General features: G+C 39.8%; 1 protein-coding gene across 1 annotated transcript; it reads right to left on the bottom strand.

Moving 5' to 3' along the window:
- Nucleotides 1-12,132: 12,132 nt before the first annotated feature.
- LOC149175599 (disease resistance protein RPS2-like) lies at nt 12,133-60,938 on the bottom strand. The gene is made up of 2 exons (XM_089421178.1): nt 60,879-60,938; nt 12,133-12,567 (listed from the first exon to the last, which is right to left on the bottom strand). The coding sequence occupies exons 1-2, from the start codon at nt 60,936-60,938 to the stop codon at nt 12,133-12,135; spliced, it is 495 nt and encodes a 164-aa protein (XP_089277304.1).
- Nucleotides 60,939-72,089: the final 11,151 nt, after the last annotated feature.

Below are 72,089 nucleotides of genomic sequence, written 5' to 3'. Positions count from 1 at the left end.
CAGTACCTTCGAGCTGGCATTCCCTAATGGCCTGTTCTTCGCATCCGACGACAGGCCTTCATTATTGGCTTTCAATCGGATGATTCCACGAGCATTCGACCTCAACTTAATTATCACATTCACGGATTGTACTGTTGTACCTTGAGAGCCATTGTCATTATTGATGGTTTCTCTCGTACCTGTTAACGGTCCACATCATTAGCGGATAATCAGGTGGTTTTCTAGCATCTTTGACTTCAACATGTTTATTCGCATGCTAGAATTCCTACATTGATCGGGTCGGGATGGAGCGCAAGACCCTGAGTCTTGTGTGTTATGGCTCAGGCTGTATGGAGTTTTCTGTTATTCATGATTGTACACATGTTTCTACTATACGGATGGCTGTGACCATACCGTGAGACTTTATATTTATGATGATCCTTTTTATCTGGATGGATGCGCATGGATCTTTTATCTAGTCTTCATCATATGGATGGCTGCGTCCATGCCATGGATTCATGTCCTGATCTCAAATATGTGTATGTATATGCATCCTTGATTTGCAATTCTCCTGACAGTGCGTGTCCTGGTCCTTTCCAAAAGCTCGTAAAGCATCTTAGCCATTACTCCTCGCTCTAACTTCATGCTTTAGGGGGCATCTGTTACACAATATTTTGTCATGCCTCCTGCACTTCCCTGTGACGTACCCTGAAGTGCCCAAAAAATGATCATTATAAAATATACTCATCCATGTTTACAACTCAGATCCCTCATTTAACTTTGCTTGGAAAGTCTTTGGAGCTTTCCCTGAAGAAATGGCCCTTGAAACCCTAAAATGAGAGTCATCACCCTTATGAAGCTCAAAACCGCAATGATCGCCTGTTGCACCTTGTTAAGCCATCGATGGCATCACTCTGTTCTCTCTCATACCCATGATGGTCTCAAAAAGGAAGTTTTCCCAAAGAGGATGAGAAGCTTCGTGATCTAGAAGCTTCCAAAGCGGCGAGATGGAGGTGGTTTCACATAGATGAGGTCAAATTCTCCTAATTTGATCTCTTGGTATTATCCCTATGAGCTACCTACTTGAAATGTGGGCCTAATCCTATCTTTGGAGGAGCCCTAACTCCCTCTCCCAGCCTATAAATTCCCGCTCTACCATTCCCAAATGGTTGATCTATGTCCATTTGCACCCCTATGCTGAGCTTGTGCTTAGAGGCTATTCATTAGACTTGGAGAAGGAGTGTTGGATATTTTCTTGGCTTGGACTTGGATTACCACTCAAGGAGAGCCTTTTAACATCAAGGCTATGGTTGTAAGCTCCCCCTTTATTCTTTAAATAATAATACAACTGTTGGTTCATCTTCCCAAAATATATATGTTCATGTATGTATTGGCTTCGCATTCCTTGCCCAGCTAAGTAGGTTATTATTGGATTTGGTATTGGTTTTGGCATGCTTTTTTGTCTCTTAGTCACTTGTGCAGGTACATAAGCGCTGAAAGAAGCAGGAACAAGTTCGTGACACAAGCGGTTCGAGGATCTCAACAAAGGGAATCAGATTAGCATCAGAGCAAGGTAGGCCACCTCTCTTGTTCTAATTTTTAATTATAATCTAGGAAGATGTCTATTTGATTGTCCCTTTAGTTTCTAGACCCACTCATTGTGCTAAAGGGATCATCTCTCTCGGTAGAGAGTATTAACCTTGTCAACAGTCACCAATACACATAGTCCGTTATGTATGAGGTATTCAAAATACGACGATCCGTATTCCAGATCTAGATAAGTTACAATGGTTGTACGTCACAATGGTTAATAAAAATTGGTATTTACATGAAGGAATACTCTATATGTCGCAAGCAACAATTTTTCCAACAACCCTTCACTGGGCATTTTGTTATTTTATTTTTAACTAGTAAAAATAAAAATTAACTTTTTTTTTATGCCTAATTTTCACTTCACACTTATAGGAAATGTTGAACCCCTATTGAAGGGTTGTGACATGTTCAATTTTGACCCCTTCTCATAATCATCATAAAATTCATCTCATTAAAAAAATCACCCAACGTACACAAATTAACCACACGTGCCTTTTGATTTTGTTTTGTCATATACTTCTTTCTTCTTCTTTTTAATGTAGTGGGAAAATAGATTATAACTCAATTGTCAAATGAGAAATAGGGAAAACCACCGCTCCTTGTTATTTAGTAAGGTAGGTTGACTCATCACTGTTATTCAAGCAAAACCACGCCACCTGGAATTACTCGTTGGTAGTCCATAAGTGATATGATATTCACCCTATGAGTGACATCAGTTAAAGATTTATTAAACTAAGGTATTACAGACTCATGTGCTGGTGTGTGTGTTCTGTGTTATTGAAGCAATGGATCGATCATATTGCCAATACACAGACAATAAAATGGAAAGAAAGTAGAGGAATACAGTAAGCAAACATAAAGACACAAGCAATTTTAATAAGGAGTTCACCCTATTCTCCAGGGCTACATCTCCGGTCCAGCTTTCAGTGGTGGCCTTGTTTTATTTTGCCTTTAAGCAAAGAAATTACAATACAGGGACTCAATGTGAGTTCTCTTGAAGCAGGTTTTTCTTGGCAGGGTGGTTCTTGGATTCCTCAAGCCACTTGAGTACACAGACTTCTTCTTCCTACTAGCTCTGTGACCTTCTAGTCTACAGTGGGAAGAGCCAAATGTGATGCTCAGTCCCGGACAGATTCCTCTATGGGATGGCTTGAGTCTTCAAGCTCTTTGGTGCTCGATGCTGCCTCTAGTTAGCTCGGTCCTCTGTCTCTTCTGCTTTGCTTTACTGTTCTCTGTGTTTAGTCCTCCCCTTTGGGTTCACTATTCCCCTTCTTCGTCTCTCGACTTCTGTCTAACCGTTCTCCCTTATTTGACTGTCTCTGTTCATGGCTTTAGCCATTCGATCCTTATGCTTGTTCGGTTCGTCTTCCGCCTCTGTCACTTCACCTTTCGCAGCTGCGCTTGGAGTTCCCTGTTCAGCATCATCATGAACGCTCAGGGAGTGGCCATTTGTCCTCCTCTAAACGGCGCCAACATGCTTCGTCGGTTCGTTTCTTCAGTTATGTCGTGGATGTGTTCTTCCTCCACCATGGTGGTCAAATGGATTCCAAATCCCTTCTAAAGCGCGGCTTAATTCTTTGTCGGTTCCACTTTCTCCATCGGGCGCGATCTCAACCATCTAATCTGGGCCCTCCAGATCCGACGCCATATGCACGTTTCGCACGGTTAACTTGCTCGACCGATAGTGCGCGATCAACGACAATTTTCTCTCACCTCCGCTTGCCACGCGTCGATCAGTGTATGGAATCGCTCCGCTCTCGTCCAAAACCTCTTACCGTTAAAAGGGCGCCCCGATCAAAATCGCCGGTTTTCTAGAGCGTGGGTCTCGCCTTGTACATTTAGCGTTTTTTTCCTTTTCCGCTCGCGGTCCTCCAGTTGCCAACGCGACTGAGTGCTCGGGCTTCCTCCATTTCGGCCCTGTTCGCCCAGCGATGCACAAATCGCGCATCAAAATCCACCTCCGTTTCCCAATCCGAGGCTCCCAGGGGCTACTTTGACCTCCCGCATAGTCTCCATGGGCCTCAGTCAGCGCGCTTTGATCGAGGTCCTCGTCGTTCCACGCTGGCTGCCATTGCCATTGGTTCTGGGTGTTTTTGATTGTTGTTTTAGATTCTTTAGAGATTTGTTCCATCCTGATACAGTCATGGTTCTTTGACAGTCTTCTATGGATCCAATTCGGATCAATAAGGGGGCAAAATTTCATCGTGCCAAAAGCCTTTGGGTCTTGGGTTGTTAACATGTCCTTACATCCGAGGTAGATGAACCCTTAGCCAAGTAGAAGTAGTTTTAGGGTATACTCCATGACTAATTGTTCAATCATGTATGCTAACTAGAGGACTCTAGGTCTCAGGCCGTTAACCTATTTCCTTAGGTCCGAGGAAGGCATGCTCTTAGCCAATAAAAAACACTTTTAGGGCATACTCCAGGCCCCGTTGTTTGGTCATATATGTTAACTAGTGCAACCAAATAAATTAAATGGTTGGTAAATGTTTAGGCATCAATTCATAATAAGCATCAAAACACTTTTGAGGTTAAAGATGTACACATTTTAAAAAACATGTAACACAATTATTAACGAGGGAGATTTACCCCCACTTTACCATGGATAATCTTAATATGTAAATAAGCTTTGTTACAATAACATGGTTTATCAATACAAGATGCCCAAAAAACCATAACTCACTTTATATGACACTTGTTCATATGACAATTTTTTAATTAATCAATTTAATTAAAAGAGAAAAAGGGGCATAACTACTTTGGAGATGAATCTCAACATTTTTTTTGTGTATACTACTATAAATATTCTAGAATATTTGATGGAAGTTAAATCCCCACCATCCACATAATAATTATTGATAATTAAATTTAAATAGTTGAAAACCTATTCCAAAATGGACATGTCTATCAACATAATTAAGGATTTATAATTTTGTAAGTCAAACTATTTTTTTAATAATTATTGTTAAAGTTGTTTTTGCATATAATTAGAGATAAACTTAGAAAACAACTTCTCTTATTTTATTGTAGCTTGTAACCCAATTAAATTCTTTGCTTAATGTTTTTAATACAATATATCCTTAATTCTTGTTAAAAAAAATGGTTTATATAATTATTCCCAAAATTGAGATTTTTTGGTTACTTAAATTATACTTTTAAATGTATAAATAAATTTCAAAAATCTCTAAAACACTTAAATTATAAGATTCAATAGTTTGAAAATATAGCTTAAATATATCGTTTTATCAATTTGTAATCCATTTTTAAATAAAACTATTTAAGAAAAATATTAAAAAAAAATTAAAAGGTAAAATTTTTAGATTATGCTATTATATAGACATATCTTAAGTCATCCCCATTTAAATTAAATCATGTTATTTATACATATATCAATGATGATGATGATGATAATGATTAATGTCCATTAAAACCTATATGGTCTACCAAACATTAAAAAGGCAAGAGATTAATCAAAATTCTTTAATATTTTATTCCTATCCTAAAAAATAAGTGAGTGAAACGTTTCAAGATCATCATAGTTTGGTTGAATTAGAATGTTAAGAAGGTTGGTAGTTTGACAATTATTTTTAAAATTAGATTAAACATGAGTATAATATTGACAATCTAAGAGAAAGTGCTTTTCATCTTCAACCCTCTTAGGATCGCACAAGTGACAAACCCTTTGATCCTATGGAATTTTGGGAATTGACCAACACCCAATTTCAATATGAAGCTCATTAGAATTCATTCCAATATTGACAATATTCGTTTTCTTTTTAAAAGTAGTCAAGATAAAGAGATAATTTTAGTTTTTGAGATGGGGGTCAATCACCTCCGTATAATATCATAGTTTCCTTTTTTCCTCTATCTCTTTATTTCCTTGCAATTTTTACGTAAATTTGGAAATAATATATATATATATATATATATATATATATATATATATATATATATATATATATATATATATATATATATATATATATATATATATATATTATCAAGATTCTACAAGATGATCTCCTTTATTCCCCAATGGTCCAATCAAGACTACACATCCTTATGCTACTCTCGCTTGAGTCGAAGGTGGGGGTTTTGGATAGAGCTAGAAGCAATTTTAAGAAACATCTTGGAGTTTGTGTTGTGTAACTTCTTCTTGTACACAAGATACCTAGTCATAGCTATGCTTTCAATGTGGAAAATACTTGCTTCAATTAGGAGGAAAGGGTAGGGAGCATTTCCTTTAATCTTGAGGTTGTAGGTTATAAGTTGCATTTGGATCTCTTTAATATTTCTCCATGACCCTATGGGTATATTGCAACCCTAGACCTCAAATCTATATAAAATAATAAGAGTGACAAGAGTCTCATAGAGGAACTTATTTTAATCCCAAATCCAAAGATCCTTCGACTTACAATTTTTTTCAAGCCCATAGTAAGCTTCCCAACCTCCATTTATCTTTTACTAAATGTTATAATTCCAATTAGCTTATGATGGGTGTTGATTCCCAGATATTTGTATAAATGAACTTCCTCCAAAGAGTTGTCATAAATGAATGCATCATATATGATCCTTTTGGATTTAATTATCATGGTTTTAGTTTTGTGAGGACTTACAATCATATCCATCTTCCAACAAAAATATTTGAGGATCCAAATATACGAGTATAATTAATGATAATTATATCTTAGTTTAATTAAATTGTATGCTACTCATATGGAAGACTTTTATAGTTATTTAATATTATTTTATGATGTCAATTTTTGACTTTTATATAGACATATTTGATTGATTAATAAAAAAGTATAGATTGTGATTTTGAAGTAAGATTTAAATTTAAAATTGTTTTTAATTGGTTAAAAATATTTTTCTTTAAACTTAAGTAAGTTTACTTAACTTGCAAATTATTAAGGAGTCATATCAATAAATTATTATGACATGGTTTAACTTAGATAACAATGTAACAATGAGTTGATCTACATTCCTAAATATTAATCAATAATATTATCATATTTTTTTATTAATTTTATTAAAAGACATAATATACATAATTTTCACATTAAACTCGAGGCTAAGATGAAGATAAAGTTTGTGTTGAGGTTTAGGGTTTGGAACTTTTGTTGTTTCTCCCCATCTGTCACCATGGCTCAAGGGATTGAGATATGCTTCTAGGGAGTGCCATGGATGGGAGTCATAGACCCCAACATTCTTTTGGGTAATGACAGATGGATGAATAAGTTTTTGTCTATGGCGAAATGGACACCTCCCTAGTGTTGTTTGCTTACGGTCTACGTGGGCTTGTGATTACCATGTCTTATAGAAACCTCACATGTCAGGTTTTGTTATGTGACCAAAGTCAAGGATCGAAGATTCACAAAGGGTCCCAAAATCATCTTCATTGGTTGGTTTTTGTTTCTTTTGAGGTAGACACATCAGACAAACCCAACAACATTTTTTATTGATTTCCCTTCTCCCTTTGTTCCAGACTCACAAGCTTGTTCAACATTGAGGGAGGTGAATCCAGTGGAGGATTTTCCGCCTGTGCATAAATGGGAGACATTGTTTCAAAGTGTGCTTAACCGCTCCAATAGGTCTGAGTAGAATGAACTACAAGAAGAGTTGGGACATAATATTTTCTGGATTTTCATCAATAATATAAGTGGGAAGTCCTCCCTTTTTTGGATGGGGATTTCATACTTAGTCAATAACCTGAAACAATGGATAAAGAATAGGTGGGGCATCTGTGCAAAAAATTGATATCTACTATATGAAGGGAAGTTGCTTTATGATTCTTCCCAGATTAAAGACTACTGCATCACAAGGAACTCAACCATAGTCTTGAATTTGAGGCTGCATGGAGGAGCTCTGGGACCCAGGATATCTAACGACCCATCCTCTTACAAGGATGTGGTGCAAATAAGGATTCCTCCCTTGTATATTATCCTCAAAACAACCCAAGACCATATATTGTTGAATAAATGAAATAAGCACATTATATGGAAGTTAACCTCCCTAAGGTAGCCACCTTTTTTCTGCTTTCCAATCCAAGGTTGTAATATGTGGGTTTAATGGCTTCTAGCAAAAATATGATGCTTTAGGTCTTTTCTTCCTAGATTGCAAGTTGTGATATCTATTTATGCTTTAAAGGTTTTTTTATTGTCCAATTCGATACTCAAGACGAAGTGGAGAAAGTCTTGCATGAGGGGACTTGGTTTTGGGGAAGAGTCGGGCTCTTCATCGCCCCTTGGTTTCCAGATTTTGATGCCACTAATATGGTTGCCTCAACAATGTCGGTATTGGCGTGGCTACCAAATCTATCCCTCCCTTTCTGACATCATAAAGTCCTGGAGGAAATTAGAAACACTCTTAGAAAATTCAAAAAGATGGACCTCCAAAGAACAAAGAAAGGTCTACTTACCTTTACCCGAATATGTGTAGAAATAGACCTTAACAAAGGCTTACCTGATCACATTCAATTGAAACATAAAAACGTACAGTGGAACCAAGAATTAGATTATGAAAAACACATGTCCACAGACAAAAGAAAAAGGGCTAGGCCCCCAAATCAAAATGATGGCAACCCTCGAATCTCAATTTCTTTGAAGAAGAAGCAAAAGAAACCATGGATAACCCTCCAAACCAAGCATAAGAGGACGCTTAGGTCCAAAATGAAAATATTTCTCATTTGCAGAATAAGATCAAAGTTCATGAGACCCAGGCATCAAAATCGCAAAAAGATGAGGCACATACAGAAAATGGGATGTGGGGCACAAAAAGAGTGCATGTTTTTGAGAGTTCAAACTCATATAGAGAATCCCCACCAAGGAAGTCAGGAAGAGAAGTGACAATAGTTCTTGTTGAACCAAACTCAATGGGATGACAAAAAGTGGGAAAAAAAGACGAAAAATAAAAGTTAAGTGATTATTATCACACTTAATTTCGAATATTTACTTTTGTGTTTTTTACTATTTTTTCTCATTAACTCAAATATCGTGAAAGACATCTACCATAATACTTTCTGTAGATACAAAATGTAATTTTGTTTTTTCTTTATCATAAATGAAATTATGAGTGTTTATATATATATATATATAATTTCAATTTAAATCTAATTATTTATTTATAATTAATTCAAAATTAATTAATTTATGAATATATAAATATAAATTGATTAATTTTAATTTAATTATAAATAAATAATTACATTTAAAATGAAATTATATATATTATATATAAATTAATTTTAAATAAATAATTATTTATATATATATATTTTATAAAAAATGATTAAAACCCTTTTCAATCTAAATCATATATATCAATATCAATATCAATGGCTTTTAGGTGCCCCATACCCACCAAAAAGTAAAGTAAACGTCTATATTCAAGTACTATCTTGTATCTCTTATTATTATTTTGTTATTATTTGCCACAAAATGAAACTTTTATATATAAATATATAAATTTTATAAAAAATGATTAAAACCCTTTTCAATCTAAATCATATATATCAATATCAAGCGCTTTTAAGTGCCACGTACCAAAATGTGTGATTGATGCATTGCATTCATGTGTTTTTGAGATATATATTCATAAATTTTTTTCCACACAGTGAAGTTTAATAATAACAATGTAAAGGGCTGATTTTTCACACAATGAAGTTTTTAACCAAGCATTTTGATAAATATCCATAAAAATATTTTATATATTAATAAAGTATTAAATGTATACTATTTTTTGGGTAGTATATTTTTTGGGTAGTATATATAGTGTATATATATAAAATAGTTTTTGATAGTTTATTTAGTAATATATGTAAATTAGCAATAAATGTTGTAAAGGAAATACTGTAAGGCATAAATTTTACAGTAATAGATGCTAACAAAATATTTAGAAGTGTATCATCATTTACTTAATCAACTTGAAGGAGACAAATATTTTTTCCAATGAGCATTCCAGCTCTGGAAAAACTAGAGAATACATTCTATGCTTTTTCTTGTAAGTCTATAGTTACTCTGTGGATCATAACTGTCTTTGCTTTTACCAGATACCTTATCACAATTCCTTGCTAGATTATCATTCTTTCAAGCAGTTTGACTTGAATTTGTACAATATTTTGAATTTATTTCTTCCCACTCAAATATACATTATCACAATCCCTTGCTAGACTATCATTCTTTCAAGCAGTTTGACTTGAATTTGTACAATATTTTGAGTTTATTCCTTCCCACTCAAATATCATTCCTGGATTTTATTTTAGAATTAACATTATCCCATACACCCCAAATGTTTTTAGACCTCATTATTTATGACACACTATTTTCCTCTAAATTAACTATTTTTACATTTCATAAATTTTTGAGGTTTTCCATCCAAGCTCATAGAACGCGAAGAGGCTAGTACTCTTCCTACCATATAATCAACTATTGTTTCTCTAGACTATCAACTTAAATAAAATCATTAAAAAAAAATGAACAACAAATTTACTATAATAAAATTAAGCGATGCAAGAGCATTACCTTATTATTCAGAACCTCCGGCAACAAAAACAAATTTAATGTTTACTTAATTGATCCATCAACCATTAACTCATTTCACTGAGTAGCATTGGCGTAAGTATTTATTTTTTTTCATAATTCGAGTAAGTATTTATTTTTTTCATAATTTTTTTCCTCACGTGAGTTAGGAGGCAAAAGCTATTATTTATTTATGTCTGGTGTCGGTGTGAGATAGAGGAAGATAGCATTTTCTGCCCTGTTTATATTATAATTCATAGCATTTATTTGTGATTAAAATTACAAAATACTATTATATATTTATTGTCAAGTGATTAAAGAAATAGTAATGAAGATTAGGTTAAGATGTGAATGCTCTTTAAATCCATGATAATAATGAAACATAGACTTAATAGGGGCTTTGAACATAAAGAAATATAAACTTAAAAATGAATTAAAAGATACAAGATGATGTTTTTCCAATTTCATTAAAAAATTCAAGTGTCTCCATCATATTTGAAATATGCTTTAAACGTAAAATTGATGATCATTTGTCCCTCATAACATGACATTTTGTGAACTATAAATAATAAGATAGGAAATATAAAGGTTCTCATTAATAATGGGAAATTATTATTTATATTAAATATAAATGTTATTTTTAATAATGGTAAATTATTATTTAAATATAAAATGTGTAAATGTGATATGTTTTGAGTATGTGAAATAAGAAAATAAATCTATACATTTATGCACCACATATTCCATTCACTTGATACTTCTTAATATATATTTGCTTTAAAATTTCAAAACCCACCATAAGGAATATAAATTTAGTATTTATTACATATCGGTTTTGTCTATGGTTTCAATGTATGTCACAGATAGTTTGAGGGTTCATTATAGATCGTTCAATGAATGCCGAGATAATACCCAAACAATGCCACAGAGAGTTGGGTTCAATTCAGATCAATTTACTGTATAGTTGACTAGGTTCACGCCAAATCCTTTTAGTGAATGCTTAATGTATACCACAGAGATAATTTTAACGTTAACCCAAGATATGTTCACTGTATCATTCATTATAAGCCTTAGAGATAATGCCAACAAAGAGTTGCGTACACAATAAATCAGAGATTTAATGCCTATAAAATATGATCTAGAGATGGAAAAACAACCTCCCAAAAATCCCACTATCCTTGGCTATACCCACAAAATATTTGAGTGATCTTTCCTTCTTATCAGTTAGGGTGGATTTATTTTACCACCCAAACCATTTTTCTCAAGAGTTTCACGTTTAGCACTCTAAAGTAACAAGAGATGTCCAAATCAATATGAGGAAATGATTATGCATGTCAATCTCTCTTTTATCTTCAAACTAATATGGGTCTATACCATGAATCTTTTTTATAATTTTTTTCTTCTTTTTTCTTTTGGAGTGATTATTCCTAGAGAGACATTGCAGTCTTGACTTCTTAAGCATGCTTTCCCTCAATCAACTCCAAAATAAGATGCTACAAAATATACTAGCTTTCCCACACACTACTCCTCAATTTCCTTTTCGTGACTTCCAAAATCTCCTCCAAGGGTTAATAATCTAATCAATAACGATCCATAATAGAATATTAACAAATCAAAATAATCTAATGAATAAGAATTTAAACTTCTTCATATATTAAAAAATTTGATATCATCTACTTGCGCTATTACATTTGAATAAACAACATTCATCGTCAACCAATTGCGAGAATGAAAATTTTATTGAATTCAACTATTTAAATCAACTCCTTAATGCATATGTAGCAACATACTGGATCAATTGATCCAAGTACTCGTACCCAAGATGCATTAAATAAGTTGTCTCTCCGCCGAGGAGAACACCTTCCACGATCAAAATTTCCACTAGTGTCCTCGCATTAATTTTTATATCCTTGGGAAAGGCAACACAGTAGAGAAAACAAATCTTCAATTCATGAGATAAAACATTATAAATATACCTTATTTTTGTACCAATTTTCCTTTCAAAATCTTGATCTGTATTGCCCATTAGAGTTAAAGCACAACGCTAGTCCTCTTCATCGTTTCTGGAAGCCATCATTGCACCAACTACATTTACAGCCAATGGAAAACCTTCACATTCCTTGGCAATTTGTGTGGCAATAAATTCTATATTTTTGTTGAGAGAAGCCGGGTCATTTGTAAAATATTTTCTCTTGAACAACTCCCACGCTTCCTTTTTGAACAGGGGCTCTATCTTTAAGGAGGATTGATTTTCCCGCATTGCTCCAATCACCTCTACGCTGCGAGTGGAGATCAAGACTTTGCTGCCCTTATCATTGCCAAAGTTGATCCCTACTTCATCAAAATCAATGTGCTCCCACACATCGTCCAAAATGAGAAGAAATATTTTCTTCTCAAGAGATGCAGACAATGCCATCTTCCGCAGATCATTTTCGAAGCTTTCGTCAATTTTCAAATCCAGTGCCTTAGCAATGGAATTCTGCAAGTTTCCAATCTTAAAATTCTGAGAAACAATAACCTAGATGACATCGTCAAAGATACCACTCACCTCCTTGAAATGGTTAAAGATGAGTTGGAGGAGGGACGTTTTTCGAACCCCACCCATACCCCACACACCAACCACTAGATAAGTAGGTTGGGTAAGCCATTTCTGTAGATCGCGCCTGATCAAATTTCATATGGAAGCCAATGAAGCTGACGACTGGGACAGGTTGACGAAGGACTGGCTTTGGCTCAGACGCTGCAGTAGGCACAATCTGCTCCACATCGACAAGAATTTGAAGGTCATCTTTAAGTCATTGAAAGTGGTCGTCGAATGTTGTCTTCCATTCTCTACATTTTCTAGGAACCGAACCAACCAAAACAACGCCTTCGTTGTTGCTTGACAATATCGATGAGTTTTTGGGACTGTATGAGGGCATCGCCCATGGATCTCAAACGCGTTTTTGCGGGTTTTGGCAACATTTTGTGGTCATCTCGAAATTGAGTGCGAATATGGTCCAAAAAAGACTCGACATGTGTGAAGTTAGTGTCCAGTCTTCCGAGGTTTTCCTCCAAATCAACGACATCCTTAATATGTTGTATGACTCCATGAATAACGTGGAATGGAAGAGAGGAGAAATGTGATTCGAATGAGTAGACCTTCCAATCTCCAATTTTATGATATTTTGTTGATTGTGGAGTCATTTAGAAGCTTGTGAATCATGTTTATGACAAGTTGAGAGTTGCCTTCCACAAGTAATTTAGAGAAACCTTGGGTCTAGGCTATCATTAATCCTTCCTCTAAGGCCTTCAGTTATGTTGCATTGTTATTGTTGAATCCCATGGGACCATCAAAAATATAGATGGGAGATCCCAAGTGATCTCTGAATATGCCTCCATATCTAGCTATGCTTTGGTTTCCTTTTGAAGCTTCATCAAAATTCATCTTTAAAAAAATTGAGGGAGGGAGTCCTGTTAAAATTATAATTTCAACTGCAGTGAACAGAACAGCAGCAGCTACTTTACTTATTTGTCCTGATCCAGCGCCCCACATTTATTCCCGATCTTTTAAGTCACCGCCATTACCATCTTTTCACTCTTTAATTATTTTTGTGTTTCCGAAGGAGAAAGATCAGATCCAGCGCCACACCATTACTTCTCAACAACCGTATTAATGAGCAGAACGGCTGAAAGAGAAAAGAACCAGCCTCGAGCCGACGCAGCATTTATCAGCCATAGATTTCATCACCACCGACTCAAGAAATACAGCAAAAGATCAGATTTCGTTCATTATGAGTAGCTGAGTACAACAGAGACTTCATCAGCAAGTTAAAGCGGTGATGACCCTTTCCCGCACTATAAAATGCAGACACAACAGTGTAGAAAATATAGAAATAGAAATAGAAGTAGAAAACAAAGGAAATAGATTGAGAGTTTTTTTTTGTATTGCACAGCAGTGCTGAAATTGTAATCTTCTGAGATAGCTGGTTTGTGGAACTGAAGTGTTCCTGCTGTAATCCCTCTGTCAAGAGGAAGATGCTCTTAAGCATAATCTTTTATGAAGATCCCTCTATGTGAGGAAGACTTAGTTTTATCAGTTAGTTTATTTTTTATAAATAGAAGTTTCTTTTTTGAGCGTTGCTGTTACACCGTAAGTCAAAAATAGGCTTGACGTCAAAAATCTCCGTTGCTGTTACACCAAAAGTTATTGCGTCAAAAATCTCCGTTACTATTACACCAAACGTTATTGCGTCAAATCACCGTTGCTGTTACAACGTAAGTCGAAAAATACTTGACGTCAAAAAAATTACGTTGCTGCAACACCACGAACAACAACTAAAAAAAACTGCGTTGCTGCAATACCAGTTACAGCAAAGCGTTTTTTTTTTTGTTTTCGCTATATTAAAACAGAGTATTATTTTGATTAGTTTTTGATCCTGAGGCAAAGTAGAGTATTATTTTATGCTCTATTCTTTTGTTTTTGAATTATCAGAGATTCCGAAAACAGAGTATTACTCTCTGTTCATATTTTTTTTGTTGTTTCGGAATTTATCAGAAAATTCCCAACAGTGGTAACAGAGGATTTTTCCACTGTATTTTGTTTGGAATAACTAGAAATTCCCGACATGGTATCAGAGCTTGTCCAAGCTCTTTGAAGACATCAAAGAAGCTGAAAGAAGATTTCTTGCTGCAGCAAATTATCCAGCAGAGCGAAAATGCTGTCAAGGTATTTTTCAGATTAGTTTTTTGTGTAGCTGCTGAAAACAGTTAAGTGAATTTTTTTACACAGTCAAGTATTGAAAGAATGACCAGCACCAGCGTGGGTATGTTTAATACCCAGCTCCCACAGTTCAATGGGAAAAATTATGACTACTGGGCAATAACCATGAGACCCCTGTTTTCCTCACAAGATCTATGGGAACTTGTTGAATATGGATTTGAAGAACCAGCAAATGAAGAAGAGTTTATTGGATTAACTCAGGCAGAGAAAGAGTTGTTGAAGAGCAATAAGAAGAAGGACTCAAAAGCCCTTGTATTCTTATATCAAGCAGTGCATGAGAGTGTGTTTCCAAGGATAGCAGCAGCCAAGACATCCAGAGAAGCATGGCAAACTCTCAAGATAGCCTATCAAGGTATGGAGAAAGTGAAGACAACGAAACTACAGTTGCTGAGAAAAGATTTTGAGAACCTGTGCATGAAGGAGTTAGACAATATTGACTCATTTTTCACACAAGCAATTGGTTTGGTCACACAGATAAGGTCTCATGGAGAAACTCTTGAAGAAAGAAGGATTGTGGAGAAACTATTGAGGTGCCTACCCCCAAAGTTTGATGTGATTGTTACCACCATAGAAGAGACAAAGGATCTCTCAAATTTTTCAGTTGATGAACTTCATGCATCACTGATAACACATGAGCAGAGGTTGAGTAGAAATGAAAACTCATATCTAGAGCAAGCCTTCAAGACCCAGATGTCATTTGGAAGAGGAAGAGGTCAAGGCAGAGGAAACAAGAGAGGAAGAGGCAGAAGCCAATACAGAGGTGGAAGAAACAGTTCAGCAAACATTCAAGGAAGAGGCAGCAATTCAAATCAGAACCAAGGCCATGGCAGCACCCAGCAAAGTGGACAACATCATGCTCAAGGACAAAGGTATGAAAAATCCAATGTCCAATGTTATTATTGTAAAAAATATGGGCACTATGCAAATGAATGTAGGAAGAAACAGTATGATATGAGTAATAGATCTAGTGAAAATATCACTAGAGAAAATATCAGTCAAGATAATGTGTTGTTAGTTTGTAATATGGCTGAAACAAACAGTGAGGATATATGGTTTCTAGATTCTGGTTGCAGCAACCATATGACAAGAAACATAGCCCTGTTTTCTGCTTTAGATCAGAGTGTGCAGTCACAAGTCACACTTGGGACTGATAGTAAAATTTCTGTTATGGGAAAAGGAGAAGTTAAAATATTTACAAAGAAAGGTGAAAAGAAAACCATAGCAGATGTTTATTATGTTCCCGGAATGAAGTGTAACCTCTTGAGTATTGGACAGCTTGTTCAAAAGGGTTACAATGTTTTCTTTGAGAATGATGTATGCACCATCATGGACAGAGCACCCAGCAAGCGATGCATTGCTGAAGTGAAGATGACAAGGAACAGAATGTTCCCTCTTAGAATAAGCGCAGATTTGAAAAATAAAGAAGAAATTGCAGCAGTGACACAAGAGGCTTTGCAAAGCGTACCAAAGGATGAAAATTGGTTGTGGCATTTGAGATTTGGACATCTCAACTTTGGAGGTCTTAATTTGTTGAGTAGAAAAGGAATGGTAAGAGGATTACCATTGATAGAAAAGCCAGACAGCCTTTGTGAAGGTTGTATATTGGGGAAACAACACAGATAAAGTTTTCCAACCGGAAAAAGCATAAGGGCAAAAGCACCCTTAGAAATTATCCACTCAGATTTATGTGGACCGATGCAAGCTCCATCACTTGCAGGCAGCCAATATTTTCTAACATTTATTGATGACTTTACTAGAAAGACTTGGGTTTATTTCCTGAAGAACAAAAGTGAAGTGTTTGAAAAATTCCGAAATTTCAAAGCACTCGTGGAAAATCAGAGTGGGCTGCGCATCAAAGTTTTGAGAACAGACAGAGGAGGTGAGTATATTTCCAAAGAATTTTTACGTTTCTGCAGAGAAAATGGAATTCATAAGCAATTTACAGCAAGGTACACCCCGCAGCAAAATGGAGTTGCTGAAAGGAAAAACAGAACAATCATGGATATGGCGAGGAGCATGTTGAAGGCAAAGCATTTGCCAAATGATTATTGGGCTGAAGCTGTACACTGTGCAATATATATTTTGAATAGGTGTCCTACAAAAGCAGTAATGAATAAAGTGCCAGAAGAAGCATGGAGTGGGAGAAAGCAAGGAGTCACCCACATGAAAGTTTTTGGTTGTGTGGCTTATGCACACATTCCAGATCAGCTAAGGAAGAAATTGGACAGCAAAGGGGAGAAATGTATTTTCATTGGATACAGTGAGGAATCCAAAGCTTACAGGTTGTATATCCCATCCACCAAGAAGTTTTTTGTGAGCAGAGATGTTCAATTTATTGAGGAGGAAGCTTGGGATGGAAGCATAGAGAAAACAGTTAATGTTAAAAACTGTTTGTCTCATAATGATGAAGATGAGGAGTTGGCTGAAACACATCCCCAAACAGCAGCATCAACACTAGAACAGCAAGAGACACCCTTGAGGAGAAATGAGAGTGCTTCTCCAAGCACACCACAAGGAGGAAATTCAAGTGCATCTACAAGCACTTGCACACCGAATGAAAGAGGTAAGAAATTCAGAAATTTAAGTGATATTTATGATGAAGGTATGAATTCCCTGTTTGCCTTGTATTGTCATGTTGATGACCCTGTTCATTTCGAAGAAGCAATTAAAGATAAGAAATGGATAGAAGCTATGGATGAGGAGATGAATGCCATAGAAAGAAACAAGACATGGGATTTAGTTGAGCTACCAAAAGGTAAAGAAGTCATTGGAGTTAAATGGGTCTACAAGACCAAGAGTAATGCTGAAGGCAAGATAGAAAGACACAAGGCAAAACTTGTTGTCAAGGGATATAAGCAGCAGTATGGGAGAGATTATGAGGAGACTTTCGCACCGGTTGCAAGAATGGAAACCGTGAGAGCAGTGCTGTCCATAGCAGCACAAAACAAATGGAAAGTTTACCAAATGGACGTGAAGTCAGCATTCTTGAATGGAGTATTAATGGAAGAGGTTTACATTGAGCAACCTCTAGGCTATGAGAAGAAAGGCCAAGAGCACAAAGTTTGCAGATTGAAGAAAGCTCTTTATGGGCTGAAGCAAGCGCCAAGAGCGTGGTACAATAGAATAGATTCCTATCTACTGGAGAACGGATTTGAGAAGTGTGAGGGAGAACCCACTGTTTACATCAAAGAAAAGGACTGTAAAATTTTAATTGTTGTATTATATGTTGACGATGTGATTTTTACAAGTAATGATGACTACCTCATTGAAAATTTCAAATCAGTCATGAAAGAAGAATTTGAGATGACTGACATGGGTTTGCTGAGATACTTCTTAGGAATAGAAGTAGATCAAAATAAAAATGGAATTTTTATTTCATAGGCAAAATATGTAAATGAAGTGTTGAACAGATTTAACATGCAGGACAGTAAGGCAACAAACACTCCCATAGTGATGGGATTAAAACTCAGCAAAGAAGACAATAGCAAGGATTTTGACCCTAGCGTGTACAAGAGCATAGTTGGCAGCCTTATGTATTTAACTGCAACTAGGCCAGACATAATGTATGCTGTCAGTTTAATTTCCAGATTCATGGAGAGGCCAAAAGAAACACATTGGCAGGCAGCAAAGAGAATTCTGAGGTATGTTAAAGGTACAAAAAAGTATGGCATATTTTATACTGTTTCAGAATGTTCAAATTTAGTTGGATACACAGATAGTGATTGGGCTGGAAGTGTAGATGATCGGAAAAGCACATCTGGTTACGTTTTTCACATAGGTTCAGGAGCCATTTCATGGGCTTCCAAGAAACAGCCAATTGTGGCATTGTCTACAGCAGAAGCAGAGTACGTGGCAGCTACAACAGCAGCATGTCAAGCAGTTTGGATGAGGAGAATGTTGAGAAGTCTATGCCAGGAGCAGGCAACAACAACGGTTATTTTTTGTGACAATAGTTCAGCTATTGCATTATCCAAGAACTCTGTATTCCACAAGAGAACAAAACACATAGACACAAAGTTTCACTACATCAGAGAATTGGTGAACAATGGAGAAATCGTTTTACAACACTGCAGGACTCAGGAACAGGTTGCGGATATTCTGACAAAGCCATTGGACCAGAAAAGTTTTGAGTTTTTAAGGAAACTTCTGGGTATGACTGATAACCCAACAGTTGAAATTAAAGGGGAGTGTTGAAATTATAATTTCAACTGCAGTGAACAGAACAACAACAGCTACTTTACTTATTTGTCCTGATCCGACGCCCCACATTTATTCCCGATCTTTTAAGTCACCGCCATTACCATCTTTTCACTCTTTAATTATTTTTGTGTTTCCGAAGGAGAAAGATCAGATCCAGCGCTACACCATTACTTCTCAACAACCGTATTAATGAGCAGAACGGCTGAAAGAGAAAAGAACCAGCCTCGAGCCGACGCAACATTTATCAGCCATAGATTTCATCACCACCGACTCAAGAAATACAACAAAAGATCAGATTTCGTTCATTATGAGCAGCTGAGTACAACAGAGACTTCATCAGCAAGTTAAAGCGGTGATGACCCTTTCCCGCACTATAAAATGCAGACACAACAGTGTAGAAAATATAGAAATAGAAATAGAAGTAGAAAACAGAGGAAATAGATTGAGAGTTTTTTTTTGTATTGCACAGCAGTGCTGAAATTGTAATTTTCTGAGATAGCTGGTTTGTGGAACTGAAGCGTTCCTGCTGTAATCCCTCTGTCAAGAGGAAGATGCTCTTAAGCATAATCTTTTATGAAGATCCCTCTATGTGAGGAAGACTTAGTTTTATCAGTTAGTTTATTTTTTATAAATAGAAGTTTCTTTTCTGAGCGTTGCTGTTACACCGTAAGTCAAAAATAGGCTTGACGTCAAAAATCTCCGTTGCTGTTACACCAAAAGTTATTGCGTCAAAAATCTCCGTTGCTGTTACACCAAAAGTTATTGCGTCAAATCACCGTTGCTGTTACACCGTAAGTCGAAAAATACTTGACGTCAAAAAAATTACGTTGCTGCAACACCACGAACAACAACTAAAAAAAAACTGCGTTGCTGCAACACCAGTTACAGCAAAGCGATTTTTTTTCTGTTTTCGCTATATTAAAACACAGTATTATTTTGATCAGTTTTTGATCCTGAGGCAAAGTAGAGTATTATTTTATGCTCTGTTCTTTTGTTTTTGAATTATCAGAGATTCCGAAAACAGAGTATTACTCTCTGTTCATATTTTTTTGTTGTTTCATAATTTATCAGAAAATTCCCAACAGTGGTAACAGAGGATTTTTCCACTGTATTTTGTTTGGAATAACCAGAAATTCCCGACAACTCCAAGGGTAGGGAATAATAGTAGGTAGTGCTAGAGTGAGGAGTGAAATGAGGCTCCAGATGGGGGAGGAGTCCAAGAGCAGGGAATAATAGTAGGTAGGGCTAGAGTGAGGAGTGAAATGAGGCTCCAGGATCTAAATGCTAGTTTCTTGGTAGCAAGGCTTCCTTCTGATTCACTTGCTAGTCTTTATAAAATGAGGGATGCACTATTATTGATTCCTTTACATTCTTCTAGATGATGATCCAAAGAGAATGATGGGGTATTGAAATTTTATATAAGACTTTACATAGAAGAAATGAGGTATAAGTCAGTTGGATGCAAAATGTCCACGTACATCAAATCGTAGTAGCTGTAACTGCTCCATCCCAATAATGCTCTTCTCACAAATGATAAATAAATGCAACCGGTCCCTAGAGGTGGAATTACTGATTGTACAGAGTCTTACTATTCAAATTGGCGAGCAATACACCCATCTGTACTTGAATAAACAATCTTAGTAGCCAGATTTTTATCCCGAACAAACAATCTCAGCACCAAGAATTTATGTTCTGTCGCTTTCACTAATAAATAATTGTGAGCTTATAAATCGTCCACGTACGCACCTGTGCTGTAATATATATCCATATCGGTGCTGAATTCTTGGTATGTAGAGGACTCATACTTTGTGGTTGCAGGGAAGAAAAAATGGCATCTCAAGTGAAGGTGGGTTACTTAGAGACTGAGAATAAGTCCGGCGGGGATGATGCGCAAAGACTTAATGGAGTTAATAGCAGTTTCTTTGTAGTGGATCTCATCTTGAGACTGCTGGCAATCGGCTGCACGTTTTCTGCTGCAATCGTAATGGGAACGAACAAGCAGACGGTGATACTTCCCATCGTTGGCCCATGGCCTGCCAAATACCAATATTCGCCTGCCTTCGTGTATGTGGGTAGGAGGATATTAGATCAACTTAGTTATCTTCTGTTTTTTTTGGTCAATATAGTAGGGTTAAATAAGTAAATACAGGTTTAAAAATATTGTTTATATCATTTATTTTTGAAAATAGAGTAGACTTATTTTAATTTCATATTTATTAAAGATTTATCTTTTAAGTAATAATTAGAATTTAAATTTTGCATTGTTCTTATTCCTATGATTAATTTTTCACGGTGAAAAGAATGATGCGTGAATAATGTCTAGCCTTATTAGTTCATATCAACTTGCATGTTCAGGTGAAGCAATAAGCTAAAATCAAATGATGGTTATATACTAAAATAAAAGAATAAAAACAAAAAAAAAATAGCAACATGTTTCAATACTTGCCCGTGCTCTAAATATGGCGTTATCTGGAATCTGTGTCTGCAACACTGTAGGCATGGGAGTGGTCATTACCCACGAAGTTGAGGTGCATTTGCGTGTCTCAACGATGATGTTCTTCTCCTTTGAGTTGGAAGTTGATGATGCTCCCTTTATATTGCTCTGGACCTCAGCCTGTCATACCACTTGCTTTACCTTTGCGTGTGGCTGCGATTGCTGGAATATGTTTGGCAAGATGTATGAGGTTCCTACCTTAGTTATTGTTTTTTGAACCCCCATCGAGGCCCACTCGTACGATATATTAAGTTAACTCCCACAGATAGAGCATTAAATAGTCAACAAAATTAGGTTGTTACATATTCCATTCCAAATGAGCCCAACATTACTTTTTCAAGGTCAACAACAGTAAAAGACACTTTGTTGAACAATAGTCTTAATTGAGGTAAAATATAGTTTCTGGCCATATTATATATTTTGACACTGATCTACATGATAAATATAAGGTAAAAAGAAAAACTCATAAAATAATATATTTTGACACTGATCTACATGATAAATATAAGGTAAAATGAAAAACTCATAAAATGAGTTCGCTATCGATCAAAATTCTGCTCATTTATTGACCATTTCATCCATTGGCAGATACAAAATAGAAAGGTCTAACAAACTTTTGAATAATCACACTGAATAATTCAGTGAGGAAGAAAGGATCTGAGGATGATGTGTACCCTTTAGAATCCAGCAATGGAAAAGGCATTGGCAGCTGGATTGGCATCAGTATCAGCGTTAGTATTGACATTAATCAAAACTTATAATGATGAAGCCATGGTGCAAGGTCAAGTTTAGTTATGGACTGACAAAATTGACTAAACAAGCATCCGTGGAAATTTGAGGAAGATAACATTAAATTAGATATTGATATTTCTCAATTAATGCAAATAGGAAACACAGATATATCCCTTGAAGATTTGGAATTGTGAATAACTTACAATCCATTTAAAAATCAGTGTTCGGCTCCAGAAACTCATATGGCGCTTTACAAATGAAGTTCCATGGGTTAATCTGAATCTTGCAGTATCTGTTTGGATAAAAAAACAAACAAATCCCTCAAAACCCATATAGTATTTTTCACACCCTCAAAATCTTATCCTGAAATCGCCCAAGATTCATGTTGTGCCCTCTTAATATCTTAGTTTTGAAATCAAGAACTTTACCCAATCATCTACAACTGCTCCATAGACAACGCCTCCTCGATATAGAAAATTAAGGAAGTTGGTTGACGGTTCATAAGGAAGTCGGTTCACAGTTAATTGTGGGATCCAACGATTGAGTCACAACCATCATTGTTTTCATATTTCAATTCAAATCAATGGTTAATCATAACCCAATTGTCTAACAAAAGATCGAATGGCACAAATTATGATAGTGATGTAGCTGGGGAGTTCTTTTCAAAGGGGAACACCTTACGACATAAATATTATGAGGTTTTTGATTTGATTATCTTGATTAACTCATAGTAATATTAGGAGTAGTAGATGAAATTGACCCCGTGTCATGCGAGTACAAGATCGCCCTACTTGTCGATTCCACTTTAAAAAAAACACTTATACATGACTTCATATAATATTAATGTCATGTTACAAAATGACAATTAATCACCCTTATTATATTATATACTTTTGAGGAAAGTATATGAAACAGGGAGGTCGATATAATATTTTTATGATAAATGGACACATCATACCTAAATAAATTTGTTTAAGGAACAACCTAATTATTCTATATTGTGGTCTTTTTTGTTGAAATTCAACGATATAATTCTTTATGAGAATGTAGCATTTTGTTATTTATTGTAATTTTTCTTTATTTAAATTGCATTTTCAAATGCATATATGATTTACCGCCTTGAAAAAAACCTAGGACACTTAGATTGTGTAGACTACACAACTCAAAAATACAATTCCAACATATTCTTGCTAAGTTTTAAGGAAAACTAATCGGAAAAATGCCCAAAAACAAAGGTCAAAACATAAAACAATTACACTACACTTTTGTTTAATTTTTTTCCAGTAAAATATAATATGTATAAATTGTTTGTTTTAATTGCATCAACATAGATTTATCTTAATTATGGATGTATCAATCATTATAAGATAAAAATAATTGATATTTAAATATGTTGAGTGATTTTTAGAAGATTTATAGTTAGCATGAATAATATATATATTCCCTAAGAGAAGGGATTTTTATTCATTGGAATAAGAGTCTACTTCAACCAATATGCCCTTAGGCATGAAAATACACACCATAGAAATAACACTTGGAAAGGGTGGACAATTGGCTAGAGTGGCAAGTGTTGTAGCAGAATTGATCACAAAAGAAGATCGATCAATGCATGTCAAATGCGCTCCTGATTGTGCTGATTTTTCTGAAACAAAATTCCCAGACAAATGATCTATATATATATATATATATATTTGTGGCTATCCACCTCTTGACGGACCCAGTTAATCGATACAAACAATGATTAAAAACCATGACAATTCTCCGTGGAGACCTGATGACCCACTTTCAATCGTTCAATCCAATGGCTAGTGGGACTTTCTCCCAAGTATTACTTGTGACCGTAAATGAATCTCCGCTATGTGCGACCCATAATGGTGGTGTACATTGGCCTTTGACCATCTAATGACCCAAGTCACACGATTAGATTGGATATTGTCATCTAATAGCGCTACCCCCCACCTCCCTGTTGACGTTATGGGGGGGTTGCGCTATATTAATTCCACCTCACTATTCGAGGGTGTAATCCAAAGGTCCTCCGCCCTTCGACACATCCAATAGTCTCCATTCAATAGCACTACCCCCCTCTCCATTGACATCACAAGGTGGGGGGGGGGTCATGTTATTTCTCCCTTCCGTCGATCTTATGAATGGATCTCTATTGTTCATTGAGCCCGAGTCCACCCTTAGTTATGTAACACATTGATATGGTCTAAAGTTTAGGCCCTCAGGGTTATGGCCCTGATTCAGCGCATACACTAGGTTGACCCTGACCTCAAATATCGTTACTCTTTCATATTGTTGAGCCTCACAATTGCTTCTTTTTGACACCCTTTTTCACCTATTTTATTCTTCTTTGACCATCATAATCACTCAATGGGAATAAAATCACAAGATTTATGGCATGGCAGGTATATAATTGTCTTGTATTTCATAAGTTGATAATGTTCTTTATTATTAGTCTAATATTTGCTTTAGCTACTGAATTGGGATGATTTTGCAACTAATGTCTGATTCTGCAACCAAGTCCATGGTTTGATAGGTTCCAAGGTGCCAGCTGGAGAGAGAAATATATGGAAAGGTGGTGATCAATGCACTCAATGATTCCCTCCTACCTTCATGAACTAGATTGATAAAAGAAGCTTCCAATTACGTGGTCAAGGATAAAGTCAACTTTGTTAGCTATAACAGGTGAGCAAGGAATGAGATATACACCTCACAATTTGCTTTGTTAATAGAAAATCGTGAGTGAATTTTGTTATGATATATTTTCATAGTTAATTTTAGCATTCTGTTAGCAAGGATAGGCATAGAGCTCTGAACATTTAATGATACGGGCTTTATAAAAGTCCTCGCAGCAAACACAAACACAATGATTTTTTATGCGACAGTGAAGACTTAAAACTCTATTTTTAATATTCAATTTATGAAGAACCTTTTCGTTTCCATGTGTGGTTGACTGTTTGATTGATAACATGATTACCTGCTTCTTGTGGAGGGACCCCTCGAGTAGTAAGGATTTTTGTTCATTTTCAGTAAATAAAATTTATGTATAATTTCATAAGCTTTCTATTCTGTTCAATTGAGTAGATGTGTTTTTAATTTCTTTCAGATTCAAATTATGATTGTTTTACTAATCATCTCTTTTGTTTATAGATGCACATGAATTAAGCTTAACAACAATGATAACAACAATATGATTTAGACTTAGGCAAAACTTTATTTGCCTTATAGAATAGAGGATTTATTTGCAAAATTAGATGTTTCATTTCAAGCATGAGTGATTTATAATTCAAGAAAGTGTGGATGTAGTTAAGCAGAGATTTATTTCATTTTGGTTTCAAACAATTATGAATGATATTCTTACAGATGTGTGATGAGATTAATAGTAGCCTTTTCCTTTGAAATCGAGTGTGTATATAAATAGTGTGAAGAGTGTAATTAATTTTCATTTACAATAAGTGTGGGATTGATTTACTTATATGCAGAGTTGTGAGATTTTCTTTTGAAGTAGAGTGTGAGATTTTCCATAAGTAGTCTTCGGTAAAAGAGTGTGATCATTTCATTTTCTAGGAATAATTGCTTTGCTCATGTGCATTTCAATAACTTAATTTAGAATTTATATTTCGATAACTCAACTTAATTTAGAATTGGTGTGAATAATCAAAGACTTCTAGTATATACAATACACTTACACTTCATCAACTTACAAGCCCTGGTCGATAATTTATGCAAGTAATTTAAGGTTAATTAAATTACCAAACATTTTGGCGTTGTTGCAAGGGGAGTGTAAATAGGAGTCTTTTCTTTTTATTAAAAAAAAAAAAAACAAAAATGATATGCATAGGGAAAGAGATTCTAGAGGTAGATTTGTAGGTAGAGGTAAAAGTTTAATTCCAACATCATCACTCACCCCACCACGACCTCGTAGTACCACACCACCCACTCAAACTCATATTCTATCATTTGCAAGAAAACATAAACCTCCCAAGGTACTTAGATCCGAAATCCAACCTAGATATTCACCAACCTCATCAACCGAAGCAATAATAGAAGAAGAAGATCCTACATCCCCAACAGAAGGAGTAGTTTTCCTATCTTCAACTGGAGAAAGACTTCTAGGACAAGAGCTAGAGATCCCTAGTGAAGAAGAAGAGGAAGAAACTTATTTTAACTTACCATTGATAGAAGAACCAAAACCAGAAGAGCTAGAAGAAGAATTAGAAAACCCAATTTTGGAACCCTATATTAGTTCTGAAGAATCTACAATGGCTGGAGAAGGGGAAGGAGAGGTACATAATGTTAATGGTGAACAACCTAGGATTGGAGGAGGAAGAGGAGGAAATAGAGGAGGAAGAGGTGGAAGAGGTGGAGGAAGAGGGAGAGGAGGAGGTAGAGGAGATCCAAAACCCTTTGGATTTCCTATCCTCAATGAAGATACAACAACTACAATGAAAAACATCTCACCCTCCATCCTTCCAAATTTTCATGGATTAAGAAGTGAGGATCCTGAAACATTTCTCTCTGAGTTTGAAGTTTTGTGTAGATATTATGATTACCTACTTGACACTCAAAAGTTGAAATTGTTTCTAGCAAATATTAAGGATACAACATTAAAATGGTTCATGGTCTTACGAGTACACTCTATAACAACATGGGAAGAAATGAAAACTACATTCTTAGGGAAATATAAGGATTATTGTATGCCCCATAATATTAAGGATAAATTCTTTAAAATGATGCAGAAAGAAGATGAAAATCTTGAATATTTCATTGAAATATTTGCTTATAATGTTAAAAGGGCTAAAATGCATGAACTAGATGAAGAAACTTTGAAAGCTCTCTTATTAAAATCCATCAGAGATGAGTGGATTGATATTCTCAATTTGATGGGTAAGGGAGATATTTCTCAGTTATCATTTGGAGAGATTTGTGAGTTATGCATACACATTTCAAGTGGTAAGGCAAGAACTGGGAAAAATCCAAGAGATCCTCTCATGACTAGGATTAATAAATTTGCAGCTGGGACTGTAAGTAGGGATGAATTAGGCAATTTGTGTGACAATTTTAAAACATACATTTTGGGAAGTCTTAGTGAACAAATAGATACCCTTAAAGCGAAAAACAAGCAAAATGCTAAAAATGCTGCATTGTTAATCTTTTGTCCGTAATGCAGAAAGAAACATGCTCTGAGAGAATTCCCTCTTGACTTAAAAAGTGTAGAAACCTATGTTATATGTGCAAAAAATCATGCTACAAAAGAATGTACTTCAATAGCATGTCTTAAAGTTATTTATCAAGAGGATAATACCAAATCAAGTAGATCCCCTCTATTTTATTTCTAAGAAACCATGGCAAAATTCACAACCAAATATGACTCGGGGATTTAACACTCAAGCATTTTCACAACCATCACAAAACAATTGGACTGCACCCATGCCTTGGAAATCTTGGCCTCAACCTTGGGCACAAGGATGGAAAAATCCTTATGGAAAATATCCTCAATATCCTCAATATCAACAACCTTACCCTGTTTTTCCACCACAATATTTTCCTCAACATGTTCAACCAACTCAACCTCAGAATTCGAATCCACAACTTTCATTACCATTCCCTCAAAGACCAAATCAATTGCCTACTCAACCACTTCCAAATCCAAATAATAATAAAAATTCACAACCTGTTTACAATATGGAAGGACATAATTTCCAAACCTACATGATAACTCCACTAGATCTAAACAATGTCCAACTTAGATCTGATAGAGTATTGGAAAATAAGTCCCCATCAGTTGTTATTCAGGAATTCGAAAAGGAGAATCTCTCTGAAAAAGAGAAGTCTCTTAGTTAAGAAGAAAAATCTTAAAAACAAATGAGCCCTATACATTCTAATGATATTCCAATAAACTCAACTCCTATCATAGAACCTTTAGTATCTGTCCAAACACCACCTTTTCTCGAGAGATTAAAAATTGATAAGGGGGTAGAAAAACATATTTTATTGCTGTTATAGCTCCAAATCTCACTCTTATGGTTTGTGATGCTGCACTCATGGCCTAGGGCAACCCCTCCTTCCAGACCTGGTCCAAAAATTTAAAAAACAGTGTTTTATTCCCTATACGCGACATTTCCCTGAGTTAAACGCGTGTACACGCGGGTCTGTTATACCCAACCCACGTGTATCTATTAAAACACTTAAAAAATAATAAATTCCTCTTTTTCGGGCGGAGATCGCGGGTTTTACCTGCTGGATCACCTGTTATTGCCCGTGGCCCAACTGTTCCCAACTAACTCCTAACTAAAAAACTACTTTGGAGAGGGTATAAAAAGACATCAAAGGGAAGGCCAAGGGGAGAGAGAAAAGAGAGCAAGATTATTATGCTGAGATTTTTCCCTTAGACCAGGTCTGAAGTCCTTGGTGCTTTCTGCACTTCCCCCATTTTGCATAGGAAACCCTTGTTTCCATGTGTCTTGGTGATCATTCATCCTTGATATCATCATTGAGTAGGACTTGGAAGGAGCTCTTGTTGGAGGCTTGAGGCTGGAACGAATCCGGGAGGAAGCTTTGCTTGGAGCCTGCTGAAGGTGTTCAGGTGATATCTTTCCGATATATGTACTTTATTTGCCTTTATATATAAAGAAACACGTCTTTGTTCCTGAAACAATCTTTCTTTATGCTTATGAGATTCTTGTCTTGAATTCTTGTGCAAGTGGTTACTTAAAGATTTTTATAACTAACTTTATAGCATAAAGATGGTTTATACATAAATATCTGTACATGTACTGTTGTGTTCTTTGATTTGTTTGTCTTGCAGATCGAAGGAAGAAGAAGGGAACTCCAAGAAGGGTTTGGACCCTAAAGGCCTTCTCGAACGTAGGACCTTAGGTACGTACCCTAAACATTAGAATTTGCTTAAAAGTAAAAATGATGGCTGTGTGTGTGTTTCTTTGAATAAGCAATTTTCAGTCTGGTAGAGTCTTAGCCCAAAGGACCCTAGGGGTACTTTCCCTTCAACCAGAATTGGCGACTCCGCTGGGGACAACACTCTTGTTGTTCCTAGTTTGGGTAGTCTTCAAGCCAATCAAGGATCAGCCCCTCTGTTTGTTGGCTCTGACTGTCTGATCTTTTCTTGAACTCCAAGCTTTTCCAGTTTCAGTCTGTGTTTTTTTTTTTTTTTTTCTTGAAAGACTTCAGATACGCTCTTTTCCTGGATTACAAAAGCGTATATACGCAAGTTTCACTAAGTAAACCCGCGTATACGCAGGTTTCCTTAGTTTCAGTCGCGTATACACGCATTCTGCAATTAATTGCAGGCGCGTATATTACATAAATTTCAAGATTTATAAATTTTCTTTTTGCTGAATGTTTGTCTGGTGGTTTGGGGTCAGTGTCAAGCAGTTATTTCTCCAGTAACAGTTCTCTGTTTGACGGGGGGCATCTTGTTCTGAACTCTCTCTAGTCATAAGGAGTATTAGTCTTGTTTTCGTTGATTGCAAGCGTCATTGATTTTTGACACACAAGATTTCTGTTTAGGAATCTTGATTGCTCTGTTTCGGCAGAGTAGGAAGATTGGGTTCAATCTTTGTGTCCATTTTGCTTTCATGACACTTTTGTTTGCTTAACGAAATCATTTTTGTGACCATTTGCTCCTTCGTTTCGGGAAGTTTGTTTGTTACCATTTTCTTGAAACTTGTCTTTTGATATTTAGGACTTTCATTGCTGCTTTTGATTGTCAAAAGCGATTTCGAACACATTTTATTTTTGTTGAGTTTTCATCATTTGAAAGGTGTCAATTCACAAAAGTGTTTGGTTGCTTGTTTATCAATCGTTGGTGTCAGTTTTTGAGAGCTTTCCTTTGAAAAAGACTTTTTGGTTTGATTGAAAGAAAATCTTTTGAAAGTTTTTGAGTTTCGCTTTCTTAAACTTGCTTCTCATTTGATTTCCCTTTTTGCGAAGTGAAAGTGCTTTGTTTTTTATCTTAGAACTTGTTTTTATTGTTTGGACGAAATGATTGGTAACACATCATCTTCTATCTAAGCATTTTAGTGGCAAGACAAAATTTGGTAAAGCAGCAACTTTCCTTCTTTGTTTTTAGAGTAGTCTTTGAATCTTGCATCCACATATAGTTCTTGCATTAGGGTAAGATTTGCATCTCTTTTTAGGCATATTTAGTTTTGTTAGTTTTTGTGAGTGTGGAGTCTGAAAAGAAAAAGAAAAAATTTGTTTATATTAGAAGTACCTCTGAACCTCATAGAAATTGCTTTTCATCGAAAACAAAAGTGCATGTGCATGTAGCTAAGTTTTATTAATTTCTTTTGCGTCCATAAAAACACCACAAGTTTCATCTCCATAACCCTGTGACTTAAAGAACAGCCTAATAAGAACTTTTTGTTTTAGTTATTACACCAACAAGTTTAGGATTTTAGGGCCTTGGAATAGGCGAGTGGAGAGTTAACTCTCCAAGGCCACATAAAACGTCAAACATAAGAGTCTGATTAACGAGAGTAAATCCAATAGCGTTAGGAAGACCAGGAAAGCTCCGGATCTGGGAGTTAAGCACGAGGGTCTGTGAAGGCAGGGAAGAGAGATACCCCCTCTCCTACTTGTCCGAACTTACCTCACGACTGTTCCGCCTGGCTTCTGCGACGAGTTGGTACCCATAGTTGCCTCTCCTAGGGATCTGCATAGGTGGCTGCGGAGGGGAATCCCGTGGCACCTGAGGTCGACGTTGTATCACTCTCGACAGTACTACTGGAGGGCACCCTTGCAAAGCTTGGGGGCTTGCACCGGCGCAGGCTGTTGTTAGGAGGTTAGCGTAACTTCCTCTGATACCTTCGCTGATAGGACTGGGCCCTCATCATCCCAGACTATCTTCGGAAGGCCCTTTGATTCACTTTCTCGTATTTTGGTGTCCGGTCCTAATCACCCGGAGCGGAAATACTTGAAAGTTGTTTGACTGGCTGTTTCTTTAGGAACTTTATAGTGTGTGCTCTGTGCTCCTAGTCAGCTTAGCTTTTAATTTTTGAGTCTTTAGTTAGATCATAACAAAAAATTCAAAGTGGCTAACCGGTCTCCAAGACGGTCTCGAAGACTTCGTGGTCTCTCGCCACCTAGTTTAGAGCCTTCTCCTAGAAGGCGCAGAGGGGATACTACCGGTAGGGCCCGTCCCACGCCGGTTGACGCATCGGGGATTGATCCTCCTCTCGGGGATATTAGCGGCCAAGCAAGGCCTGGTACTTCTGAGCAAGAGAGGGACACTCCAGTCCTTTCTCGAGTGTGCTTTCAAGCGGAGAATAACGTAGAGGTAGAAGAATTCTCAGAGTCGTTAGGGGCTCCAAATTCTCCACTACCATCTAGTTATCTAGACATATTGCAGTACGTTGGGCCTCCATTATATAGACCATCGAGTCCAGGTTACGCTACGCGCTTACCATTTATGATCACTACTGGAAGCATGGCTTCTACGAGTGCTGCGACTATGCAAACCCCAACATCGGTGCAAGGGGGAGGAACCATTTCCATCCCTTCCGCTTCCTTGTTCGGATCGTTTGCTAGCACATCTTTGGTGGGGTCTACCTCCATTCCGTCCACGAGTGGAAATGCCCAAACCAATGCTTTTAGTACTGGTTCCTTCCTTTTTGGCACCCAATCACAGGGTATTCCATCGGTTCCGTTCAGTGCCGCTACGTCCATGATGGGCGGATCGGCTTCATTCCAGGGTTTTCCTTTCGGAAGTGGTCATATCCTACATTCCAACCCAACGGTAGGATCCATGCCTTTTTCTTCAATAGGACAAAGTAGCAATCCTTTCCAAGGTTGGAATAACCCTGGGGTTAGCAACGCAGGAACTGCGAATCCATTTATCGGCCAACAAGGAAGTAGGCCGTATTCCACGGTTAGCATGTTTCAAAGTATTCCTCCCCTTGCTTCGGCTTGGAACCCATATCAGGGGTTATCAACTCCTTACCATTCTTTAGGAGGGAACTTTGCAGGCTATGGAGGTTATACGGTAGGAGTTGGTCAAACTCCGAATTTTGCTGGACCACAAGGTTTGCCTTTTGGTTCAGCCGGTTCTAATGGTCACTTCGGGCAGCCTGGTGCCTCCCAAATCCCAGGACAATCTTTTCAGAACTTTGGGAGTTCTGCCCAGTCTGGGTGGAATCCCCTAGGTCCTCCTAGGCTTCCGTTTCTGGCAACGTTAAACTTGCCAGATCTCACTAAGCTAACGAACGACCCTATCAGGTATAATCCGGCCTGGTCTCCGGTCCCAACCAAACTCCCTTCAGACATTCCAAAATTCGAAGGGAAAAGTGGTGAAGATCCGGGCGATCATGTAACCACATTCCATTTATGGTGCTCATCCAACTCCCTCATCGAGGATTCGATTAGGTTGAGACTCTTTCAGCGCACCTTGATTGGTAATGCGGCTAAATGGTATATAGAGTTGCCAGGGGGCAGCTTTACATCGTTCGCTGACTTAGCCAATATCTTCTTAAATCACTTCCAGTTGCCCGTCCGCTATGATGCCGGAACTGAACTTCTGGCCACTTTTCGTCAGGATAAGGCAACCCACATTTCTGATCACATTCAGGAATGGAGACGGAGAAAGAGGCTCATCAAAGCCAAAATCCCTCCGGAGTACCGTCTAGAGTGGTTTTTGAAGTCTTTGCAACCCGAGATCTCCAAGGATGTCTCCATGTCTGGGGTCTATTCTGAGGAGCAAGCCATTTTCAGGGCACAGCAGTTAGAACTGATTTACTCTCAGTCTGGGATCCTCCAAAAGTACTTGCCAGATGCTCCTGGATCTAAGGTTGATTTAGCTAAGCCAAAGCCAGGTCCGCACGCGGATGGTATCGTAGGGTCAGTAGACTCGACTACAGTGAACTTGTTGAATCAATTGCAGCAGTTGTCATTACAAACTGCTCCTAACAACCAAGTCACAATGTCTAATCCTCAAGCCTCCCAAAATTCTTCCATTAACGCCGTCCAATCCGATAACCCCAAAGGAAATCAAAATTCTGATGGAAAAAAGAAAGGACGTGGCAAGAAGAAGAACCAGGATGGGAAGCCCGATGCAAATAAATCCAGCAACAACGCTGGTGGTGGTGGAAATGAGTCGAGAAAGAAAGTTAAGTTTCCTTGCAAGTTATGCAAAGGAGACCATCTAACTCATCTCTGCCCTAGAATTGAAGACGCTCAGCGCTTGTTAGGACAACAAGGGACTTCTAGTTCGCAAGCTGTGTTAACTAACCCGTTTCCCCAAGGGCAGCAACTTCTTGCTGGCGCAAGTTCGAACCCTGGTACCTCCGCAGGGGGCAACCAGGAAGGGGGCAAGTCATCGAATGTTTTCATGATGGGTGCTCACGCTAATGTGGCCACACGGTCACGCGATTATGGTGAAGGTGAAAATTCTAAGGGTAAATCAGTTCCCGAAACTAACAACCCACTTCATATTGAGCGACCTTCTGTTGAGACTATACCTCGGGTGCCGAAAGGTTCAGCTAAACGCGCGACTATCAACCCTAATATTAGGGCAGCCCAGAATTACTCCATTGTTGAGGATCTGGCCCAGAGTCCATGTGCTATGTCCGCGTTAGAGGTTCTCCAGTCATGTCCTGCTCAACGAAGTGCCTTGCTATCGGCAATGGGGGCAGTGGATCCAAGTAATTCCTTAGCTCTCACTTTTGATATGAGTAATGTCAAAAAGAGACTTCCTCATCACATGGCTTTCCAGATAAAGTCAACCTACCAGAAAACGAATATTTTTCGGACGGTTGTAGATGAGGGAGCTTCCACGTGTGTCATGTCTATGTCATGCTGGAAGGCCATTGGATCATCGTCGGTTGTTCCTTCACCTACCCTATTGACAGCATTTGATGGTCACTCTCATAGGCCATACGGGATTATCCCGGCCTTTCCTATATGTGTTGGAGGAAAGGTCGTTAATATTGAAGTAGAGGTCATAGACGCTAACCTGGATTATAATCTCCTATTAGGAAGGAACTGGGTATACGAGATGGATGCCGTTGTTTCGACTCTGTTTCGTGTCATTTGCTTTCCTCATGAGGGGAAAATCGTTAAGGTTGATCAGTTGGACTATTGCCCAGTTGATCCTCAAGCAAACTCTGACTCTGCTATTCCTTTAGTGGGTAATCCCCGTCCACCTATTGAGAGTCTAGGAGTCGGGATGTACTCTTCATTGATGGGTACATTTAATCTTCCCCCTCCTACAGCTGGTATAGATACAATTTCATCCTCCAGGGATCCTTTACGGAGAGAGTTTGTTCAAACTCCTTATTCTTCGAATCCTGGAACCTTAGCTTCATCTGCGACCACATCAGGTGACGACAAGGTGGGTGGAATAGAATCTCTTATATCTACAGTAGAACCTAGATGTGAATCTATCGATAACTCTGTAGATAACCATTCTACTATTTCCTCTGGGAAAGAAATAGATGGTGATGTGGCTCATTTTCGGACCCTTGATTCCACCTCTGCATCGGATTGCTCGGATATTGTTTTTCCATCGGATGAAGCGGTATTCGAAGCAATGACGGCCGTAGATCGACCTTTGGAAGATTTACATCGTCGGTTACACTTTCATTCCCCTGTGCATGAAGTAGAATCTCGGTCCTCCAGTTCGACTAGTGATGTTTGTACGGTCCCTTTGGCTCCGACACATTTATTTGCCGAAGAGAGTATATTGATTGTTTCGATCATCGTACCTATAAACATCCCTAGGAGTCAGTTGGCGGAGCCCCCTGACGGGCTCTACCTCAGGAAGTGCTTTGCTTAGCTTTGGCCAGGCAATGGCTTCTTTGTATTTTATGTATATATTTATACATATATTGTCGAGCGTTTTCTGATATCAGTGCTTTTTGGTCTGCCTTGGCAGGTGCTGATGGATGATTTGGTTTATTTTGGATTCGCCGATGGTGCTAGTCGGCACACTCGGAATCTTGCTTCCGCAGCTTGGGTACTTTATTACCCAACTGGTCAGTTGATGATATCGAGAGGCGTGTGTATCGGTCCTGCTTCAAATAATATGGCCGAGTATACAGCTGTTATCAATTTATTATCCGAGGCAATCTCTTATGGGATCGACTCGTTGGTAGTATACCTTGATTCTCAATTGATAGTGTCTCAGTTAAATAACATTTATCGGGTTAGAGATCCATTATTATATCGCCAATATTTAAGGGTGAGGTTGTTGCAAAGATCATTTATTTACATTAATTATTTGCACATTCCAAGATCTCAAAATTGGTTAGCTGATTCTATCGCTAATCAAGCATTAGACTGGCATATCAATCATTCATCATCATAAAATCATGCATCAAAAAGTCAAACTGTATATATATATATATATATATATATCACAAAGCGTCTCGAGTGTACATATGTGTGTCCAAAAATATACAAAATTGGGACTCAAATGCCCATAATCATGTCAGGCATATCTAACGCCTCGGCTCTGGATGAGCAGCTAAATAAGTAACTATAGCATTGGCCACACGCTGAAAGACGCGAACCCAGTCACGTGGCATCCCAACCACATGACGCTGCATATCTGGATGAAGGTCCTCTACCTCGGCCATTGGTACTTGGCAGCTCAGTCTCGTCAAGTGTCGCTGGACGTTGTTGAGGGTCCTTTCCGCATCCGCAGTCGCCTCTTCGGCTCCTCGGCCACGCCGTCCATGCCGCGGGAATCCATCTGGTCGCACAGGCCCAATGTCTGGAACATGATCATCATATTAGTCATTTGAATCTCATCAAAAAATATTTTTCAAAATTTATCATTATATTTGAAAAATCCAAAAAATCATAAAATCATAAAAAATCAAAAATCTTACCAATCTCGCCCCATGCTGCATTCGGTGGTAACACTAGATCAGGATCTCCTCGGAAATCCAGCCCAGCATAGGGGTAGTCATCTATGGCGATGATTTTTTGCTCCCACCAAGCAAAAAAGTCATCATCGAATGCATTCCTAGGCACTTCCCCCCCCCCAGACGTTTCATCAAGTCAGCCCACCGGCCCATACGTGGATCACGTGGACTACTGATGGGAACTGCTACCCTGGGGCGGAGTGCGAGAACCTTCTCGAAGAAGAAAGTGCATAAAATGGTTCCGTACCCAAAGTTCTTGGTCTGTCCCCTCCTGATAGAAGCAAGCTGTTCCTTCATGTTGGCAAGTAGAGGAGTACACCAGTCAAACACCGTGGTGAGACAGTCCACTGCTACGCTCATGTTGACCCGTGATGCCTGATGTAGTGAGGATGATCCGTTCACTCGAGCTATGGTGAACAAGATTATCCGCAGTGACAAACTCTCCACGTGTGGGATAGAGATCTGGCTCCCGACCTTCCGATGACCTGGGCAGTAAATGTGAACATAGTCGTCTACACTGAGACTATTCCGGGTCCTGCCCCGGGAGTTTACTACCTCTCCCCTTCGGGAAAGGCCCGTGATGAAATATATATCTTCCACTTCTACCCTGAGTGGCATCTGATCAATCACAAAAGCTTCTTCCTCGACATCCCAATAATCAATGAGTCTCTCGAGCAGACGCACGTTTGCTTTCATATTTGGCAACTTGAAGAATTTTAACAATCTGCATCCCCGCAGGGCGTCTAGTGCCTCATCATTGTTCATAACTTCATTATCTACAGCTGAGTGCTCTCTTTCACGCCATGTGATAGTCATCCTGAAAGAAAAAATCATTTTCATCCGTTAGTTTTTTGTATAAGATTAGTTTGCTGCGCACACGCGGGTTCACTTGTATACAGTCGCGTGTAGGGCTGTCATATACGTGATTTCTATACAGCCAACCCACGTGTACGCCGCAGAGCAATTTTTTGCAAAAGTCTAACGGTGAAACATTAATTAAACTTCCTAAAAACTATCACAATCAATTGTAAGACAAGTTTAGTGCTTACCTGGAAGTTTTCGGCAAGTTTGAATGGTTGAATAAGTCACGGGGAAGTTTGCTCCTTTTGCTCCACAATTTTTGCTCTCCAAGTCAAACGGTGAAAATGGTAAGTCCAAAATTACTTTTTATAAGTTTTGAAAATGCAAAATTTTTTCAAAATTTTATTTTGTTTGGTTTCATGTCACTTTTAACTTGGGAGCTTGGAATGTCGAGATTGGGTTGTTTTTTAGGACATTTTGGACATTTTTCGACGGTTCGAGACGGTTCCATGACTGCTGACCCGTCATGGCAGGTATCGTGTTCTCACTGGCATATAGGTTAGGGACACCATTTTTCCGTTGCATTATGCATACTAGCCTCCATTTGACCGATACATCTGCCGTAGGGTCGACCCCATCATGTTATGGTTCGTAAGCCATTTTCACTCGCCGATTCTTTAAATCATGACATGATGGTAGAGCCATCCTTTTACATGGGCATCCTAGTTAGCACCTCACTGACATTTGTTGCCCATGCTGCTTCGTTTTGAGTAGGCTCGGGAGTCCTCTGTAGTCCCGCCACGACTTATGCGTTGAAGACTCATTCCTCTGTGCTTCTTCGCTTCATTCTGGCCTTATACCCTAGAGGCTCCTATGTGTGTTGAGTTGTACTTCTGCATTGCATGTTGACCATTTGCACCTTTTGGCCTATAGCCGGCTTCACTTGGACTCGTGTTTAAGCCAACTTTTGACCATGACGTCTGCAAAATCAACCTTGCATACCCTTGACTTCTGCAGCTTGACATACCCAAATCCGTGGAAGGAACTTACCTCTGAGTGTCACTGACCAGTTTTTCACCTCCCTGCATTGAGCATAGGAACGTTCCTTTCCCAGGAACTAGATCATCTGTTTCACCGACACTCGTTCTTTCCACTGTACCATAGCATTCTTTTATTTTTTATTTTTCTTTTCCGGCTTATTAGAAAAAGACAAAAAAATTAAATATTCCAAAAAGAGCGGGAACAGGGACATTATTTCCATTTATTGTTGGCAGCTAGAGTCAGTCGTGTCGCCCTTGAACAAAGCACTCAAAACAAAGTCTCCTCCGCATGGGTGGGATTTAGTTTGACTTAGGTATGCCATAATCTTGTTATCGAGCCAGTTCTCCCCCGATTGGTTATCTCTTCCAATCATATGGAGGGTTCGTTCGTGCCTCCTGCATGACGAACTTATACAGATTCATCATATGCTACCACATAGTCACATTGAGTCGTGCTTTTGTTCAAGGGAAGTTAGCCTGAGTCGGCCTTTCTGCGGTGTCTCTTGACTCGTTTTTCAGTCGGCCATCCCTGGTTGTCAGTGTCATGTCTATCATCACATCAGTTATATTGGTCCTTTACTCGTGCCGGTTTGAGAAGGTCCCCATTGACTTCTTGCTGGCGGGTCTTGTCCTTATCGACGACGACACATTTCTCTGAGGACAGGCATAGAGCCGCACCCTGGCCCTATTTTCATTATTGATAGGTTACCTTGTGCTCAGCATCGATCAGTATCATGGGTCTTTGACTGAGTGGTTTCCCTTGTGTTCGACATCAGCATACATTATCACACATTGGGATTCGTGCAGTACCTTGGATTCCATTTGACCCTATTGGTGGATACCTCGCCTCTGTGTCGGCTTTCATTATTGGTTGGTTCAGAGGGTTTCTGCCGTGCGCTAGCCACATCTTGTGTACGCCGGAAACGTACTTCGGTTGGGTTACTACATCTTTTTCGTCCGATTCCTTCCACATTATTGGCCTACGGGTTACACTCGCGCTAGATTGATGAAGGATGCCTTAATGCCTTCCTTCTAGCGGATCTTTCCCTATCGACTCCGACTCATTGCTCTGGGGCAAAGATCTAGAGTCCATTTGGCAGTACCTTGGGGTTTGCAGTCATTAGTGGCAGATTCCTCGCTATCGACAGTGGGAAACCATCATTGTCTCCTGATTGATAAATTCTTACAGGTGTTCGACTTCAGCTCATCTATTCACACTTGTTAGATTGTACTGGGTACCTTGACGCTCATTATCATTATCGGTGAGTAGTCTCGCGTTTGTTAACGGTATACATCAATGACCGGTAATCAAACGATTTCTCACATGGTCGACTTCAGATCATTTATTCCCATGGTGTAGAAATGTACCACGGCGGTCAGTGAAGACCTCAGGTTGTATCAGCATTCATTGGTTCACTTGACAGTTGCTCCTGTTACTGCTCGTTGATACCACTCCACTTTATATGTTGCAGTCAGTCATGGCGACATTCTATATGCTGGCACCTGAGTTTGCAGTGTAGTACCATCCTATTCCGTCATGTTCAGTTGGTACCTTATGGGATCAGTCTTTGATTTCAGTGATCCGTTGCATCTTTCAGCATCATTGACAGTCTTATATGTGATATTCAGACATGTACTTATTATGATCAGATGATCCATTATGTATTTTCCAGTCAGTTATACTTGTATGTATTATGTATGGTCGCCAATATGTTAGCGCTTGAGATTTCACCCTAGGCTGAGGAAGGTAAACCTTCAAGGCTACATCAAACCATTTCACCTCGTAGCTAGCCCTACGAGGTATGAGAAGGCTCTCTCGGGTCAGATTCGATAGATCTTTCAATATGATTAGGCTGACCAATTAATAATAAAGATTTTAGGCTAGTAAATTGATAAGGGGGTTGATTTAATGATTTTTGGGGTTTTTGGTGGCAATTGGTGGAAGTGCAATTCAAGGTGCGGGGATTGAGCACAGTTTTCACAGGGGGATCTAAGGGGCAAGGTAGGAATGAGTGCTGATGCCTTAATCTGAGATGGATGATCAGAGATGATAGAGGAGAAGCTAAAGAGGGCAAACACACAATTCGAATCCTCTCTAGACAGTAGAAAACATTAAAATTGAACAAACTAAAAAGCTGAGCATGTCAAAACATGAATTCAAACTTTACCACTTCATCTGTCCAATTTAGAAGCATAAGAGAGATGTGAAACACATAAACAAACTTAAAAGAACATGTAGAGAACACACCATCAACAATCAGATCCAAAAGAATCCTCAAAGATGTCTGTAAAACCCTGGCTTTCCTTGCCTTCAATTGCAGAAATAGATGCACAATATACAATAAAGCTTCCGTACACAAGAGTCCAACCATGAAAATGAGAAGGAGAGAGCATAATATAGACCATCTAGACCATATAACTCCTTTCCCCACCTCTAGGGGTCGAGCTCAGCTTCCTAGGAGCAGTTTGAACTAATTCTAAACTAAGAACTAGAAAATAGGCAGCCAAACAACTTGCCTCTATTACTTAGCTAACTCATCCATGCATTAATTTTTCACTTTTTACATCATGGAAGCTTCTAGAAGGGTAAAGAGAGATAAAATCTATCAAAGTGCCATGAAAATATTACATTTATCCATCATCTACAAGTAAAAATGGTCAACCATAGTCAAAACAGTGTTTTTTGACCGAAAATGGCAATTCTGGCAAATCTGGAAGTTCTGGTCGCGCCCCTTTACAGCTGTTTTTGAGTGGGTTCCACTGGTCCAAATCAGGTGCAAGATGGCTCATTGGAAAGCTTGGCCTGTCTAATTTCCATCCCAAGTGGAATTTCTGAATTTGGTGTTGATTTGACCCCTCAAAAACCATTTCTCCCAAGGTCACTTTCTGCAACTCAAAAAGTGGGCAGAAAGTCATTTTTTAGGTGTATTTTGAGCTTTTGGAGGCTCAAAACTCAAAATCAGGCTTCTCCCAAGTATTGGTAATTTTTATTTTTGAATGCCCTTTCCAAAAATGCCAAGTTTGCAAAATTCCGAGCAGCCCTTCAAACTGGTCTCACCCGGGGTGAGACCAGTTCTTGGGAAAAACCTGTAATTGGCACAAAAAATTCACAAATGACAAAATTTTCTCCAAATTTCTTGAAATTTGGGCTGGGAGTCCCCAATCAAGTACGATGCTCAGTCAAAGAGGCTTTGGCCAAAATTTGGAGTGGATCGGGCGTTTTCCTTCGTTTTTGTGCTTTGGCCAACCGTCCTTGGAGCACCTTCGTTCTCGCCGGTATTTTTGACATTTCTCTCAAACCATGACACCTGTGTAAAAAGTGAAAGAGGTTTTTCTTCCTTGGCATGTTTTGGACAAAAACCTCTCTCAGTTTTTCAAAATTCATCTTTGATTGCTCAGAAACAGCTTTTGAGTGAAACTTGTCCCGATGTGTGAAACAAGGGATTTTGTCGAAATGGAGCGAAATGAAGGGGATAGAGGGCTTCTAAATTCTTGGGGAAATTTTTGGGAGTGGGGAGGGATGTTAGGAAGCAGGGGAAAGTGGAATCTCAGAGATTGAGTGAGGGGAAGGGGTCGAAAAGGACAAAACACAGGCCAAACCTAGAAAATTGCCATGTTGTAGCTAGAAACTAGGGTTTGTGCAAAAATGAGGAATTTGGCGGATCTAAGGGATGGGAAGTGTTTGATAAGGTACTTTAAGGATAGGGAAAGGTGTATGAACATCAGGAAACAAGTTTTGCCGGTGATTTGACCATCCAAGTGAAATTGCCTTCAAAACCCTAGGAGAGGGAAATGACCTTGCCTAGGTGCAACTGAAGCATGAAAAAGGTGTGAAATGACTCATTAGACACTGACATGATAATGACAACCCTCTGAATGATGATAGGCTCAGCTGAATGATGACATGGACTGACATTTGGGCAAACCCTAGACCTAATGCCTAGTGACCAAATTTTGCTTGAAAACTCTTTGAAATGACAAAATTTGACCTTGACACTTTAAAATCACTTTGAAAGAGCATATTTGATCACTGGAGGAAGGCTGGAAAGACTGACACTAACATTGGCTCCAATGGGGATGGCAGCTCCTTGGAGGTGCCAAGAACCTCAGACCTCTTGGGAGAGCAGACCAGTGCTTTTTTCATTGGGCAATGGAGTCAACTTATTCACACCTTTGACACAAAACTTTGACACATTTATTGAATGAGAACTTGACTGAAAACTGACTGAAACTTAACTGAAGCTTGACTCAAACCGACTCGATGGCAAACTGAAATAACTTGAAAAAACTCACTCAACAGACCAAACACAAATGACTCATGACCGACTTAACTAAAACAAGAGAAGGGCAGCAGTCCATCAAGATTTGAAATCATGATGACAACCACCTGTGTTTCTTACAAGACAATACACATCAAACTATATCATAATGCCAATGTAACCAATCAAGCAAATGCCTTCTTGACTGATTCTCCCAATCAGATCTCATGATCAACAGTACAAACCTATCCCTGGGCATCCAAAAACATAGCTGACCATGATCTCCTTCATCACTGAACACTGCAATAAACACTATCACTGCTGGCTGCAACAAACTTGCTAGAGGATCGTGAAAAACATGAGGATTTGCCACTGTCACTTCCTGCTGAAAGAACAAGGTATCCTTTGTTTCAAACTCTGATCTGCCTTCATCATGTGCTTCGGTAAAAGTATGCTCATGGGCTTCAAAAATCTCTGAACAAATGGATGAGCAGATCTCTTCTTGGAAAAACATTTCAGCACATGAAACATATGAAGAATCTGAAAGGTAATCCTGTATGCTATGATCTTCTATGGTGTGAATGTGCTGTAGGTCATCTTCATATGATATCACAACCAAATTATCAAGTTCCTTATTACATTCTTCAATCATAAGGAAAGAAACTTCAGCTGTTTCTTGAGGTGCAAAAATGACATTTCTATCATCTACTATAAATTCATCCAAAGGAACTGTTTCACTTACTTGAATGAAGATGTCATCTTGCTTTTCATGAACTGACTGAATTACCTCCTCATGCAGGCCCTGTTCTGATGGCATGAGAACATTTGGATCAAAAGCTTTGTCTATGGTCTCAACAACAAAACCTTCTTTTTCAGAAGAGGAAGAAGGTCCACCATCATCTTCTTGACCATGTGCACACTGCATTTCTACGTTAACTTGAGCTGGAACAAGACCTCTCAAAAGTAGATCTATCTCATCTTCAGATAGAGGAGATACTACCCTTTGTTTTCTTTTGTTCAAACAGTGATTGTCTTCATATGACAAGGCATTCAAACTATCATTTTTTACTGAGTTATTGAAAGGAGATTCATCACTTACTTGCACAAAAGTCTCACCTTGCTGTTCATGAACCTCTGAATCCAAAACTCTGTCTATGATCTCAACAGTAGAGCTCTCTTTGATGGGTTGCATGCTGCTGTCTTCTGTGGGCAGATCTGTAACAAGCTCTTCTCTTTCATCAATTACAGCCATATGACCATCTTCAACCTGCTGATCTTGATAAGAATCCTCTAAGATTTCTATGTGCTGCTGAAACGGCTTTTCATACAGGGCTTCCATGATCTCATAATCCATGAAATTATCATCTTCATAAAACTTCTCAAGGCTTTCAATAAAACTATAGGCATTCTTGCAACAGTCTTGAACTAAATTCAATGATGGATATGATTCTTTATACTTTTCAATAAACATAGCATGAAAATCCTTTAAGCAGTAAATACAAGCAGGCGGCAAACTTTCATACCATGATTGGGCTTTACCTTCCAGAGTGGCCAAGAATATCTTCATCAAGCAATCTTCAGGAAAATCCATCTTGAATTTGCGAATATGCATGTGAAATCTGACCAGATGTAGAGCAGTGTCCTTCCGACCATCATCTTTAAATGTAGGCAAATTCCTTGACCAATCTACCTTTGGAATTTTATTCGGAAAACCTGGAATGTGATCTCGGCTCAATGGAGCATATCTTCTTGCAATCTGATCCATCTTGAAAATCTCAAAGCCACTGATCTATCTGCAGTGAAGTCACCATGAAACATCGATCTCTGGAGTTTTCAGTGAAGGAGTCGCCAGTGAATGATTTTCAGCCTTTCAAGTGTCTGATCGTTGTCCACTATCAACAATCAGATCTGAACTTGATACATGTACTGGAGTAAAGTGTCAATGAAGCGATATGTTCACAAATCCCACGGAGATAGACTGAAGCAGCGTTTATCTACTTGCGCTGATGTAAAACAAGAGCGTTTTCGAAGGCTCCTGGCGTAACTTCAGGCTCCGTCTAAGACTTATGAAATAACACGACAATGAGCAAACGATTAATATGTTCTCCCCAGTATGGTCGCCAATATGTTAGCGCTTGAGATTTCACCCTAGGCTGAGGAAGGTAAACCTTCAAGGCTACATCAAGCCATTTCACCTCGTAGCTAGCCCTACGAGGTATGAGAAGGCTCTCTCGGGTCAGATTCGATAGATCTTTCAATATGATTAGGCTGACCAATTAATAATAAATATTTTAGGCTAGTAAATTGATAAGGGGGTTGATTTAATGATTTTTGGGGTTTTTGGTGGCAATTGGTGGAAGTGCAATTCAAGGTGCGGGGATTGAGCACAGTTTTCACAGGGGGATCTAAGGGGCAAGGTAGGAATGAGTGCTGATGCATTAATCTGAGATGGATGATCAGAGATGATAGAGGAGAAGCTAAAGAGGGCAAACACACAATTCGAATCCTCTCTAGACAGTAGAAAACATTAAAATTGAACAAACTAAAAAGCTGAGCATGTCAAAACATGAATTCAAACTTTACCACTTCATCTGTCCAATTTAGAAGCATAAGAGAGATGTGAAACACATAAACAAACTTACAAGAACATGTAGAGAACACACCATCAACAATCAGATCCACAAGAATCCTCAAAGATGTCTGTAAAACCCTGGCTTTCCTTGCCTTCAATTGCAGAAATAGATGCACAATATACAATAAAGCTTCCTTACACAAGAGTCCAACCATGAAAATGAGAAGGAGAGAGCATAATATAGACCATCTAGACCATCTAACTCCTTTCCCCACCTCTAGGGGTCGAGCTCAGCTTCCTAGGAGCAGTTTGAACTAATTCTAAACTAAGAACTAGAAAATAGGCAGCCAAACAACTTGCCTCTATTACTTAGCTAACTCATCCATGCATTAATTTTTCACTTTTTACATCATGGAAGCTTCTAGAAGGGTAAAGAGAGATAAAATCTATCAAAGTGCCATGAAAATATTACATTTATCCATCATCTACAAGTAAAAATGGTCAACCATAGTCAAAACAGTGTTTTTTGACCGAAAATGGCAATTCTGGCAAATCTGGAAGTTCTGGTCGCGCCCCTTTATAGCTGTTTTTGAGTGGGTTCCACTGGTCCAAATCAGGTGCAAGATGGCTCATTGGAAAGCTTTGCCTGTCTAATTTCCATCCCAAGTGGAATTTCTGAATTTGGTGTTGATTTGACCCCTCAAAAACCATTTCTCCCAAGGTCACTTTCTGCAACTCAAAAAGTGGGCAAAAAGTCATTTTTTAGGTGTATTTTGAGCTTTTGGAGGCTCAAAACTCAAAATCAGGCTTCTCCCAAGTATTGGTAATTTTTATTTTTGAATGCCCTTTCCAAAAATGCCAAGTTTGCAAAATTCCGAGCAGCCCTTCAAACTGGTCTCACCCGGGGTGAGACCAGTTCTTGGGAAAAACCTGTAATTGGCACAAAAAATTCACAAATGACAAAATTTTCTCCAAATTTCTTGAAATTTGGGCTGGGAGTCCCCAATCAAGTATGATGCTCAGTCAAAGAGGCTTTGGCCAAAATTTGGAGTGGATCGGGCGTTTTCCTTCATTTTTGTGCTTTGGCCAACCGTCCTTGGAGCACCTTCGTTCTCGCCGGTATTTTTGACATTTCTCTCAAACCATGACACCTGTGTAAAAAGTGAAAGAGGTTTTTCTTCCTTGGCATGTTGTGGACAAAAACCTCTCTCAGTTTTGCAAAATTCATCTTTGATTGCTCAGAAACAGCTTTTGAGTGAAACTTGTCCCGATGTGTGAAACAAGGGATTTTGTCGAAATGGAGCGAAATGAAGGGGATAGAGGGCTTCTAAATTCTTGGGGAAATTTTTGGGAGTGGGGAGGGATGTTAGGAAGCAGGGGAAAGTGGAATCTCAGAGATTGAGTGAGGGGAAGGGGTCGAAAAGGACAAAACACAGGCCAAACCTAGAAAATTGCCATGTTGTAGCTAGAAACTAGGGTTTGTGCAAAAATCAGGAATTTGGCGGATCTAAGGGATGGGAAGTGTTTGACAAGGTACTTTAAGGATAGGGAAAGGTGTATGAACATCAGGAAACAAGTTTTGCCGGTGATTTGACCATCCAAGTGAAATTGCCTTCAAAACCCTAGGAGAGGGAAATGACCTTGCCTAGGTGCAACTGAAGCATGAAAAAGGTGTGAAATGACTCATTAGACACTGACATGATAATGACAACCCTCTAAATGATGATAGGCTCAGCTGAATGATGACATGGACTGACATTTGGGCAAACCCTAGACCTAATGCCTAGTGACCAAATTTTGCTTGAAAACTCTTTGAAATGACAAAATTTGACCTTGACACTTTAAAATCACTTTGAAAGAGCATATTTGATCACTGGAGGAAGGCTGGAAAGACTGACACTAACAGAGACCATGTAACATTACAAAGTACAATGCTTATCACAAGCAATCCAGTACCAGCTCCACCTGTTACACACAATACAGCTAAGATCTGATCTCCAAATCTATTCCACTGCTTGCCTGCCTCCACTGCTCAATACCTGCTCAAGAATGAATGAGAATGGTCTACCAAACTCTTATTTCACCTCCAAATAATCACTCACAATGTGTAAGACATGAGCAGAAGCTACAAACTGGGCAAATACATGAGCAAACTCATTGGCATACTCAATCCCTTGATTGTGCAAGATCTGATGCACAACTATAGTCACAACTGATAGCAATCTGATTCTCTAACACCTGTCCCTGCTGAACTGAACATGCACTGACATGCAACTGAGTTAACTGATGTATTCTATAATTGTATTATGAGTTAATAATTAGTTTAACAACTCATCATTAGTCTATTTGCAGTTAGTTAGTCTAGTTTAACCAAGTCAAACTGAACACAACTCCATCAACTCCACAATCAACTCCACCAAACTCAACTGATTGAGTTCTAACTGAAGTCATGCATGCAACAAATCAACTGACTCATAAGAAAAGCATAATTCCTTCTGACAGCTGCATGGGCCACATCTGTAGCTCAAACTGAAGTGCTCCAAGAGAATAAGATCAAGTTTATAGTCCAAATATTATTATGAGACAATAATATTTGACTTTTCTATTTTTGACAGCCAGTCTAAAAATAGACTTTGATCACCCACACTGTGGTCACCCACACTTTGGTCACCCACATTGTGATCACTCACACTGTGATCACCCACACTGTGATCATCCACACTGTGATCAAAAATAGAACTTGCGCCATAATTTGCCTGCGGGCCCACTTAGTGAAGGCGACTCTTTTCACTAAGCTCCATCATCTTGTTGCAATCTCAACAATTAGAAGAGAGGATTACAACCCATTGATCTGACCCAGCGTCATCCTCCCAGCATGAAAGCCCTTCTTAACCTCATGAAAAGCTTAGATCACCCAACACTATGATATTCCACCAGGAAACCAACAACACTTCCTTACCATATACAAAATTCCAGCCCCTGGATCTCTAGGATGAGGGATCCATATATAGATGATTGCAGGGAGGTGAGTCAACTTTTGGGATTTTTATTAGTGTCTTCTCTCTGATAGTTCTTGATTCCACTTGGAGATTGATGATCTCTTACTCATCCCTGGGCGAATTCAGAGAGGCAAGTGTCACAGGAGAAGTTTCTGGAAGATTCCATGATCATCCACTTCGCAAACTGTCTCTGCCATTTGTCCATTCTCGCCCATCGCACCCTACAGAAGGGCTTTCCAGTATGCATTACACCTTTTACACTGGGTAGGTGAGATGCATCACACCCTTAGCACTGAGCAACTTGTATGGTCCAGTTTTGACCAGTTCTGAGCAGTTTTCTGTGGAGAACTTCTGGGAGATGATGTAACCAGATGACCTTGTTCCTTTAGGGCATGAAAAAAAACTTTTAGGGACTCAGAAGCCCTTGGTTTATGGACATATATGATTGGGGTTGTAGTGCCCAAAAATGTCTATAATAGTTGCCCCCTAAAGCATGAGGTCGTTAATCTTTTGATGTCGGGTGAAATGCTTTATCATGAGGATCCGAGGTTTTTCGAACTGGAAGGCGACTTGTAATAAGATATAATACAATACATTATCTTCATAATATTTTCATGATCTAGCTGAGGCGGGCATTCCCATGCTCAGCTTTATAAATTCATTTTCATGTACATAGGACAGACAACCGTCTGTGTGGCAGACTGATGATTCTGATAGAGCCATCATCCTTTGATTCAGATGATCATCTGTGCAGCAATGATGTACATTTGATGTCTTTATTTTCCTGAATATATCGCAGCCCAGATGGATGAAACTAGATTCAAGGTCTTCAAACTCGTCCAATCTTCGCCTGAAGTACAAGTCGATCCATGTGAAAAATGTTCTGGAGTCGAACATGGAAAGACATCGTCTGATTACCAACCAATAACGTAAGTTGTTAACAGGCGCAAGAGGAATCACCGATAATGATGATGACCCTCAAGGTATGACAGTACAATTCGCGTGGTGTGAAAATGGGACTTGGCATCGAACACCACGCAAAATCTCTCGGTCGAAGGCCATTGATGTAAACTTGTCGCTGAAAGTGAGAAACTTGCCATTGAGGCATGCAAGCTTCAAAGTACTGAAAGGGTTGTTCCTAGGTCGACTTCTTGGATAATGAGCTGATGTCGACAAGAAGTGACCCATCGTAGGAGGGCCTTAATGAATCCCACATCTATGACACGGAACAGAGCAAATGATTTTTGGAGGTGAAAACGATCTGATGATACAAGGTTCAGGGTGGCGGTCATGAAAGAATGAAGCGTAAAGGTATTACAACGGATGAGACACAAGATGGGTTGGTGAATTCTCTAATCAACTTCTCTTGAACATATCAGTGACACTGAAATGGATTGGTAGCGTTAACCCCAAAGATGGATGGTACGGTGGACCAATGGTAATATGACCGGTGAACGGAATAACCCAACCCGACTCAATCATGGTGATGGAGTGAAAGTGTCATGTTCAAGAGCGACTTGCTACCAATAAAGTTTCTTCAAGTTTTCTTTCCCATTTTTCCCCAGTCATTGATGACCAGTACCTCTTTATTTTTATCAATCTTGAGGAGGATAACATATGCTTGTTCTATAATTTTCCCTTCGGGCAAACCCGTCGCTATGTTTTAACGAGCCTAGCGACAATGAAACTCGTTCTTGTCTGAATGGACAAGTTTGTTGCTATTGATTTTAACGAGTTTAATGACAAATACAACTCGGTCCTTTTTCAATTTTAGAGAGTGTGAAAAGGGATTGAAAGGAAACTCCAGTGATCCTTTTTCGTCATGTAATCCCTTAAGTCCGAAAAAGTATAAAATAATACAAAAGGGATGAATTTTCGATAGTTTTAACAAGTCGGACAAGACAAGCGCTCGATCTTTTTGTGTAATAATCCCTCAGGTCCAAAAAGATTAAAATATAGAGGAGGGATAGCACTCCCAGTAGCTTTAACGAGCTGGAGAGGCCAACTGCTCGGCAATATTTTCATATTTTACGAGTCAGATGAAAAGAGCTTAAAGGAGACTCGTTTTTTGAGGAATGAGTGATAATTTCAGGTAGCAGCTGATTCCAGGTAAGGTTTGGAATTTTCAAATCACGACAGTGTCACAAGGATGGCTAACAGAATCACTCTTCGTAGCTGTTCCTCAAAAGGGGTAAACAATCAAATGGAGGCGAATGATCGGCTAAAACAGAGTGGAGGTGATGATGAGAACACGACCAAGGCTCAAGAGCTGATGATAATGCATTCACAATGGTTATTTACCAGAAATTGGTTCATTTTTTAATGAGCTTAAACTCTGGGGGGAAACATTTTCTCATTTCTTAGGTTTAATTTTAACGATCTTGAACTTCACATAAAAACTGCTCGTGATAATGGTCATTGATTATTTGATTTCACTGCTAACACTTTGTTCTTTCGACGGTCGTATTGCCTGTTCAATTGCTTCATCAAACCGATTAGAAATGAACAATACATGCTTGAAAAATGAGTTAAAACACTAATACCTTACTCGAATTATGTGAAAAGTAATTTAAAAGTGGTTTTTACCCCTCATTTTACCATTTCATTTGGACTTTGGTTTGTTGGAGCTTTGGAGGTGCCTTCCCCCCTTGATTTTCACTAGCTGATTCCAGGAGATTTTGTGGACGATTCTCGGTGCCGTCTGGACCGAGTAAGAGCTAAACCTGAGCTCTTCAGTTGCATTCCTTCCTTTTTGAATTCTAAGCATGTTTTCCTGTTTTTCTGAGCCCTTGGGGTTTGAAAAATTCACCCTGGCTCCATCGCACCCTTCCTATATCGAAAGGTGCGATGCATACTGGCCTAGCCATTGGCTAGTCAGTATGCATATCACCTAGTACATTGCTGGGGTGTGATGGGCGCAAGAAAGGAAACTTTTGCATTGTTTTCTCATGGAATTTTTGCCTTTTTTTTCCAAATCAGGACCTTGAATCTTCTCTTGTTTGTTTTACAGAGATTCATCGGAGCAAAATGGTTGTTACATGGCGAGAACACAAGCATGAAGAAGAGGACATGGTTGCTTTACATGATCCGGGTATGGTAACTGCACTGCGGAACTGTGGCCTGCTCAAGTTTTTCTGCATCTCTAGCATGAGGCAACAAATCAACTTGTTGCAATATTTCCTCGATGCATGGGATCCTACCAACTAGGTGTTCCAGATCAGAGGCAAATCCATCCCCTTGACTGTCGTGGACATCTATTTTTTGACCGGTTTATCGAGGCGTGGTGCCCCTCTCTCATTATCAGGTTCCGCCCGTGGGGGTGAATCCGTGAGAGATTACATTCACCGGTACTGCAGAGAGGGATCTCAGCCGAGTAGGGATGGCAAGATCAACATCTGAGATGTCACTGATCGGTCCTTGAGGACCATTCTGTTCACTTTTTCTAGACTGGCTGGTAGTGTGGCTCTTCATGTGGCTAACAGGTCCTATATGCAGTACGCCTTGGAATGCCTCGAACCAAATGTGTTCAACTGGTGTGACGCAGTACTCCCTGTGATGAAAGAACAAGCAGAAGATCCAAGAATTTCAACTATGGTTCTATTTTGACCACTTTCACCTTGGAAAAGATCCCACTGATGCAGCCGCAGTACATTTCACTTGTTTACCTCCACTGACTGAGCCACAGATGCAGAGATGGGTTGACCTCATGGCTCGACATGCTGGTCAGTCCCAGGTTTCTTTCTCTGGTACCTTCTTCGAGTTGTTTACCCGTCAGGAGATGGTTTATGCCGAGTGTCCATATGCTGGTATGGATTTCCGAGGTGACCTAGATTTGGTGCTGCCGGCTGGTGAGCAGTGGGGTGTTATAGGTAAATTCTCTGACCATATCCCTGTTTATTGTTTTTATAATGTTCTTATGTTTTCTTCTATCAAGGCTAATAAAAAACTCTTGTGCTCATGCAGATATCGGACCAGTGCGACCAGCAGTACGCCTGAGAGCACCAGCTACCGCTCCAGCAGGAGAGGCTGTGGGGAGGGCTATCCTTCGCGACCTGGATGTGGCTGAGACTCTTGTAGCATTACAGGAGCAGGTCGAGGGTCTCACTCTTAGTATCCCGGACGTGAGGACTAACGAGTTTCCTTTGAGGCTGCAGCGACATACCACTGGTGTGCCACGTCGATGGACTAGGATTTTATGCATGATTTCATAGGCGGTGACTTGCTATCACTAGCATCATTAGACTAGGGTGCCCCCTAGCATTTTGAGTTTTGGGTCATTTGACCGATTTTGTCTTGATCGCAGAACATTATGTATGAACCATAAACAGTTATATATATATATATTTTGATTTTCGGAGCTTTATTTTGGTTAAGTTGCATGTTCTTGATGCAAATATTGATGAAATGCTTCTTTTATAAATGTTACAAATGTCTATCTAACACATAATTTGCCAATGAGTCTGTTAATGTATTTAAGTTTCTGGAAATATGCTGATATTGAATAGAATCAAACTGCCTTTCCAAAATCTTGACCCTTAGGAACATGTGGTGATAGCTGGATTCCGTACGGAGTAGATACCGGTGAGTTGTAGAATGACGAGTTGTGATTCTAGCCTGACGACCAGTCAGCGTATGCCATGCATAATAGCATCAGAGAGGAGTTCTATCAATGCGCTGTATTCAGCAATGTTGTTCGTTGACCGACCAATACATACCCCTTTGAAACTTACTAACTCGCTGCTTGGATCAAAGATGGCCCAGGCTGCAGAAGATAGGTTCCGCGAACTAAGACTCACTTTGTCGGCATATCCAACAAATGATTCCAATAGGTTCAACATCTGCAACACATGCAAAAGTGGATTACCTAACCAAAAAAAATACCCTTAGCGAAAACAAAAATGTAACAAAAGCACAGGGGTTACTATACTGAGCTAAGCATAGTAACGCTTAAGGTACAACCCGTTGCGGGGTTGCGCCAGTGGAATCCCATCATAATCCACTAACTCATAGGCTCCTTTTGCTAGTACATGCTTGACAATATAGGGGCCCATCCATAAAGACTTGAACTTACCTGCTCCCAACTTATCGGACTCCTGGTCATAAAGTAAGACCAGGTCACCTTCTGAGAAGACACGGGGTTTGACATTCTTGTTGAACTGCGCCTTGACTCATTTCTTATGGGCTTCATTAGCCAAAGCGGCATCACGACGGGTTTCATCCAATCGGATTAGTTCCAAGAAACGAGCCTCCTCTTCTGAAGTTCCGGGGAGAAGGTCGACTGCGAGCTTGAGGGACGAGATTTCGCACTGAACTGGTAAGATCGCTTCCAAGCCATACACCAGTTGAAAGGGTGTAAACCCGGTTGCATTCCTCACCAACATCTGGTATGCCCACAAGGCCGAGTACAGGATCAGGTGCCAACTCCGTTTATGGACTCCGATCATCCTTTGTAGCATGCGCTTTAGGACCTTGTTGATTGCCTCAACTTGTCCGTTAGCTTGTGGATAATACGGAGTAGAGCTATCGTGGGACAGTCCTAATTTGGCAGCCAACTCAATCATCATGTGATTGCGAAAATGCGATCCATGATCTGTAACTATGGCCTGTGGAATGCTGAATCTGGAGACTACATGATTGAAAAAGAAGAGGGCAGCCGTTTCGCCGCTGTTGTTTAATGTAGGCATCGCCTCGGCCCATTTGGTAAAATAGTCTACTGCGACTATGATATACCCATGCCCCCCGGCTGAGGTGGGGTTACATGTCATGAAATCTATGCCCCATTTGGCGAATGGCCCAACAACAACTATTGGTTGCAGAGTTGCAGGTGGTATTCTGGTTTTGCAATCAAAGATTTGACAGGCATGGCAACTTTTGACTACGGTTATGCAATCTTTGAACATTGTTGGCCAGAAGTATCCTGCTCGTAAAATCTTTTGTGCAGTAGCGTAACTAGATTGATGCCCCCCACACATGCCTGAATGGAAATCATTCAGGACTTTTTCGGCCTCCTCGTGGGTGAGGCACCTCCGTAAAATTGTATCCATACCACGACGGTAAAGCGTATCACTGACGATCATGTAGTCTTTTGCTTGGTATCGTATCGGTTTGACATCTGGATACATCTTAATTTCGTGTTCAATTATGCTTGAGTCAATGCTTGGCATTTCATCATACGACCAAGCAAAGACATCTCTGAACTCGCGAAAAAGAGCGTAATATATTTCTAGTTCTGAAGAAGAACAAGATTTGCCGACATGAATATTCTCTACAACATTTGTTTTGGTCGAGATATTTATGGCGATAGTCTCTTCAATATTGGATAAGTTTCGTTTGGAATCCACTGTGTTTACAGTATTTGATAGAAAATAAAAAACTGAGGGATGATGAAGGTCAGTGGAACTATCTTCCTTCTAATCTGGAAGATGGGAACGATGGTGGTAATCTTCCCATGGTGCCCCGTCAATCATCATTGACTGAAAAATTCCTTCGTTTGTAGAATCTACTTCCGACCAAGGACCTGAAGGGGTGCCATATTCCTTAGACCTATCTATCCAAACACTTGATGAGCGTTGATTTGGGTTTGCCTCCCATGCCGAAAACATCGATTGCTACAATATTTCTACTGGGCTTAGAGGCAATACCTGCAGATGATCCATGCTAATATCATTTTCGGACATCTTTTGAATAGAATATATCATATTGCAGCTTCCCACCATTGCCACTTTCGCCATATTTATTGGAGGCGGTAGGGCAAAAGTCCCCATTAATATAGGGTCTTTTAGTAGGTCTACTCTGATATTTTGAAACGAATGAGGGCTTCCATGGATCATCAGAACGCTTCCCGTAACTTGTGAACTGTTGGGGAGAAATGTTTGCTGGTCGACGATTGTAATACCTCCTTGGAAGGGAAATGCAATCTTCCTGAAGTAGGTCGACACAACGACAACCATATCATATATCCAGGGCCTTCCTAGTAGGATGTTGTAGTCGAGGTTTCCGTCAATTTCTTCAACATAAATTTCTACTGTTTTGCCCCCCAGTTCGACTTGCAAGTTACTTAAAATCCCATATGGGGTGTATGTTCGTCCATCAAATGCTTTTAATGTCGTCGAAGATCGTGACAAGGGTGGAGATCCTAAAGTTTTCCAGCAACTCATCGACATAATACATGTAGATGCCCCCTCATCAATAATTGTCCGATGAACAGTTTTGTTGAGGGCTTTCACTTGAATAAGGAAAGCTAGTTGAGCTGGTAACTAAGGGTCATATCCTTTATGATTAAAGGCCACAAGATTGGAATCTGTTGGGTCAATCCCACCTATTGCTGATAATAAAGCCTGCTTTTGGGAGGGGCAATTTTGCAGTACCTCAAGTGTCGACATAGTGGACGGCGATTGGGCCAGATCCTCCACTATATTATAATGCTGTGCTGCTCTGGCACGAGGATTAAATGTCGATTTGTGTACTACTCCCTTCAGCGGCTTTATCGTTAGTTCAGGAATGATGGGTGGCACAACTTTAGTTGAAGTTGTTGTCGAATTACTAGGTTGATCATTAGCCTTGTTGTCCGACAACTGTGGATTCCCGTAATATTTATTCCTTGTCGATATCAAAGCATCATTTTGCTGCTTCGAAATAGACAACATTAGCACTTGGGATGGGGAAGCATTGTCACTAGCAACCAGATTTGTTCCTAGATTCGGAAACGGATCAGTCAATACCGCCGAGGTTTTTGAATTCTTAAAGAATTTTCTAAGCTCGGCTTTATGTGGACAATCTTTCGTCCAATGATCCTCATCACATATGAAGCATGGATGACTTGGTTTCCTATCTCCAGAAGGGTTTGCAGAAGATTTTTCAGGAGACGACTCCTCCTGTTTTTTCTTCTTCCCTTTCTTTTTCTTCTTGCCCCCTGGTTGCTTTGGTTCTTTGCCTTTGTTAGTCGACACAGCATTTACCTCTAAGGTGAGAAGCTCCTCATTTGCATTTTGACTTGAAACCGTACGAGCCTTCTTTGATGTAGCTTTTACGGTTTTCGTGCTAGTCGCACCTATCACGCCATCGCCGGCATGAGAGTCTTTTCTTGATTTAGGAGGGGGAGGAATGGAGAATTCCGGTCTAGGAGCATCAGGGATTTTATCGTAGAGCGTGGCAGACTGAGTATATATCAAGTCTAGATATTGCGCATGAGTAATGAATTGCTCTTCAGTGACGACTCCCTTTGCCACATCTTCCGTAATATAAGGTAATAATGACTTAATAAACCATTCAGCTAGCAGCTGATCAGGAACATATGTTTTTACCATTCTACGACGACGTCACCACTCATGAATATGATCAGATATGTGAGTGGCCGTTGTCTGTTTGAAATTGGTAAGAAGCTCTATTCCTGTTTCGTACCTTATGGGTAACTGAAAATGGGTTAAAAAGATTGTGGCTAGGGTACTGAAGTTATCGAATGAAGCTCTAGGCAATTAGATATACCATTTTGCTGCCGGACCAGTTAACGTTCGCTGAAAAAGGCGAAGCCTAATTGAATCATCATTTAGAGTGTTAGATGAACACCATAGATGAAAGGTCATCACATGATTCGACGGGTCTTCACCCGGATTTCCATTAAATTTAGGAATATCCGACGGAAGTTTATGTGGAATCACTGGCCACCAAGGGGCGTAAGCAATTGGATCGTTTGTCAGCCGATTTAGATCTGGTAACTCTAAAGTTGCCACGAAGGGCAACTGTTGATTCAGGTTCGGCGAAGCATACCTAGGATAAGATGGGATTGCCTGAGCAGTGGGTCTTTTCATACCAGCATAGTGCATTTGATGCTGATAACTTTGGTAAGGTTGATGGGCATAACCACTATGAAATGGTTGATGTTGACCGTTTTGAATATACGACTGCCCATTACTTGCAAAGATTTGGTGCTCAGATCCTTGGTAAACTTGTTGGAATTGCGGTTGTTGATATTGCACCAGCCATGGTTGTGAAACCATTTGCTATTGTCCAATACTGGCTGTTTGACCAAGATGAGGGGTGATGGTACCCGTTTGAGCCTGGGTCACTCTAGTTAAGGAGCCACTAATCGATGATTGTGGTGGCATCGTAGAGACAAGAGGCTATTGAATTGTGACCTGAGAGACTTGAGGTTGGCATACAACAGGCAACGCTTGTACTTGCGACACCGTCACAATAGCCGGTGTAGTGGGGATATTTGACATAGGCAGACTTTGTTGCATTGAGTATACAACTCTTGGTTGTTGAGGTAGTATTGGCACCCAACCACTGAATGTAATTCCAGCATAACCTGAATTCTGTTGTGAACTCTTGTATATTTGTTCTCCCGGAGGAGACAATGAAATGGTATATTGTCCCCCATACGACGGTAATCCAGTGCTCAAAAGAATGATTTGCCTTTGAGGACCGGACTGCCCAAATTGACACTGCGAAGGATCAATTTGCTGAGACTCAACATAAGAGATTCTAGATATATTCCGGACGAACAAATGGGAACAGACCATATTGTCAAAACAACTGCTGGATGGATTCCATCCAGCGATTGAGAGCTAGTTTGGATAGACGGTACACCGGTGAACATTGTTGGAATAACAACAGGAAGTTCTGCCATTGCTGTGTCAGATGACACAGTCCTAGATGTTGACGGTTGTTCAGACATATCTAGTTTATCCAAAATATTTCCTAGCGATTCTACAGGAACTTTTGATGATGGGAGACCAATTTTTGACGAAGAAGGATACAGGGTGATCCCAACTCCAAAATGCGATGGAGTACTAGATGGAGGATCCTCCACAATCTCTTCTATAGCAATCAATCCAGGTGGAAGAGGGAGACCGTCAGGTCCGTAAAATATTTCTGGTGCCGAAGAAGGTATAGATTCTGCAGCGACAGATGTTTGGGGAATAACACCTTCCGAATCAGCTATAGATGGAGCTGGTTCAGGAATAGAAGTGTTTATCGTCACACTAGGATCAGTTCTACTGTCCTCTTGTGGCTGCGGAACTTCTTCTGTAGAGGCAAGGATACCAGAAATGTTTGGAGTAACCGGAGTCTTTGAGGGTGTCAGAACACTTGTTCCAACCAAACCAGGGGACTTTGATCTGGAATAGTTTTGTTTCTGGAGACAAAGACGGTTGACTTGTAAGTCTCCGCGAACGACGGGGTTTCGATTGACTTTCCTCCACGATTGTGGATTACTCGATCAACTAAAAATAAAGGGGAAAATGATTCCAAATTAAATGAATTTTAGACGCTTTGACACAACTTGCTTTTTCAATTTTTAAGAGTCGAGAAAAAACAAAAGATGACTCTAGTCGCCTTCAATTTTTAATGAGCTTGAAGTGACAAGTGCTCAGATGGACCTTTTCCTTTAAGGAGTCTGAAAAGGAACGAAAGAGACTACTCTGGAAATCTAGACAGAGGGATTACCAAACCAATCGCAAAACTGCAAAATACTTTTTACGGTACGACAGTCAATCTTCTTGAATGCTGTGTTTAGTGCATTGCGGTCGATAGGGTGACAGACACGGCTTCCTATGGATAAATGATATAGCCTATTGTGGTCTCCCAATATATACTTGACGGTACGTGGGAGCACAAGTCTGTACTGGCACTTATCATCTCAAAGAGGAGGAATCACCCAACCTACGATGAAAGCGATAGTTACCAGGCTTTACGACGTCGGAATACGTCTCTAGCCTAGACTTCTAGATGTTGTGCGTTAGGTTCCAAAGCGTTTTTATGTTCATTGAATTTATTTTACAGTTGATCTTTCTTAAGAAATTTTCCTTTCAGGTTCACCGCGTGATGTAAATATACAATTCCTAAAATGCAATCTAAGATGATAAACAATCGTTTAATCTTCTTTTTTTAATGAAAATCCTAGCTACTAAAGAAAGAGAGATGATATTCTTTCAACATAGAGCAGAGAGCACACACTAGATGCACTGTCCTAAATCAAACCAACAAGAAGTCTAAATGCAAATGCATATGCATGTATTTGTTTTCCGCTTTCTTAATGTGTGAATGACATAAAGAATGTTGAGTACAAATATGAATTATCTTTTCAAAGCGACAGTACTAACAAATTTCTCTTCAAAAACGAAAGGAAGATAATGACGACACTTTGCGATTTTGAATTGAAAATTGCTTTCGACACTTGAAAAACTACTAATTCAAATCAAATACAAGAGTAATAGTATAATCGACCATCAAGAACAATAGGATCATTTTCTTTGATTGAAAACAGCACTTGCGACACCTTCAAACCAAGAAACGACTGTTCGATTATGCTACTTCTTTGTAAAAGAGAACTGAAAATGGTGCACAACACATAAAAACATTCACAGTTCTTTGCACGATGGAGGCAGATTCATGCAAAGGAAGGGAGTTTCCACAGTGGTATACTGATCACAGATAGAAAAACTCTTGAATAAAGCTGAAGAGAGTGAATAAAGAAACCAAAATATGGAAGCAGAAGAGGTCTTATCTGATCAGCGCACCTGCAACACAGGGAAAGTGTGATGCAGCGCACCTACTGCACACGGGAGGTGCGATGCATCCAGATTCCCAAGAGGAGAAAGTGCGATGGTCCAGGGACGAGACTTCAACTTGGTTCTTGGTCACAGTTTGCAGCTTAGTTCAGGGATTTAGGCCGAGCTAATGATAGTCAGTAAATAGAAATCACAGGGGCTGATCCAATGAGGTTACTAGAGCTACCACTAGGGAAATTAGGATGTTTGCAAATAGATTGTTCAGTTTATAAACAAACCCCGGAGATAGACTGAAGTAGCATTGATCTACTTTGCACTTGCATAGCAAATGCAGTTCGAAGGCTAGCTGGCTTGACTTCAGGCTTTGTCTGTAAGTTTATAAAACAAACAAATATAGACAAGCAAACAATCTATTCGCTCCCCAGTGGAGTCGCCATTTTGTTATCGGGAAATCTAGTGTCTATGCAGAGCTGCTAGTCCCACTAAGACGGGTAGCTATCTTAGAAACAAATAGATTAAAGTTACTTTTGTTTTCCTTTATGAGAAGTAGATAGGAGAGGATCAAAGAATACCAACCTCGATCTTTCGCTTAGTTCTTTGCTTGTTCCTTCTCCTCACCAATAGGTATTTTCCACTTCTCCCTTGACCAATCTGCTTCAAAGAGTACCTGTAAAGTCAAAGCAGCATAATACCTTCAAAGTGCAGAGATCTACAATCATAAACAATATAGGACCATATATATATTGACCACACAAATGCATATACTATCAAACATACGAGAATGTGGAGGAAAACTTGAATAGCTTTATTGATGTAAATATTAGAAGAGAGGATTACAACCCATTGATCTGACCCAGCATCATCCTCCTAGCATGAAAGCCCTTCTTCACCTCATGAAAAGCTTAGATCACCCAACACTATGATATTCCACCAGGAAACCAACAACATTTCCTTACCAGATACAAAATTCTAGCCCCTGGATCTCTGGGATGAGGGATCCATATATAGATGATTGCAGGGAGGTGAGTCAGCTTCTGGGATTTTGATTAGTGTCTTCTCTCTGATAGTTCTTGATTCCACTTGGAGATTGATGATCTCTTACTCATCCCTGGGCGAATTCAGAGAGGCAAGTGTCACAGGAGAAGTTTCTGGAAGATTCCATGATCATCCACCTCGCAAACTATCTCTGCCATTTGTCCATTCTCACCCATCGCACCCTACAGAAGGGCTTTCCAGTATGCATCGCACCTTTTACACTGGGCAGGTGAGATGCATTGCACCCTTAGCACTGAGCAACCTGTATGGTCCAGTTTTGACTAGTTCTGAGCAGTTTTCTGTGGAGAACTTCTGGGAGATGATGTAATCAGTTGACCTTTTTCCTTTAGGGCATGAAACAACACTTTTAGGGACTCAGAAGCCCTTGGTTTATGGACATATATGATTGGGGTTGCAGTGCCCAAAAATGTCTATAACAATAACCCATTTTTTGCACAATAACACCTTAATCCAAGTATTTAAAGACTTCAAGTACTTACCTCGTGGACCTTTGAAAAACGCCGCTCCGCCTCGCTGTAACTATCTGAGGTATCGACCATGAATTCAGTCACAAATCCTCCTATGATATGATCGACAACACGAGCGATCTTATCCTCAGAAGCTTCCAATCTCTATACTAACTCCGGGGTCTAGACAATAGGACCATCAAGTCTCCACCTTCCTTGGCTATCCGCTAGCTTCGTGATACACTCGTATAACTCAACTGGGAAGGAACAGAAAAAGATATCGTGGATTTTTGTATACAGGTACCTATCCAACCACTGTTCCTTTGTCAACCATGGATTTTTGTTCTCCTGTGCCGCGAATTCATGGATCTTCCTATCCAACTAGTCTTCGACCTCTTTCTTAGTTGGATTCTAGTGATACGACATCACACATCTCTTATGCAGATTCCGGTCCTGGCAACAAAACCATTTGTTGGCTTTGTGGGGCCTGACCCAGGTTGAACATTAGTTAGCCAAACAAATCCCTACACTACTGGACCTTTCAGCATCAGCTCGCGGAGCGCGGACCGAAGTCTCACCTGAAGCTGTATGGGGGGATGTTGGAACCAAGTTTTCACATCCGAAGATAGTCATGATGTCGGTTTTATACCCTCAGCTCCTACTTTCACGCAGGTAGTTAAGCCTTAGGGCTCGGTTAGTCTACCCTTTATTCCACCCTTCAGTAACTCTACGAAGGTGTACGATTGACCTTTGTGCAGACCTAACCTGTGATCCAGGTATTTCCGCGTAGCTATGACATCGTATTGTATAGTTTCCCAAGTTATCTTAAGTGTTTTATTTATCTTACTAATCAGTCATAGTTAGCACCACATAAACTGATATCCTTACTTGCATTCAATTAACGAATGCAATCACATATATTCACGCATCATATAAACATTATAAATTAAACCCAAAATGAAATATAATTAGATGCATTAACAAGAACAAAATACACAGTAATTGTAGAATACTTCTCTTTATTGATATCTTTAAGTTAATACAGACTCTATCCGCCCTGCGCACATAGCTGCAGGGGTCCACACACTCAGCTGCGGACTTCCACCCTAGGCCTCTGCACACTCAGCTGCAGAGCCTCTACCTACGCTAAGACTCGAAACACTTAGACTTCTCTACCTAGAGCCCAATGCTTCTTTCTTCGCTACCAACTACTTAGAGCTTACTTACTTAGCTCCTTTTTATATAATCCCATGGTCTGTGGACCATGGGTGGATCTTTACAGTCGACTTTACACTTTACAAAATAAGGGCGGACAACCCTTTATGACTCTTGACACCTTCGTGCTCCGCAACCACAAAATGCGGAGACTTTACAACTTTATTACAAAATTGTCCCAAAACATGGGCTTTTAGCCCCAAAACTATCCTTGGGGGAACCTGTTCCCAACAGCTACCATCGCTTGAGCTATCTTTTTTCCATTCTATTTGTAAGCATAGTTTTGTATTTTTCTATTAATGAAATGAAGTGTTTTTTTGTTGCATCTCTGGGTTTATGATTATATCTGTAAGTTGTTGTGTTCCTGTTTAAGTTCGAATCAATGGTATCAGAGCGGTCTGCTCTTTCTCTGTTTTTCCTTGCATGTCCCGAAAGAGGTTAGGGTATAAGGAGTCAGGCTTGATCTAGTTGAGTCGTTGCAAGATTAGCCTCGCAAAACCTGACAACTTCCCATGGTGGAAGAAAAGAAAGACGAGGGGGTGGGAGATCCTTTCAGGATATTTCTTAAGGAATCCCTCGAGCGATAGAGGGACATGATGATGGATAAATTTTCCCAGATCCTTCGACAACTCCCACAGGTGATGCTTCTTCCTTCAAGAACCACTCTGGAGGTGCCACTCCTTTTAAGGTACAAGTTAACTTCAATATTCCCATATTCGAAGGTCTGATAGATGTAGATGCCGTAGATAAATGGTTAAATCTATTGGAAGGATATTTTTTAGTTCATGACTTTTCCAATCGGGAAAATATTACTTTTTCACTTCTTAAAGCCACCCCACACGTCAAGGATTGGTGGGAAACCTACTGTGAATAAAAGGACGAGAGTGAACACTCGCTATTTTTAGCCGCACCCACTTGGAATTCTTTCTGAGACACCATCAAGGAAATATATTACCTTGACGGGAGCTATGAAGACAAATACATAAAGTGGATCATGCTACGACAGGGAAGGGACAAAGATGTGCAAGAGTTCACAAATACTTTCCATACCCTTCACATGAAGTTGGGTATTAAGGATACTGAGCAGCATTTGGTGCTCAAGTGCCGCGACTGTCTATACAAGTACATCCAGGGCAAGATGGAGTTCCTAGACATTTCCTCGCTCAACAAGATGTATCAGTACATTGTCAAGATTAAGCAGAAGTTTAAATAGAAGAAGCGAGACTTTGGATTTGCGAATCCAAAGTAAGGAAAAGGTGCCCCCAAACCACAAAACAAAGGACCAAGCCAAGGCATCACTACCCATGACAGCCCACTGAAGCCACAAGCAAAGAACAACACCCCGAAGACGAAGAAGGACACGGGAAAATGGTGTGAGTTCCATAAGAGCTCCACTCACAATACAAGTGAGTGTTGGGCCAAACAGTCACTGGTGGTCAAGTTGAAGGTTTCTGAATCAGACACAGGTTTCGACTCTAAATCAGAACTTGATAAGGGAATTGACAAAGGGAAGGATATCATTGATGCAGAGCCAAGTGCCACCATGGCCACCACAAAGATCCAGAGGAGGGGGAATGCCTCTTCCACTCACAGATGTGGGTGAAGGGTTCTCCACTACAGTTCATTGTCAACAACAGGAGCCAAAAGAAACTCATTTCAGTAGAGGTCATGAAGCAGCTGGGCCTAAAGACTATAGCACATCCAAAACCGTACACCATCAGGTGGCTTCACTAAGGACAAGATCTTCGTGTCATCCAACAGTGTCGCCTTCCCTACAACATCAAGTCCTTCATGGATGAGGTACTGTCTGACGTTGCTTCTCTTGAATTTTGTGATGTATTGTTAGGACAACCATACTTGTGGAAGCGACATGCTGTATATGAGTCTAGATCTCGCTCTACGATTATTACTTTGGCTAATAAGTTGTACAGGATACTAGAGGTAGCCTCGCATACTTCCATCTCTTTGATCACTACAAATAAATGCAGTAAGATCATTTCCCAGACCAGGAAATTTGTTTTCCTTATGATTTTCCCCTAGGGAAAGAAGAAGGTTGTGGACACGATTTCCAGGCAAGGCTCCTCTGCATAACAACAGGAGATGGACAAGGTTGTGGAGGAGTACATGGATATTTTTGCCTCACCCATAGGGGTACCTCTGCACTATCAGGTCAAGCACTCTATTGATCTGACCCTGGGCGTGCCACTACCCAATGGACCGATCTATCGATGCTCTGTTCTGGAGAACGATGAGATCAAGAGGCAGATTTAGGAACTATTGCAGAAAGGGCACATTAGGCCAAGCTCATCACCTTGTGGGAGCCCGATTGTATTGGTACAGAAGAAGGATGGGACCTGGAGGCTCTGTATTGACTATCGGGTGCTGAACAAGATCACTATCTGGAATAGGTATCCAATCCCACAGATTGATGACCTTCTAGACCAACTCAAGGGGGAAAAATATTTCAACAATATTGACTTGAAGTCAGGTTATCACCAAGTGCCTATCGAACCCTACGATGTGTGGAAGACTGCCTTCAAATCCAAGGAGGGCCTTTTCGAATGGCTATCCATGCTGTTTAGATTGACGAACGCCCCTGCAACCTTCATGAGATTGATGGACGACATCCTGCGACCCTTCACCAATGAATTTGCAGTGGTGTATTTAGATGACATCTTGATCTTCAGCCAGAGTTGGGAAGAGCACCTCCACCATATTTGACAGGTCCTTCAAACCCTACGCTAACAAAAGCTTTGTGCTAACTTGGAGAAATGCACCTTTGGCCTGACCCAAGTTCAATATCTGGGGTACATCATTGACGAGCATGATGTATATGTGGACGCATCCAAGATACAAGTCATTCGGGATTGGCCAGCACTAACCACTCTAACAGAGCTCCGTAGCTTTTTGGGTCTTGCCAATTTCTACCGTAGGTTCATGTTGGGGTTCTCTCATATCACTTGGCCTTTAAGTCAAGTCACCAAGGGCGGAGCGAAAGTAAATTTTTTTTGGTTGGAAACTCAACAACAAGCATTCTCTGAGTTGAAGAATTGCCTCTATTCTGCACTAGTGCAGCAACAACCATTTGAGATTGAGACAGATGCCTCTGACTATGCTATTGGTGCGGTTCTTACTCAGCATGGTCATCTAGTGGCTTACCACAGTGAGAAACTTTCAAACACAGTCCAAAAGTACCCCACTTACGAAAAAGAAATATATTCCATTGTGCAGGTCTGCCATCAATGCAATCATTACATTATGGGGAAGGAAACAGTCATCCACACATACCACCAACCTCTACAGTTCATATAGACACAAGGGAAGTTGCAGAACGATTTCCATCAGAAATCGTCCACCTGTTTTCAATAGTTCCATTTGAACATTAAGTATAAGAAGGGCATCACCAATAATGTTGCTGATTGCCTCAAACGACTACCGGTCATGGCGGTGATCACTGTGCTTGATTTCTATGGGAACGAGAAATCAGGGTGGCCACATCTTTACAAGAGCGTTCAAAAATTTAGCAACATATACCAGACACTCTGTTAGCTACCTATATCAATAGGTTTCATATTTCATGATTGGCAAAGAAAGGTCCAAATATGCTCTACTTTGGTGATGCAAATATTCCATATTTCCTAGAGAAAATAATGTATGTACATAGTTCTTTGTTGACTCATTTTTGTGGGTGATCCAAAAGCCTAATCTGGATCATGCCATGTTTCAATTTTCTGTTGTAGCATAGAGAAAAGAAGTCTGTCCAAACTGTTTAATCTTGGTAGACCAGTAGCTTAGGTAGAGAATTAAGGTTCCCAACTGCTTAATCTGGGACCTTGGAAGCAATAAGGGTAGCATTAGATAGAAAATCAAAAGGAAAAAGCCAAGGAAAAGAAAAAGGCATATAAGGGTCTGCAAGTCTAAGTGCACCCTCCATGAAGAAATAAAAAATGCTAGGCAAATAGATGGGTAGGCAGATGGGGTTGCAGAGGTATCATTCCTTACAATTGAATGTGGGCTAAAGTATTCACAAAGGAAAATCAATGGTTTGAGAAGAACTTCTTCTCTATTATGTTGCATCAAAGCAAAGGAGCATGTCTAACTTCCAAGTTTCCCTTTTTCACTCCCATCCCTAACATCCCTTCATCAGTTGAGATTCATGGAAGGATTTGTGGTTTTATGATGGTTCCTATTCCTTTAAAAGCCACATTTCTTGTCTAAAGTTCTTTTCATTTTGATCTACTCCCTAAGCTAAGTGATTTTCAAATAAACTTAGTGATTTCACCCCTCATTCACCTTTTCCACCCATATTAACCCCTAACTTCTACTATCTAAATCCCCTATGTTACCCTTTCCCTACTATTATAACACTATGGTGTATAAACCCCAAGCATTTTATAAATATCCCTCCCCTTGGCATTATAGCCATATGTTCACGGTCAGGGATTAAATTGGCACCAGGCCAGTTTAAGAACCCTAAACCCTACCCCTTTTCCCCCTTTTCAAGAAGTCATTTGACCCATTTAACCCCTTCATATGCGAAATATCCATCAAAAGCCCACTTTTACATTTTATCCAAAGTTCTGGCGCTATGTGCATTATTACAAAATACATTGAAAAACCATAAAAATTCCGCCATATTCTAAAGTTTTCCGCTGGGCGCAAATCCCATAAGAAATATTATTTTATTACTGCCCTCCGCCCGTATCGTTCGGTCATCTCAACGTCCCGTTGACCGTCGGATCGGGCCCCTTTGATCCGACGGCCCTCGTGCATATCGGACCGGCCCCGACGTCCGAGAGTTACCTTCCGATATCTGTCAGAGGGTGACGTCAGGCCTCTGCCACGTGCCACCCCCACAGCGTATCGGAGGTACATCTGACATTTCTGCCTCCGTATCAAAAGCGGTGCGATATGAAACCGCTAACCACTTCCGGTTTCGGTTGATCCGCCCTGCCAGCGTCACCTCCAGCGTCACCGCCGTGTCAGCGCCCCGTCCTCCAGTCACCCCCACCTGTCTGCCACTTCACCATCCCCGTGGACCTCTGGTATGCCGCCACGTCGCCTGATGACGTCATGCTGACGTCATCCGACCTTGACCCCACCTGATGACGTCATGCTGACGTCATCCAAAAAGGCGCCAAAGTCCTAAAAAACTATATTTTGGCCGAAATGTCGCATTTTTCGCACTTTTTGCAAAAAACACTGTAATATCCTCTGCATGAATTCTATGTCCGAACCTTTGCCAACCTGCTGAATCAAACTGGAGACCGCTGGCGCACCCATTCACCTACATTCTTGACCATTGCTGACTGTATATCAGGTATTTATCCGTGCAAATCCTTTCTGCGCCCGGTTTTGTCTGTAAATTCCCAAATTAACTTAAAGCAGTGGAAAAATAGATAATTCACCGGCGAATCCCCTCTGCCTGGTTCCCAGTTGCACCTAGAACGTCGAATTTCAGCAGCTAAGCCTCGTTCACCTGAAATTTCATTAAAATTGCATTCTGTTCGCGCATTCGCGAACTGGTGACCCACACTGTACCAACTTGCTGCAAAAAAGGGAGCAAGGCCAGACATTTGCCTCATTCGTGTTCTAAGCAGTATTTCAATTGCTGCAACTCACCTTTGTCCTCTGTTCCTGAGTAAATTCACCTTCCTGATTATAGAAAAACTCCTTGGTGTTATTCTACACAGCAACACTAGTCCATAAACAGCAGAATCCTAAAAAGAAATCATGAATCCACCAGTAGCCCCGGTGGCCTTGAATGTTGCTCCACTAAATGCCCCACAGAGAGAATTGGAGTGGCAACCTCTAGCAGACCTCGATTATCAAATATCAGAGGAAATGCTGTCGAGGACCAAGTTCCACATCGACCTGCTAAATGAATTGAAGACTAAACATGAGAGTGGGAAAGATGTACTGGGCATATGGGATTCTTTCCTCCCCATCTTCAAACTCCCTCAGGTCAGACAGTTCCCTGACCTCATTCACCTATGTGCTGAATGTTATGACCCTACTCAGAGGGCTGTGCTTGACCCTTCAGGCTCAGTCATTTTCTATATCACCCCTGAAGCCATCAAAGAGATGCTGCACTTCAGGACTCAGAAGAAGCTAGTTCCTCTATCATTGATAGACTTGATAAATCAAGGAGCTAGATTGACTGATGCTCAGGTCACCAAACTCAATCAGCTGTACATTGGCTCTGACACTGTGCAAAATCCTCCTATTAACCAAGTTTACTTCAACCAATTGGGCAGAGATTTAGCAGACATGATTAGCCCCATCCTGGGCTATAATTCAATTGAACATGTTGATGAAACTGTGCTGGTGATGATGCTTATGTTTGCTCCTGGCAAGTCTCCTATCTGTTATGACTATGCCACCTACATATCAGACAAAATACATGAGCAATTGATGAACTTGTCAAGAGAAAGGGTGTTCAGATACACCTCCTACATCTACCATTTGATTTTGTACTATCAACATGAGAAATTTCATTTTGCTATCAAAAAGGTAGATGCCCATGGCAATCCCAGGTCAGTGGTTTATTGGTCCTCTGTCTTCCATCACAGAGCTCACTCTCCATATACTTACTGTGAGTTCATAGATCTTTTCATTCACCCAGCCATGTCTCTATTGATGAGCTCACCTCCTCCAAGACTGACTGATGATATGCAGAGAATTCTTCAGTTGTCTAAATTATACAGCATTGGGGACTGGTACTTCTACCAGAACCACACAGTTATAAGGATATATGGGTGTGAATTGCCTCCCTACAGATTGCCCAAATATGTGCCCATGAGATTGTTTGCCCTGGAATACTTCAGGCAATTTGGGAATGCTGATGTGCTGCACTTTTCAGGCAGAGGTAAGAAAGCACAACTGAAGGTCAAGAACCAACTTGGCCACTTTATCTACAACAAAAGGGAAGAAGGTTGGAAAGAGGCGGATAGCATGTTAGAATCCCTTGGCTTGCAAACTAGTTTCCTTTGGAAACCTTATGACCCCAATCACTTCATAACTTTAAGAAGGGTCAAGTATATGTTGTCTGGTTATGATCATGTAAGGATTCCTCATATAGAAAAGTATGCAAATCAAGTGAAATGGAGGAGGGGAACCTTAGAGGAGCCTCTCACACAAGAAGAGTTAAATCAGAGAGCTCTAAGAAATCTGAAAAAGATGGCTGACCTAGAACTTTGTCCACAGGTGTTCAATCTTCCAAGCAGTCAAGAGGGAGCAGCTGCCTCTTCCTCCACAGCAGATCAGCAAAAAGCCAAAGCTACTGGGCAAATCTCTACCAAAGGCAAGGAAAAGGAAATGGAACCAGAACAACCACCTCATGAGGAGGTGCAGCAGCAACAACAGCAAGTACAACAGCAAGAACAGGGGCAGCAAGAGAAAGAGCAGCCATTACAGCAAGAAAATGCATTTGAAGCCCCAATTTCCACTGAGCAGCAGGCTCAGGACACAGTGCCTCCTAGGCCAGAAACGACAGTGGAGGCCTTAGTCCTCCAAACCCCACAAAAAGAAGACATAAGCAGAAAGAGGGACAGAGAGACTCCCCTAACCACATCAATAAGTCATGGGGAGAAAAGGCATAGAATGAATCCCCTCTCTGAGGAAGAAATGCCTATTGGGCAATCTTTGGGCATGGGCCCACCATGCATGGAGGCCTCTGCAAGTTCCTTCCAGCAGGGACAAGACAGAACAGTGGGAGGAGAAGTCAGCTCCTCAAGCCACCAAAGAGAAGGTGAACTGGGCATCAAACAGCAGTTCATTGACATAAAGAGGAGAAGTGAGCCAATAAAAATACAACTATATAATCATTTGTTGAAGATGGCTCCTACTAACCAGTAAAGACTCATGTCTGCATATGATGTAAATGAGGGCAAGATGATCATGAGTCACTTCATGCCAACTACATTGCAACCACAGTCTCCTTCAGACTACTTGAGGACCAATCTTGAGGTCCTTGCCAAGGACATCCACCCAATGGACAAAATCGAATTGCATAAGCAAACGGGTGAGATGGTGTATGCATCCTTGGCAGACAAGACATTGGATAATTATAGGCTAGTAAATAGCCTAAATAATACAGCTGCTCAACTGGAGTTGGAGAGAGCATCCTCTCAAGCAAAGGACAATAGGATCAGGTCCTTAGAAGATATAATCATAGAGATTGGGCATGACCCCAAGGACATCAAGGGCATACAAGAAATATTGAAATTAAGGGATGCAGACATGGCAGGTTTGAGGAGAAAGATCAAAATCCCAGCAACAATTCACCCTCAAACAGATGAAGTTGCCCAAGAAAGACATGATCAAGATGCTGTAGCTTTGCTGGTATCTTTATACAAACAGCTCATCCAAACACAAGAGAAGCTGGGAGAATCAGAGGCTGCATAGGCATCATTGCAGGAAGCTTTAGAGCAAAGGGAAGGAGGTCAAACATCTCAGCCTCCTCCAAAAATAATTAATCTTGAGGAGCCTCCTCAAACTACTGCCCCTCCCATACAACAAACAGAACAGGCAGCACCTTCTACCTCAGCACCAGCACCGACAACAGAGCAGGCTCCAAGCCTAGATATGCAGAAGCTCAAGAATGAAATCCAAGCCTTGGAAGCCCAAATGTCAGAGTTAAAAGAGGCCAGGGAAAATTTGGTCAAGTTGAATGAAAGATATGACAAATCCAAGCAGACTGTAGCAGAAAAGGGCAGGGAAATAAAGGCCCTTAAGGACAGGATAAAGGAGCTGGAGAAGGAGCTCACATTGGATAAAGTGACAGCTGAGCTCAAGACTGTGCTATGGGCCAACATTGGCCAATCCATCACTGACAAATGGCAGTATATTGAGACAATCCATGAGCAGTTGGAGCTCATTGCAAAAGCACAGAGGGAAATCCAGAGATCAAGGGCATCTCTAGGCAATATGCCTGAGGTTGCCAATAGAATGATCAATGTGCTCAACAACAGAACAAGTGCTCAGTTAGCTACTATGGGAATCCCCAACAGAACTGAGACCATCCAGCTAATAAAGAGGGTCCTAACACTGAGAAACCTGGTGCAAACATTAGAAAGAAGGACCCAGGACATGCAGACCGAGGTCAACAGATTCATGGAAAAATTTGTGGCATTACAAAACAGAGGTCTTCCAAGCTTACTGAATAGCGCAGGAAAACTACTTTCCCATGAAAAATATGCTAAGAGGGTGAACACCTTTGCCACAAATCAGATCACTGAAAGGCCCAGCACCTCAGAGGAAACAGGGCCAGTTACAGGACAAACTCTCTACAACAGGGTAGATAATTTATTCTTTATAATGAATGAAATCAAACATCTGTTTGAAGTGCCTCCCAATTTCTATAAATACACAGAGGCAGATGAGACCTTGGATGCAATTCTTAGACATCAATTGCCCACACAGGAATGGTGGACTAAGGCAATACAGATGATATTATAAACCAGAGCCTGTAAATCAAGTTTTGTTATTTATTATTCAAATTTACAAGTGATCTTGCACAGGAAAACTTGCAAAGATCAGCATGCATGAAAAGGGAAGGGCTGAGCCAACTCAGCAGAACTATTCGGCCAACAAAGCACAATTGACAGCTAACAGGTAGCAGGGCCGAAAGTTACAGCACGACAACCATAAAGACGCATATTCCAGCATTAAAGCAGAACGTCCAGACCGACTCAGTGGCCTCTAAAGGTCAAAATATCTCCTGACAGACATGAAGAGCATTTATGTTGTATTAAAAGCAGTAATAACTTCTTATCTGCTGTTCTGTATAAGTTGGTGAAAACATTTATTTCTCAAATGACTCAACGCTCAGATATTTTGTATAACCAATTGCATATATTTCCCCCTCGCATAAGCTTGCAGGGGTTGTTGTTGATTTCTCTTCAAGAGTTCTTTGCAGTAAAGTTTCAGAGTTTAATACAAAGGCCGATGGAATTTCCAAAGTCTGTGTTGTCTGAGGGGTTGTAATGCGATTGCTGTTTGCTACAGGATTCCTGCGTGTTTTCATGG

This window comes from Pinus tabuliformis, chromosome 4_1 (assembly GCF_031772625.1).
Source record: "Pinus tabuliformis cultivar Carrire ecotype Pingquan chromosome 4_1, CPIR1, whole genome shotgun sequence".
Lineage (NCBI taxonomy): Eukaryota > Viridiplantae > Streptophyta > Pinopsida > Pinales > Pinaceae > Pinus > Pinus tabuliformis.
Note: the sequence above shows the minus strand (reverse complement) of the source record. Positions and strands in the feature narration are given on the sequence as shown.

Bases quoted from the DNA above. Each gene is read 5' to 3' on its own strand.
- LOC149175599 (XM_089421178.1), bottom strand. From the start codon at position 60,938: ATGGTCGATACCTCAGATAGTTACAGCGAGGCGGAGCGGCGTTTTTCA. The intron at 12,568-60,878 runs GTAAGTACTTGA...GGAAACTTGCAG, and splicing joins GTTTTTCAAAGGTCCACGAG to AATTCCATTGCTAAGGCACT.